Source organism: Enhydra lutris, unplaced genomic scaffold (genome assembly GCF_002288905.1).
Source record: "Enhydra lutris kenyoni isolate GAN:26980312 unplaced genomic scaffold, ASM228890v2 scaffoldscaffold25, whole genome shotgun sequence".
NCBI lineage: Eukaryota > Metazoa > Chordata > Mammalia > Carnivora > Mustelidae > Enhydra > Enhydra lutris.
Genome location: NW_019154109.1, coordinates 8,106,487 through 8,176,907, shown reverse-complemented (window position 1 = coordinate 8,176,907; position 70,421 = coordinate 8,106,487). Strand labels below are relative to the sequence as shown.

The following is a 70,421-nucleotide window of genomic DNA, read 5'->3' as shown; positions in this document are numbered from 1 at the left end:
TTGTTAATGTAATTTTCCTCCCTTTCTCTTAGGGATTTCCACTTCCACTCAATGTTCCTCTTTAAAAAAATTGGGTTTCGTTGGATTAGGAGAAGTAAACTATGCAAATAATCGTCAGGGAGATTGGCCAGATTGTTGATGACATCACCATCCCACCACCTAAATACAGGCTTTTTATTGGCTGTTCTCAGAGGCAGACAAGACCGGGAAGGCTCTGTCTGCATCACTTGTGAGTTGGAGAAAGCTCTGGGTCCATACTAAATTTTATTGTTTTTTGTTTTTTTGGTTTTTTTTTTTTTACTTAAAATGTACTCAGAATCATTATCATATATTATTACATCTTCCATGTAATTCCACATGGAAATATGTCTAAGTAAATATTTTAAGCAATTCCTTACCCATTCTATCAAGTGACTGTATCATGGATTGTTTACTAACCCTTCTTAGATACTTAGGTGTTTCCATTTTTTGCCTTCAGAAACAAAACTGTAATTACTATTTTATTCAAAATTGTACATGTTATTTCCTCCACAGCATGGAAACTCTGATACCTAACTGGTCATTTTTTAAAAAGATTTTTTATTTATTTATTTGACAGAGAGAGAGAGAGAGATCACAAATAGGCAGAGAGGCAGGCAGAGAGAGAGGGGGAAGCAGGCTCCCTGCTGAGCAGAGATTCCTGATGTGGGGCTCGATCCCAGAACCCTGGGATCATGACCTGAGCCAAAGGCAGAGGCTTTAACCCACTGAGCCACCCAGGCACCCCAACTGGTCAGGTTTTAAAAGAGTAACACTGAACAGATTGCCATTCCTGTATCCCTTCCTCTCACAACATCCCTGAGACCTGCGTGGGAGATCCCAGGGTCCGGCTCATTCCTGGGACGGGTACATCTCCTGTCTGTAGTAGAAAAAGCTGGAAGTTCCTGCATTTCATTTCAGGTAGATGCATAGTCTTCACTCTCAGTGCTTGTTGCTCCTTAGTATGGGAGAAAGGTCACAGCAATCCTGGCTATGGACAGAGGAGGTTTGTGAAGTGTAAACACAAGCCCTGATTGTACGGCTCTGTGTGGAAGCCTGGGACTTGGGGTTCCTTGGTGGTTCCATCGTTAAGTGTCTGCCTTCAGCTAAGGTCATGATCCCAGAGTCCTGGGATCGAGCCCCGCATCGGGCTCGCTGCTTGATGGGAAGCCTGCTTCTCCCTCTCCCACTCCTCCTGCTTGTATTCCCTTCTCTTGTTGTCTCTCTCTGTCAAATAAAGAAATAAAATCTTAAAAAAAGTCTGAAATTTGTAAAATGACTGCTTTGTGTCCTTTCCCATCTCTATAGGGAATCCATAGAAAACCTCTGGACAATCTGTTACTTAAAGCTGAAAAGGCTAGACCTTAAAAAAATAAAATCAAGGGGAAACCTGGGTGGCTCAGTGGGTTAAAGCCTCTGCCTTTGGCTCAGGTCATGATCCCAGGGTCCTGGGATCGAGCCCCACATCAGGAATCTCTGCTCAGCAGGGAGCCTGCTTCCTCCTCTCGCTCTCTGCCTCTGCCTATTTGTGATCTCTGTCTGTCAAATAAATAATAAAATCTTTAAAAAAAATAAAAAAATAAAAATAAAATCTAATGAAAAAAGAGGGGAAAAGGGGAAAGAAAATAGCAGCTTTGCTCAGAGAGAATCAGTGGTTTATTATTTTACATCTGAAGAGAGATATCTATGGCAATTACATCTGTTCATCTAGGTGGTACTTTCAGATATCATAATAAGAATAAACAGTCATACCATTGAAAGAGAACTCAGGTGCTGTGCATTTTGCTAGGAACCTTGTGAACACTCTCTTCCTTAATCCCCACAACAGTTTTGCAAGATAAATGCTATTCCCACTGTACAAATGAGAAAACAGGCTCAGAGGGATTCTAGCACTTTCTTTCATGGGCCTGAGATCAGCAACCTGAGCTCTGTCTAGCTCTAAAGTTGAAAAAAACTAAAAGCTCACCCTTCACAGCTATAATTCTAAGCTACTCCTGTGGTAAAGAATTTATCAATGAGGACTAGTCTACAGTTAAATATATGTGCATTCATGCAGACATATTTATGAAACACATAGCATGTACAAAGGCTTTACAAGATGCCTATGGAAGATAGAGAACCAGAAAAGACAAGGGCCCCTGCCTTTGGATTCAAGTCCAGGTGGGGAAATAAAAGGCACAAACAAAATGTAAAACAACAAAAGACTGAAATAGTGATGTGTGTCAACATTCCAAGATGGGGAGTCATTAAGTCCCCCAGTGCAGAGGGGAGAGAGGTCTCCTAAGGGACTGACATGACCCTGAGAAAGAAGTGTTTACACACGTTCATCCATATCATGAGTGTTAAAAGGATAATATGTTGTTTTAGAATGATTCAGAAATCTTTAAGTAGGTAAGAACTATATAAGTCATCTTTTTTTTTTAAGATTTATTTATTTATTTATTTGACAGACAGAGATCACAAGTAGGCAGAGAGGCAGGCAGAGAGAGAGAGGAGGAAGCAGGCTCCCTGCTGAGCAGAGATCCCGATGCGGGGCTCGATCCCAGGACCCTGGGATCATGACCTGAGCCGAAGGCAGAGGCTTTAACCCACTGAGTCACTCAGGCACCCCAGTCATCTTTTTAAAAATATATTTTATGAAAAAAAATATATTTTATGGATGTATTTGAGAGAGAGAGAGCACACAAGCGGGGGGGCCATTGTGGGAGACAGAGAAAGAGGGAGAAGCAGACTCTCCTCTGAGCAGGGAGCCTGCCTGGGGGGCTTGATCCCAGGATCCTGAGATCAGGACCTGAGCTGAAGGCAGAAGCTTAACCTACTGAGTCACCCAGGTGCTACAAGTCGTCTTGAAAATAAAATCATTCAATATTAAAATCTTCCTATTCTTTTATCTTCATATTATAGAGTTTTTATGGCATATGGGAAAAACATTTTTTCCTTTTTATTCTCTGAGACCATAGGACAGTGTTTCTCCGAAAGTCTGGTTTGTGGATTACAGGCAACATAAATCAATTTTATGAAATTTAGTTATGTATTCAGATCCCCAGATCCTATACCAAAGGGATAGAAACAGAATTTCCAGGGAGGGGGGACCTGAAAACTTACACTTGAAACAAGGACCCAAGGTGATTCTTTTTTTTTTAAAGATAGGTTTTGTGAGGTTTTTTAAAGATTTTATTTATTTATTTGATAGAAATCACAAGTAGGCAGAGAGGCAGGCAGAAAGAGAGAGGAAGGGAAGCAGCCTCCCTGCCAAGCAGAGAGCCTGATGTGGGGCTCCATCCCAGGACCCCGGGATCATGACCTGAGCCAAAGGCAGAGGCTTTAACCCACTGAGCCGTCCACGTGCCCCAAGGATCCAAGGTGATTCTTTTTTTTTTTTTTTTTTCCAAGGTGATTCTTATGCACACTGAAGTTTATGAACCCCTGATGTAGGGGAAGACTTTGTTAATCACATTTATTAGTTTTTTAATTCAACAAACATGTACATTTATTTTAAATCAGAAAAATATGATACACTTCATGAGTTTGCGTGTCATCTTTGTGCAGGGGCTGTGCTGATCTTCTCTTTATTGTTCCAATTTTGGTATATGTGCTGCTGAAGAAAGCACGGTTGGTCACATATATCACATTTATCACATTTACCGATAGATTTGTGAAATAATATCTCCAGGGGCGCCTGGGTGTCTCTAGTCTTGATCTCAGAGTCGTGAGTTCGAGCCCTGCATTGGGCTCCAGGCTGGGTGTGGAACGTACTTTAAAAAAAAAGGAACAGTTGGGGTGCTTGGGTGGCTCAGTGGGTTAAAGCCTCTGCCTTTAGCTCAGGTCATGATCCCAGGGTTCTGGGATCGAGCCCCCTACATAGGGCTCTCTGCTCAGCAGGGATCCTGCTTCCTCCTCTCTCTGCCTGCCTCTCTGCCTACTTGTGATCTCTGTCTGTCAAATAAATAAACAAAATCTTTAAAAAAAAAAGAAAGAACAGTGTTTAAAAGTAATAATATCTCCCATTTATTGATCACCTACTATTTGCCTGTCACAAGCTCCCATCTGGGCTATAAAACAAACTTTGTAGGTAAGTTCGTAACCTCCTTTTCACAGATGGGAAACTGAGGCTCCAAGACGATTCAAACTTGACACCTGACTTGGGAGAGCTAGCCCAACCAGTTCTGTGTGCTTTCAGTGGCTTCTCCCACAATGCTCACTGCTCTGTTGCTTAGACTATGCTAATGGCTACACGCTTATTAATATTAAAAACAGCTATCATTTAAGTGCCTTTTAGGAGCCATATAATTATGGCCTAAACCTTTCAATAAGTTCAAATGGTACTTTGCCATGTAAGGGAATTAAGAAGCAGAAATATTAGTATATCTCTCAAAATTACCTTCCCCTCATTGAAACAGCGTTTTCTTATTCCGGTGGGACTTTTCCTCGTTTTTACTTCCCCTCCACTGTTTCTGAAACCTTTTTCAGCTCTGTCGGGTCTCCCTTTCCTTGGTGTACTATACCCCAGCCCTTTTGCACCTCGTTTGGAATGGCAAACCAAGAGTGGAAGTGAAGGCTTTCTCACAGCCATTGCCCCTTTTCCCAACACGGGAACGGAGAGCTATAGTCTGAATCAAGAGGGAAGTGTCAGTTGCTAGAAAAAACCTGCTGATCTTGTGACTGCAAAAAGAAAAAGACAATTTAATTAAGAAAGCCTTTCCTGGGAAGGAGGGGATCACACTATCCCATGTGAGATCTTATTCTCAATTATGTCATAAATCATTTTCAGGGAGTCTCATATGACCCTGGGGCATCCCCAAGCAGCTAGAGGGACAAAGGGCTGTTTTCATTGGTGAGTCCACCCAGGCTTGCCTTATGCCTCTCACAGGGTACTGGGGAAAGAAGATAATATTCTCTTTCAAGATGCAATGACTTAGTATAATTCAGTAACATAAATAGTTTAAAATATATAAATGTCTATACCCTTTTACCCAGTAATACCCTCCTGGAAAATAATTCAAAAGAAGAAAACAAAACAACAACACAACAACAATAACAACAAAATATAAAGCAGCATTGTTTAGAGCAGTGGAAAACCTGAACGGACCTACACACCCAAGAATAGGAAGTGGGTGAGTAACAATGGTCTGAGAATGCAATGGAATGTTAGCTGCTGTTGAAGAGATCCGTATGATAAGTATATAGGAACACAAAAAGACTTCTTTACAGAACATAAAATGAAAGCATTAGAATGGGAAATTTTCCTGAGCTAGATAGATAAGGAGTTGGACAAACACATGTTATTAGCTATATAGACAAATCACTTGACCTGAGTCTTGATTTCCACATTTATAAAACAAAGATAAAATATCTATCTTTCCAGGATCGTTTGTGAGAACTAAAGTTGATATAAAGCATGGATAAAGATGGGAAGGGAGTGGGGCGCCTGGGTGTCAGTCATTAAGCATCTGCCTTCTGCTCAGGTCATGATCCCAGGGTCCTGAGATCTAGCCCTGCATTGGCCCTTCTGCTCAGCAGGAAGCTTGCTTCTCCCTCTGCCTCTCCCCTTGCTTGTGTTCCCTCTCTCGCTGTGTCTCTCTGTCAAATAAATAAAGTCTTAAAAAAAAAAATAAGAAGGGAGTACTAAGCAATAATTGTAAGTTTTATGCTGGGATATGGGACCACTGAAAATTTTATTTGGAAAGTACTTGTTTTTTATTTTATTTTATTTTTATTATTTTAAGATTTGATTGATTGATTTACTTACTTTTTAAAGATTTTATTTATTTATTTGATGCAGAGAGCATGAGGAGGGAGAACAGCAAAGGGAGAGAGAGAAGCAGGCTCTCCGCTGAGCAGGGAGCCCATGAGGAATTTGATCCTAGGACCCTGGGATCATGACCTGAGGCGAATACAGACGCTTAACCAACTGAGCCACCCAGGTGCCCCAGAAAGTACTTATTATTTATGATGTTTTAAATGTTATACTCTTTTCCTCCTTGCCCTTAAAAAAATTGCGTACTCCCTATGTAGGAAGTGTGTGCACGTGTCATCAGGAAACTTACCTAAATGGATGACTAAGCCCTCCTGGGAGAGGGGTCCTTCTTCCGCACGACTGGAGTCAGCTCCAGGAAAAGGATAGGAACCCCAAACACTGGCATCTAGAAAGGCGGCTCAGCTAGGTTCCAGGGCTTGTTTTCCAAAGCATTTAGAAGATAGATAGAAGCACTTGTTAGATAGGGGTCTCTCCCCTGACGCTTTGGAAGTGGGGAAGGTTCTCATGACCAGGATGCCGGCCTTCCATCCACAGTTGCTTCAGAATGCTCCTCCCGCCTCCCTTAAACCACTTCCCTGCAGAGCTAGATTCATGAGCAAGGAAGTAGCAGGAGGACGGTATGAAAGCAATAGATTTTTTGGCTAATATATACTGAGCACCCTCTCTGTATCAGGCATCATGTTTGGCACATATAGACACAGACTAAGCCAGGTAGAATATGTTTAGAACACAGGCTTCAAAACAAAAAACAAAAAACAAAAAACAACAACAAAAAACACAGGCTTCAGAATCTTCTAGAAAACCTCTACCTAGATAGTGTTGACCTAGGAGAGGGTATTATTGGTAGATTTTCATCAATCTGTCTTCATCCAAAATCAGCAGGGAGGTACAAGAATATAACTTGTCGCAGGGTTTTATTCTGGGCAAGTAAGGAAATTAGTCTAAAATGGGTTCCACTGAAGTGTCAGGCAATATAGTGCAGAAAGGATGAAAGCCATTTAAACTTGAAAAAGCAGTAGCAATCTTCTCTTACTAATGAGAAATGAATGGTGGTAACAGTATGTCCGGGGCTTCTGCTGGAAAGCTTTGGGTCAGTTACTTCTGTTCCTCTAAAAAATGTCTGGAGACTTTGTTCTACTTGGCCGTAAAACAAAGATGATCTCTATTTAGGGTTCTACCAAATTCTTTTTAATTGATTGTTTTTCCTCCCCAGGCCCTGCCTTCCAACAGCCAGGGACACCACTGATGAAATATTCAGCATTGGGATGATATTTGATGTATAATTAAATAGAATACATTTAGAAGTTCAGTTTTATAGACCTTTAATCTTCAACCTGATAAATCTTCATGGAGAGAATCTCACAAACAAAACTGAAATATTTTTAGAAATACTATCCTCCTTGGAAAAATGAATAACCTTGAATGTAATTACTATACATAGGAAAGAAAACATTTACCAAGCACTTTTATATACCAGGCAAGGTACTAAATGCTTTACATGTTATTACATGTAATCTTCATGACCCTGTGAGGTCGGTAGTACTAACCCCACTATACGGATGAAGTCATGTCCTTAAGATCACAAAGTAACATATTAGCACATCTCGGGCTGGAACTCAGGTCAGATTCTGACTCTCATGCCTTTCCTTAAATTTTTACAGGAGTTCATTTCCAAAACCCTTTCATTTACTATAGCTCTTTCCATCTTCCCACCAACACAGTGATGTTGAACACAACCTTAGGATTCTTTTACCAGAAGTCACAGAGCCAGGGGCAAAACCAAGGCTTAGAGCAATCATAACTTCAGTGACCTTCTGTCGAGTGCCTTTCATCCGGTAGGCTCTGTGCTAAGTATTTTTTATACTTTTTTTCCCATTTTAATCTTCACAATAGCCTTTTGAGATGGGCACTATCATTATCCCATTTGATGGATGAGAAAACCAAGACTCAGAAGGTCCAACCTTGGGGTACCTGGGTGGCTCAGTGGGTTAAGCCTCTGCTTTCGGCTCAGGTCATGATCCCAGAGTCCTGGGATAGAGCCCCACATGGGGTCTCTGCTTGGCGGGGAGCCTGCTTTCCCTCCTTCTCTCTCTGCCTGCCTCTCTGCCTGCTTGTGATCTCTGTCTGTCAAATAAATAAATAAAAATCTTTAAGGAAAAAAAAAAAAAAAGGAAGGGCCAACCTCCTGCCCAAGTTTATATACTAGCATGTCAGGACTAGAATTCAGGTTTGTAATAATGGTAACATAATAGATAAAAAAACAGTTGCCATATTTTGAGCTCCTATTATGTGTTAGATAATGCTTTAAATTTTTTTTCGCAACATAGTTTGAGATTTACAATTGGCATTGCTTTTTTTTAGTATATGTGCTGCCGAAGCGAGCACTGGCATCGCTTTTTTTTACCCAAGGTATTATTTTTAAGTGATTTCTACACCCAGCGTGGGGCATGAATTTACCACCCTAGAAAGCAAAAGTTGCAGGTTCTGCCGACTGAATCAGCCAGGCACCCCAGCTCTTTCGATGCTCACAATTTTTCAGATAAGGAACTAAGAGTTATAGAAAATAAGTTAAAATCTTGGGGCGCCTGGGTGGCTCAGTGGGTTGAGCCGCTGCCTTCGGCTCGGGTCATGGTCTCAGGGTCCTGGGATCGAGCCCCGCATCGGGCTCTCTGCTCGGCGGGGAGCCTGCTTCCTCCTCTCTGTCTGCCTGCCTCTCTGCCTGCTTGTGAACTCTCTCTGTCAAATAAGTAAATAAAATCTTAAAAAATAAATAAATAAATAAATAAATAAATCTTTAAAAAAAAAAAAAAAGAAAATAAGTTAAAATCTCCAAGACATACAAATGGGAAAGGGTAGAGTCAGGATTTGAATGCACGTCTCTGGGGCCCCTGGCTGGCTCCGTCAGTAGAGCATGCAACTCTTGATCTCAGAAATGTGAGGTTCAAACCCTATGTTGCATGTGGAGATTACTTAAAAATAAAATCTTAAAAAAATGAATGCAGGTCTCTTTGACTCCAAGACCTATGTCCTTAACCCTGAGGCTTTGCTCACTCCTGCTCTCTATACACCCTTACTACCTACCCTAAGTGTGGTCCCCAGATCAGCAGCATTGCCCTTACCCAGACCTACTGAATCAGGTGTATTTTGACAGTATGCCCGCATGATTCCTGCGTCCATTGAACTTTGAGAAGCACTGCTCTAGCACCAGCAAAACACAAAATAAAGAAGAGAAGCCAGATTGTCAAGAACAGAGCATATTCCCTTGGAAATCAGTTTTGAGCTAAAGGAAGATATGTCCTGCAGCTAAACTTGATAATGGTGACCTTTTTCTAATTCAGGGATCAAATTAAGTCAATGAATTATATTTTCTTATCTTTCCTTCCATCATTTTCTCTCTCTTCTTTAGAGTTGACTATCATTTGCCTGACTATCACTTCAGAAGATGACAATAATTGAGCAGTAATAAAGAAATACTTATGGAAAACTCAAAATGTCGATTGTTGTATTTTTTTTCTTTTAATTTGTAGGTTCTTAAATTCTTGGATTTCTACTTAAAAAGATTTTATTTTGGGGGCGCTTGGGTGGCTCAGTGGGTTAAGCCTCTGCCTTCAGCTCAGCTCATGGTCTCAGGGTCCTGGGATCGAGCCCCCCATGTAAGGCTCTCTGCTCAGCAGGGAGCCTGCTTCCTCCCCTCTCTCTGCCTGCTGCTCTGCCTACTTGTGATCTCTCTCTCTGTGTCAAAGAAATAAATAAAATCTTTTAAAGAAAAGATTTTATTTTTAAGTAATCTCTACACCCAATGTGAGACTCAAACTCACAACCCCAAGATCAAGAGTCACATGCTCTACGGAGGAAGCCAGCCAGGCACCCCCTAAATCCTCAGATTTGTGATTGTGATTTTATGTTGCTGAATAGAGAACAGTTATTCTCTTGGTGAACTTGTTCCTAATTCACACTGCAGAAATGAATGTTACTGCCTTTTGGTGTTCCACAAAAAGCACAGGATTTCCACCTACGTGAACATGAGGATCAAGACTCCAGAGTCTTGGGACACCTGGCTGGCTCAGTTGGTAGAGCTGATCTCTTGATCTCAGGGTCATGATTTCACGCATGGCATTGAGCATAGAGCTTACGTAAGAAAAATGAAAAATAGGGGCACCTGTCGTTCAGATCGGTTAAGCGTCTGATTACGGTCATTATTCCAGGGTCCTGGGATCGAGCCCCACGTGGCGCTACCTGTTCAGCAAGGAGTTTGCTTCTCCCTCTCCTTCTGCCTCTCCCCCTGCTTATTTATTCGCTGTCTCTCTAGCAAATAAATAAAATCTTCAAAAAATATATTAAAAATATAAAAATAAACAAACAAACAAAAGACTTTGAAATCTCTCTAGAAATCAGATCATCTAACCAAGAGGAACTTGTCATAGTTCCAAGAGGAACTTGTTCTTACTGGATAATAAAAATATGAGTAGTGTTTATGTTCTCCTTTGTGCTGTCCTGAGTATTTAAAAATATCTACAGTGAACATTCATTGACAAATGTCCAAGGAACACCTACTAAGTCACAGACATTGTTCTGGGTGCTAGAGAGAGAGCAGTGAACAAGCCAAAAAAAAAAAAAAAAAAAATCTGTGCTCTGGATTGGTGGTTGCAAGAGGTAGAGTAGGGGGATGGGACAAAATAGGTAAAAGGAGTCAAAAGAAGCAAACGTCCAGATGTGAAACAAATAAGTCACAGGGATGTCACCTACAGCATGGTGACTGGTGCTAATAATACTGTATCACATATTTGAAAGTTGCTAAGAGAGTAAGTCTCAAAAGTTCTCATCAGAAGAAAAAATTCTTTAGGTATGGTAATGGATGTTAACTAGACTTATGTTGAATATGTACAAATATTGAATCATTATGTTGTATACCTGAAACTAACATAAACTTTAATGTCAATTACATCTGAATTTAAAAAATCTGTTCTTGGGCACCTGGGGGGCTCAGTGGGTTAAAGTCTCTGCCTTCAGCTCAGGTCGTGGTCTCAGGGTCCTGAGATCGAGTCCCGCATCAGGCTGTCTGCTCAGCGGGGAGCCTGCTTCCCTCTCTCTCTGCCTGCCTCTCTGCCTACTTGTGATCTCTCTCTGCCAAAATAAATAAATAAAATTAAAAAAAAACCTGTTCTTTATTTTTAAAACATTTTATTTTATTTATTTTTTAACTTCTTTTTTTTTTTTTAAGATTTTATTTATTTATTTGACAGAGACCGAGATCACAAGCAGGCAGAGAGGCAGGCAGAGAGAGAGAGCGGGAAGCAGACTCTCCGTTGAGCAGAGAGCCCAATGTGGGACTCGAAATTTTTTACTTTTATTTTTTAAAAAGATTTTATTATTTATTTGAAAAACAGAGGCAAAGGTAGCAAGGGAGAGCAGGAGCTGGGAGGAGCGGGATAAGCGGGCTCCCCACCGAGCAAGGGAGCCAGATGCGGAGCCAGATTCGGGGCTGGATCCCAGTGTAAGGGCCTACTTAGCCAGAGGGAGCCATTTTGTTGTTTATGCAGTAAACTTAGATTGAACCTGCCCCTTCCCCCAAGAGGAAAGCGCTTAGAAATAGAACTGGTGAAATACGGCCAAATAGCCCCCAATAACGGAGCACAGATACCAGGACATGTCAGGCTGGGCACGGATAACGGAGTCCAGATACAAGGACGTGTCCAGCCAGGTGGAAACTTCCAATCAAGGGAAAGCGCACGTATTACCTCCCTACCCGCCAAGGATGTGTTCGGCCAGGTGGAGACATCCAATCAGGAAAGCACCTCGCTAACCACCCAAAAATGTGGGCCCTGCCTTTTGGGCGCCAATTCTGACCAGAGTGATAGGCTAGTTCAAATAACTACTATAGGGTGAATTGTAATTCAGTTGGCCACCTGTGTGTGGCCAGGCTCAACCACATGGCCTTCACTCTATAAAAGTTAGTCTGTGAGGCTGGGAGGGGTCGCCTCTTTGCAAGAGACGGCCCTGGCCGGTCAGCTTGATTCTCGATGCTTGGCTCGAAATAAAGCCCTGCTTAACTTTCATTTTGTGTCAGTCTCGTCCTTTTGTCTACGGACCCTTTCACCAGGACCCCAGGATCACGACCAGAGCTGAAAGCAGATGCTCAACCGACTGAGCCACCCAGGTGCCCCAAAGTCTCTGTTCTGATGTATCTTTGGGCTTTTCCTCTTGGGTTGGTCAGAGTCCTCGAAGAAGACACGTCGCATTTCCTCTCTGGAAGGTAAATGTCTGGTAGCCAGAGACGTAGGAACTGAATGGAGGGAAAGGCCTGGGGATCTGAGCATCCAATATCCATAAATCCAGTTATCTCCCACTTATTACACAGAGACACCTCTTCGACCCTCTCTGGAGAATAAATACTTCAGTCTTCTTTTAGAGGAAGGAGCACAGCCATTGAAAAAGGGAGAGGTAACCTGGCCATCTTGAACAGCTCTTGGAATTCTTATTTTAATCCCTGCCCAGGGTATCACCTGTAGGTAACAGCCCTTGCTGTCCTATACCTCTCTGGTGAGCAGAAGGGGTGCGGGGAGAGAGGGTGCAGGGAGCCACCACCACCAAGTCTGGAGACTTGAGGGACTGGGCAGGTACAAATCAGGTTGGGCCTCGGCTTTTTCCACTTTGGATTTAAGGTTCAGGTTTCTGCAGGTTAACTTAGTTAATACATGTCTATTTGCTTTCTACCTTCTCCCTTTTTTTGTTTTTGTTTTTCCTACTGGCTCCTCTCATTATTGTGGGTTCACATTTAAAAAAACCCACTACTGTCATTTTTGTGGTGTTGTAGGAGGGAACAAAAGCAGATCTGTGTGTTCGTTCTCATTAACTGCCCTAACTCCCCTCACTTTTGAGCAACGTTTTCCTATTCTAACTTAAGTTCTCTCTTGATACCGCTCAAATCTTTATTCTCCTCCGTTTGTCCTTAGATATTTGAATAAAATATGTGTTTTTACGTGTAGCTGATTGGGATTTAGGAAGAGTTCACTGACTTTTGCGTTTTTAAGATTTTAAGGAGCAGGAAACAAAGGATGGCTTTCCTCAGCAAAGCAAAAATAGAGATGAGACATACACATATTCAAATTTCTAAATTATGTATGTATAAGTTTCCTTATGGTAGCATTGTTTGTAGTAGCAAAAGACTGCAAAAAACCCACAGGCCCATCAGTAGGGGACCTTTTTTTTTTTTTTTACGTTTTATTTATTTATTTGACAGAGAATGAGAGCACAAGCAGGGGGAGGAGCACAGGAACAGGGGGAAGCAGCCTCCCTGCTGGGAGCCCAATGTGGGGATAGATCCCAGAGTCCTGGAGAAAGATGGATGCTTTTTTTTTTTTTTTTTAAAGTTATTTATTTATTTGACAGAGAGAGAGGATACACAAACAGGGGGAGTGGGAGAGGGAGAAGCAGGCTTCCTGTGGAGCAGGGAGCCTGATGTGGGGCTCGATCCCAGGACTCTGGGATCATGACCTGAGCTGAAAGCAGTTGTTTAACCAACTGAGCCACCCAGTCAGCAGAGGACTTGTTAAATAAACCATACCAATCCACATGGTAGCATATTATACAGCTAAAAAGAATGAGGCAGATCTTTATATTCTGGTGTGCAAGAGTCTGTAAGGGCAGAATAGTATGCTCTCAATTGAGTTTAAAGGTACATTCCTATATCTGCAACAGGGTTACCTCCTGGGAGGAGAACTAGGTGACTGGGAGACAGGAAGTAGAAGAAAGACTTAGTTTTCCCTGTATAACCTTTGTAGCTTGTGCACTTTATACTACAGTCTTATATTACTTATTTTAAAAATAAAGTACTAGTGAATAGTTTTTTAAAGAACGAGCAGGGGCATGTGGGTGGCTCAGTCAGTTGACTGACTCTTGGTCTCAGCTCAGGTCTCCATCTCAGGGTTCTGAGTTCAGGCCCTACGTAAAAAAGTATACCTATAAATAAATAAAAGAATGAGCTCCATGGTCTTTACTTGACATAATGCTCTCCCTGATGATTTCCACGCAGGAGGGTCAGAGGAACAAGGAGAGAGAGAATCTCAAGCAGACTTTGTGGGGTGCGGAGCCCGATGTGGGGCTCGATCCCAGGATCCTGAGATCATGACCTGAGCCAGAGTTGGGTGCTCAACCAAGTACACCAGCCAGGCACCCCTGCAGCTGCTTCTTTTAAACAGTCTTGTATTTCCATTTTGCATTTTCATTCGTGTTTTACTGAGTCTTTTAGTCTCAAGACCTGCATGGAGGTCTTGAGAAATGAGGAGTGGCCAGTGGAGAATGTGTGAGCAAGTTTAAAAGGGAGGGAGGACATGAGAAAGAATTTGAGGCTCCCTCCTGACCTATGGTCTTTTACACCCACTTACCAAGCGGAGACTCGTGTGAAATGGTGACCCCTTTTTATAAGCTCCTAAAAGCCCCTGGAAATGTAATGCCTTCACATTTTACATTGAATTAGCCCAATTATCATGACATCACTTCGCTAAATGCACTTGCACTCAAGGGATGAAAGGCTGGGAGACAGAAGCAAACATTTTGAAACAAGACTTAAAAATTTTAGAGCCAAAAGGGCTTGAAGATCAACTAGTCCAAGCCCTCGCTTCGTAGGTCCAAGACAAGACAGAGGAATTCAGGGTCAAACTTAAGTCTCTTCTTAAATTCAATTGAACTACACCATCCACCCTGTTGGAGCACAGGTGTGGCCTGGATGAAAGATCGGGTTTTTCTACAGCAAGAAAGAAAGGAGGGCACTGTGCCTGAAGAAGAGAGGAGAAAGCAGCAGGCGAAAAAGAGGTGGTTGCTCGGTTTTGTGTTTTTCCTGTATCCAGGGCTCCATGGCAGTCTGTGTCAATAAAAGCCTATATTCGCAGAAGCCAAGTTAAGATGATCAGAACTGGTTTGAAAAGCTGCAAACCTCAACTTCCCCTTACCCAGCCCAGTCCCTTGACTTCCAGAAACCAAAGAACTTCAGCTTAAAGCTCTTTAAGAACCCTTTCACATCCCCCTTTACCTGGAGAAGGAAAGTCAGAAGAAGGGGACGCAATACAAACAGGAACGTTTCCCTATTTCTAGGGTATTTTCAGCAGATTCCCCAGTATCTACTGTATCAGGAAAGTGAGAACCATTTAGGGCAGTCATGGAGGTATTACTGGCCTCCGTCTTGTTTCCTTCCTTCTCTTTGCTATTGAAATCTTTTATTCTGATTTCAGTAAGACACCCCACTTCTACTGACGCCGGATTCTGCAGCCTCCTCTCTCTCGTCTCCATGCAGGGCGCGGGAACACGTTTTGAAATGAGGAGAGCGTGTGATAACAAGAACCGGTGAGGGTCCACGGGGAATCAGCCCCATCCACCATCTCCAGGTTTCGAAGCTCGGCCGGCCCAGACTACAAGTCCCAGGAGACCCCGCAAAGGGACTGCGCGTCCCAGTGATCCTTCCCTCACTCTCCCGGAGAGTGGAGACAAAGGTTCCGCTGGCGGCGCACTGCGGGTTGGTTTGTTTTCAGCGGCGGTGACGGAGGTTGGAAGCCCGGCCGACTGCAGGCGGGGGCGTCGGGAGGCGGATTCCTCCTCCCCCGAAGCGCTGGGGTGGGGAGGGGGGCGGGGAGCAGGGAAGCGGGGGCCAGCGGGCCGGGGACCGAGCCGGCCGGACAGAGGAGGCTGGAGAGATGGAGGGCGACGGGTTGCCGTGGGGGAGCGAGCCCGTCTCGGGTCCCGGCCCGGGCGGCGGCGGAATGATCCGCGAGCTGTGCCGGGGCTTTGGCCGCTACCGCCGCTACCTGGGACGTCTGCGGCAGAACCTGCGCGAAACCCAGAAGTTCTTCCGCGACATCAAGTGCTCCCACAGCCACAGTTGTCCCTCCTCCCCCACGGGCGGCGGCGGCGGGGCCGAGCGCGGCCCTGCCGGCGACGTCGCCGAGCCCGGGCTGCAGGCGGGTAAGGAGGGCAGCGGCGGCGGAGACAGGGCTGGGGGGGGGCCAGCTGGAGGGCGGACCGCACCCCTGTCCCTGCAGAACAGGCCGGGAAGGGGCGGAAAGTGGGAGCGGGGCGGCGTGGCGGGGCCACCGGGCCTGGGCCGTCTGGTTCGGCGAGGCCGTGGGCGGGCATCCCTCGGGGCGGGGGTGGGCGAGGGGCGCGCGGGGGCCGCCCGGAGCTCCGGGAGCGGGCTGCGGGGTGCCGGGCCAGCGGGCGGTGCGCAATGGCCGGGGTCCCCCGGGGAACGGGGAGGGTCGCTCCGAGTGGGGGGTGGGCCGCCGTGGTCGGAGACCCGCGTAGGGATGGAGAAGTGGGCAGGCAGAGGAAGAGCAGCAGGCGGGGAGCCCCGGGAGCCGGAGGAGGCCAGGGAACTGGCGTGGATTGTGTGTGTTGTGCGCGCGTGTGTGATTATGTGCAGGGCTTTTGCACCAATCGCGTGGCAAGTCTGTGAAGAAGTAGGACTGTACTCTAAACGGGGTTGGATCGCTGAAGCAAGTACTGTCTGAGGGGTGCCAGCGGTTGCTCGTGCTTCTGGTGAAGAAGTTAGAGAGGGAAGGGATCGGGTTTGTTGGTGGTTGTGGTGCTGAGCGTTCTTGCTTTGATTCTCCCCGGGGTGTGCTGGAGTTCCAGAAGCACTGAAAATCCTGCAGGAGCTTTGATCTTTTCTGATTTTTCGCTTCCTCTTCAACTGCTGTTGGTGGGGGAACCGGAGGGTTTGTTAAGTATTGCGTCTAATTAGGAAATAGATTGGAAGGGAGAAGGGGACTGGCATCCCATGTGGGCAAGTACCCTGGGGCCAACATAGCAAATAAGTCAGGGGGTTTAATTTAGTGACTCTCAAACTTAAATGTGCACTGAAACCAAATTAGCATTAAAAATGTCTCATGCTCTGCCCCACAGATAGCGTGGGTTTTCTGGGTGGATCCTGAGGATCTAAACATGGAATGCCACTGGGGGTTCTGTTGCAAATGGTCTACAGAGACACTTTGGGAAGCACACATTTATTTTATTTTTTAAAGATTTTATTTATTTGACAGAGAGACAGCAAGAGCAGGAACACAAGCAGGGACAGTGGGAGAAGGAGGAAGAAGCAGGCTTCCCGCCAGGCAGGGAGCCGGATGCGGGGCTCGATCCCAGGAGCCCGGGATCATGACCTGAGCGGAAGGCAGACACCGAACGATTGAGCTACCCAGGTGCCCTAAAGCACACATTTAGATGCCAATAGCACACTTGAACAAGAGGCTCAGGACAGATTGTTGAAGTCTTCAGAGTTTGTGTGTTGGGTCCTGCATTTCCAAAGTTGCCTGTTTGATATCTTAAAGTTGTCTGAGACTCCAGAAATGGTGATCAAAGTAAGGTAGCAAGATTCTGATATGATCTTAAACAATACTGTTCCATTTAGTTGGCCTGGATGTAATAAGCATGGGAGGAATGGCATGATAGCGTTTCTGGAGGGGTGGTTTTGGCATTGTATGCCCAGAGATTTGCTGTTCTGAAAACGGACCTATAAAGGCTGTCAGAGAACTGGCAAGACGGGCTGATGTTGTCAGAGTTGATCCTCAGAATTTCTACTTTCACCTCTTCCTCCAGCAGTGCTTTCCAGCAGCTTCCCTGCTCACTAGTTTTTCTTATAGCTTACCTAAAAGAGTCCTCTATTGCTGTTACTTTAAAACAACTATTTATTTTAGAATCACTACTGAAAAAAAAAATCAGAGAGATGGAGGTTTTCAAGGAACTTTGACGTGCTCTTATTTTTATTTTTTAAAAGGCAAGTTAAGAAAGACAAATGTACCCTTTGTATTTTGCCTCATTGGCTTTTCTAGTTGACTGCATCATGAACTAATCTTTGCGTATTGTATTGAACTAATTCTCTTCACCCTCTGGAGTCTGTCCATCTGAAATAAAAACCAGGGTAGCGTGCTGATGACTGGACTGGGAACAATTTGATTTTGTTCCATAAAATGCTTCCATTCCTTTCAGTATGGACAGTTTTGTCTTTGGAGGTAAAAATGAGCTGGTATCAGGGAAAATTAGTGAGGTGGCACTTACTATGTATATTTGGAGAATGCCATTTTTCCAGCTGTTTAGGTCACTGTGTTGGAAAGTAGAAACTGCTCCTTAGAAGACAACTAGCTCTTGTTTTCTCCTTTTACAGGCTATCTCTGCAAGGTCAAGTTCACTCACAGGCTGTCTCAACTTTCTTTTGCGAATGTTGGTTTCTGAATGGGAACTTGGAATATTAAGAACAGGAACACTCAAAAAGAACTTTCTTTAATTCCCTTTATCTATTTTACCCAACCCCTCCTCTCTGGCAATCACCACTTCTGTTTTGTCTCTTTTTTTTTTACTTTGCCCATTTCTTTTCTTTCTTTCTTTTTTTTTTTTTTTTTTAAGATATTTATTTATTTGACGGAGAAAGAGACAGTGAGAGAGGGAACACAAGCAAGAGGAGTGGGAGAGGGAGAAACAGGCTTCCTGCTGAACAGAGAGCCTGATGCAGGGCTCGATCCCAGGACCCCTGGGATCATGACCTGAGCTAAAGGCAGACGCTTTTAGGATTGAGCCACCCAGAAGCCCCGCTTTGCCCTTTTTGTTTGTTTTTTCAGTTCCACATATGAGTGAAAGGAACAGTCAATTCCTAACCTAGTAAATCTCTGGAAGGGTTTTTTGCTTTTTTTTAATTAAAAAAAATTTTTTTTAAAGATTTTATTTATTTATTTAGAGAGAGAGTGGGAGGGAACGTGCACATGTGGGGGTAGTGGTTGAGGGACAAGCAGACTTCCCGCTGAGCAGGGAGCCCACCCTGGGACTCTATCCCAGGACCCCGAGCCGAAGGCAGACCCATAACTGACTGAGCCACCCAGGTGCCCCTTCTACAAGGCTTTAATCATCATTGCAGAGTGGAAGTGTGCTTCTAGGTTGGATGTAGTATAGTATTTGAGCAACTGAGGATCCATCAGTTAACTCCGGATTTTTATTATATCACTTTTAACCACGGAGGAGATGGGAAGGACCCCAAAATAACGCTTTCTCCTTAATTTTGACAGTTTTGTATTCTTTGGAGGCAGTTTAGAGAGTATATAATGTACATGATGTTTTAGGAGCTAAAAAGTACCTTTGCCTGCCCCGTGCAAAGCAGACTGAATTACAAGTAAAAATTCCATTCCTCCTCTGCTGCCCAGATCGTTGGCTTCTTTTCACCAAACTCCAGGGGATGAGAGCCCTTTTATCTGTTATTTTCCTCTGTCAGAGGCTTCAGAAGTAATGAGATAAAGGTTTTGAGAAGTTCTTTGAAAAAAGTCAGAACGGAGTGTTACAAAGTAGCAGAGGGAAAAGTATTTTTCTTGTTTTGTGATCCAACAGATTTCTTAGCTGTTGTAGCGGATCATAAACATACGAAGATGTTGGAATGACTCAAATGTGTCTAGTTGGAATGCTGTCCTCTGTGCTGCATTCCTTCGGTCCTGTTTCCACTCCTTCATGACTGGATGACCTTGGGCACAGCACAGCTGTGCTGTGCCAGTTTCCTCGTCTGGCCCCGGGGATTCTAACAGTAGTGCTTGCCCTTACGTTGTTGGGAGTTAATACATGGTACTGTGCATGTTTAGCATAGTGCCTGTTACTGTGCTGTGTAGGTATTATAGGTAGATCATACTATTCCATAGTTACTCAGTAAACATTTAAGTATCTGGTATAGGGGACAAAAAGAGTCAAATAAAGACATTGACTGTGGCCTTAGGCTGGTGGGAATCAGTCTTTCCCATCTATACTTTTCTCTTAAGAAAGAAAAAAGAGGGCACCTGGGTGGCTCAGTTGGTTAAGTGACTGTCTTCAGCCCAGGTCATGTTCCCAGAGTCTCAGGATTGAGTCCCGCATCAGCCTCCCTGCTCAGCGGGGACTCTGCTTCTCCCTCTGACCCTCCTCCCTCTCGTGCTCTCTCATGCTCTCTCTCAAATAAATAAATAAAATCTTAAAAAAAAAAAAAAGAGGGGCGCCTGGGTGGCTCAGTGAGTTAAAGCCTCTGCCTTCAGCTCAGGTCATGATCCCAGGATCCTGGGATCGAGCCCCACATCGGGCTCCCTGCTCGGCGGGGAGCCTGCTTCCTCCTCTCTCTCTGCCTGCCTCTCTGCCTACTTGTGATCTCTGTCTGTCAAATAAATAAATAAAATCTTAAAAAAAAAAAAAGAAAGAAAAAAGAATTATAATTATCATCATTACAGTGCACCTGTTATTTGTTTCTGTTGGAGGGATGAAAAGGACGAGGAGGACCTGAAGTTGGTCCTCTAGAAAGGGACCATCTGATGTCAGTCATATACTCAGGCAATACCTAAGGCAGAAAAATGGCAGAGAGCTAAGGTATGGCTAGATTATAGGCATTTCATGGGATTTACAATTCTTAGGTTTTTATAGCTTTTTGCCTTTGGTTAGCAAACCGCTTAGTTTGTCCAACATTCTTTGCCTTCTTTTTCACTCCTAGTATAAACTGGTTGCCAGAATTTAAAAGAAGAGGGAGAGCAGTAGTACACTTAATTGAAATAGACATTTTTCTTGGACTCTTTAGACGGAAATCAGTATGGTAATTAAGTGGCAGAGACACTGGGGGCGAGACAGAAAATTGGGGAGAGAGGTGATTGTTTAAAGCCTGGTTTCATGGAGCTGCCTTCTTCCTGGGGCTGCATGGTGGGACGTCAGGTTGTGGGGTGAAACAGCCAGAGACTGGGATAGGTGTGCTTTCTAGAAAGTAGTTCGCCCTGATCAGATTTGACTCTTCGGTGTAACCTCTGTGGGGATGTGGTTCTTAGGTCTGACTTTCATGACCCCAAGCAGGTTGGAAACTTTCGCTTTCTCTCTCAATTTTCTTCCTCTATGGAAGTGACTTGATAGTGGTTGAAAAGCACTGGAATCAGACTGGGTTTCCTCTTGTAGTTCAGCCTCTTATTCACTGAGTGCCTTGGGCAAGTTGCTCAACCTCATTGAGTCTTGGCTCCCTCCTCTGTGAAATGGTAGTGGTATGAAATGCTGTATATCGGATGATTCCATCTGTGTGAAATGCCCAGAATAGGCAAATCATAAAGATAGAAGGTCTGTTAGTGATTGCCAGCGAATGAGGAGAGAGGAAAATGCGGAGTGACTGCTAATGGTGTGGGATTTCATTTTGGAGAATGAAAATGTTCCAGAACTAGGTTGTGGTGATGGGTGCACAGCTTTGTGAATATGCTAAAAAAGACTGAATTAGACACTTTAAGAGGGTGAATTGTATCTAAATACATACATACATAAAAAGGGAGTGCTAATGTCTATATCCCAAAGTTGTTGTGACATTTAGAGATGATCTACTTTAAAGCACTTAGCGCAGGCATATACTTAGTGCTAAATGGAAGCGGCTGTTTGAGTGTGTGTGTGTGTATGTAGTTGGTGAGCACTGGAATAGGAGGTCGGAGCATGGTGGGTTGGGGGAAGAAAAAGAGGAGCAGAAGGACAGAAGGATGGAATGTGGGACGGAGCAGTTTTGAGCTGGAGGCAGATTCAGCCCCGCGTCTCTAAACTCCCCAGTCCAGTTCTGCTTCTGTGATTCCCTCCTTGTTCTTTTCTGACCTGGCCATGAGAATATAAAATGCACCCTGGCAATGGAGAGATTTTGTTACAAATGAGTCATAGCCCAGCTATGGAGCCATAATTGACTTCAGTGGGAGACTCTCTGATTGGATTGAGTATAACATGACCCTGCCTACTCCAGCTTCTTATTCCCCTTTCTAGTCCCTGACATTTAGGGCACTCGGCCCCTCTTTGCTGATTTTGCTACCTCCTGTTCCCTGGGAGGAAGCCCCTCCTTGTCCCCCCAGAGCGATGGCTCTTTGCACCTTTCCCTTCACAGCCTTTCCCTTCCTAATCTTGTCCTCCTGGGATGTTCTGTTTCCCATGGCACAGGGCAGCCCACTGTGAAAAGGCGTAGGTAATCCTGCCTACCTTTAAAAGAAAAGACATAATTACCTCTAAGATTTGCTGTGTGTGTAGTTTAGTCTGAAATGTCGTCACTGATTTTAGTATGTTTAGTTCTTCAGCGTTGGAAGCGGTTTTTAAGGAAAACATGGATTTAAACAAAAATCCATTCTGGTTTTTAAATTTGGTTTTGCTCTGTCCGCCTTGCCAGCACCTCCTTTTATTTCTCTGTTCTTCTGTTCTCCGTCTCACTTCCCGCAGCACACGTACTTCTCAAAAACAGTCTTTTGAAAATAAAACCTCAAGAAATACGTTGTCGAAGGGAAATGTGCAAATTTCACCTTGTACCTTTTGCTCAATTCCTATAGGTTCTGGATATACAGAACATGCTTTTGTATGTATGTTGTTTTGTTGTTTGCATGGTTGCTGTGGATATATTTGTTTATCCTGCTTACTAGCTTGTGGACCCCTAAGGGTAAAGACTGTGTTTTATTCCTCTTCGTGTCCCCTGTAATGCCTGCCGTAGTGTTTTATACATAGTGGGCAAATAAATGCCTGTCACATCATTTCCATGACTAGTAGATATTGGAATGATGCTTTTTCCCACCTCAGAAGGACATTTCCTCCCCATTAAAGATAGGGGTGTGTGTGTTTCTGCCCACATTTTACTAGCTGGACCCCTAAACAGAACAATGGCACATTTGAGAGATGACTGAATAGACCAGGCGGCATTCTATGCTGATACCCAAATGATTTTCATGCCCCAGGGAATGAGTTGCATGTGATCCCAGTCTGCCAGAGCATCACCGTGACAAGCGAGGTAAATCCTTCATGTTTCTTCACTCAACAGGTCCTTATTAATGCCCGATTCAGTGTGGGCACAGGACGCGCAATGGGGAACCGCTGTCCCACCAGCTGACGTTACTCCAAGATGATGTTACGGAAAGAGGAATTCTTGTTTTGTTATGTTCCCTCTAGAGGATTTTCTACAAATTGGTTACCTACTTAACCAAGGGCTGTCTTTGAGGGATGGGATAAGGCATATGGGGATTGGTAAGGTCAAATTACACTGTCAGAAAGAGGGGTTGAGATGCTGTACTAACTTTCTAACAGGAGTTCAGGAAAATCAACCCCAATTTGTCTTTGATGGAGTAATTGTGATTGTCTTGTTTGTGTGGCTCAAAACCAGAATGCATTCACAAAGATTACTGTTAGAGAGGCTTTCATCTTGCTATCTTTTCTCCGAGCTTGCTCAGAGGGAGGCCAGCGAGAAGAGTATGAGGTGTGCGGGTACGCGTGGTTTTCTCCCTAACGGTGTTCAGACCTCAGGTGAGTTTGCTCCTTGCTTCTTGGAGGAAAGTAGTTCACCTCTAGGGAATGAAGGGCTCTGCTTCCTGCGCGGTGCCGGGAGTCTGGTGGCGGTACTCATAGCAAGGGATAAGGGGCGAGTCCATGTGGGAGATGTGGTTTTCCTTCTTGACTCTCAAAGGTCTGCCTGGAGTGCCCCGTAGGGTTGCCAGGCTAAGTCAAGGCCACCCTGTGCTTGAAGATGGATTCAGTTCGGGGCGCCGGGGTGGCTCAGTGGGTTAAGCCTCTGCCTTCGGCTCAGGTCATGATCTCAGGGTCCTGGGATCGAGCCCCACATCAGGCTCTCTGCCTCTCTGCCTACTTGTGATCTCTCTCTCTCTGTCAAATAAATAAATAAAATCTTGAAAGGAAAAAAAAAAAGAAAAGAAAATGGATTCAGTTCTTTGCTAAACGAGGATCCTGGAATCTGACACCTTAATAGAGAACAGAGGTAGCCCTGGTGGGGCTATGGGCCCCTTGCTTGGAGCTGTCAGCGAGCCTCTCTGAGAAAGCCCCCTTAGACAGGATACTCCTCCAAAGTCCAAACCAAATGCTCTGAAGGGAAGTTGGTCAGACATGGGGACTCCTCGTGTCACCTGTAGGCCCCCGGTTGAAGTGCCCATCAGGTGCAGTGCCTTTTTCTGCCTTCTTCAGTGTGGCAGGCAGTGTGAATGTTTCGGACACACTGCCCAGCCTTGCGCCATGCGGCGGTGGGAACCTTTTGACCACAACTCTCTTTGGAGTTGGGCTTTGTAAGGTGCTTCCGTTCCCTGGGGTGGTGTTCTCTGGGCAGGAAGATGGGAAGCGGGACTGGAGGATTGTTTTGCTTTTCACTTGTCTAACAAATAATGCCTCAAAACTATCGTGAAGAATGTTGCTAGGTTATGTACTCATGAAAGCCTTTGATTTAAAAAAAAAAACACAAATCTCACACTTTTTTAAAAAAATGCTTTTATCCTTTGTCTTTATTCAGATGTTAAAAAAAAAAAGTCCAAAGTCCGAGTTTAGCTTCATCAGATTAAGAATTTTAGTGCCTATTTATGCTGGACATGTTTTATAGCTTAGTGTTTCTTACCCTTTCCACTCGATGTAATGGGGGCGGAAATTACATTTCCCAGGACTTTTTTTTTTTTAATCGAGCCAAACTTTCCAGAGCAAAGACGAAGGCCCTGTCATAAATGCAGCTAGATTCAAGACTAATTTTAAATTAGAGGGACAGTGTCTGAGCCCATATGGAGTGTATTTTTAAAGAATATTGTGTACAACATACTATAGCTTTAACTTTTTGAAGATTTATTTATTTGAGAGAGAGAGAGAATCCTAAGCAGACTCCCTGTTGAATACAGAGTCTGAATGGGGCTCCATCCCAGGACCCTGAGATCATGACCTGAGCAGAAACCGAGTTGAAGGTTCAACTGATTGAGCCACCCAGATGCACCGCCCCCCAACCTTTTTTAAGGTTTATTTATTTTAGAGAGAATGTGCCAGGCGGAGGGGGAGAGGGAGAGAGAGAATCTCAAGCTTACTCCTCGCCGAGCGTGAAGCCCTGTGGAGGGCTCGATCCCACACCACTGAGATCTTGACCTGAGTCAAAACCAAGACCCAGACACTTAACCGGCTGAGTCACTCAGGTGCCCCAGCCCTAACCTTTAATATTCTGGAGATAGGCAGGTACAAGGGGAAATATAGGGGGACAGAGCCAGTAGGAGAGAAGCCGTTCTTACTCCTCAGGCTCCCACTGGGGGAGTCTGTCTCAGTTTCTTCTGAGTGACTGGCCTGCTCCGCAGCCTCTTCCTCCACGGAGAGAAGTGGAGTTCTGCTGCCCAGCTTGGAAACGTGCTTTGTAACTGAGGCATATGAGTAGTTATGGGATAAGAAGAGGTGGAGATGTGTTCCCTCCTGCTGCATAACCAGAAGGAACTTCTGCAAACAGCGCTGGGTCATGCAGCTTCTGGTGGCTTCTGGTGGCTTCTTGTTCAGTGCGCTGGATGGTTGCTTGTAACTTTCAGCAGCTCTGGTCCCGGGGCACGTTTGTCTGTACTGCTTAGCCTTGAGGATTTGGGTTCTAAATCTGAACCTGAACTGCTTACCTAGATTAGTACCTCGAACTCCCCAGACTCTGAACGGCCCACAGGTCACCATCACAGGAAGATGAGGGAGAGAGGAGGTGATGTGCAGGGCGAAGGTAGGGACAGTGAAGAAACGGTTCCTATTTCAGTTCTGTTATGATCGTATTTGATGGGCTTTTCCCTGGGGGGGTTTGTCAAGTACAGTTCTCTCTCCATCTCCTTTCCTGTGAGATCCAGAACTGGATACACTTTGCTAGGTATCCTTCTGGCTCATTTAAAATAAAATTACTTTGAAACCATTTCAGATTTACATAAATGTTGCCAAACTGTACAGAGAACTTCTGTAGGCACCTCACGCAGATTCCCCAGTTGTTAGCATTTTATTGCTTTTGTGTTTGCTGATGTTCACTGGTGTCCTCCCAATCTGTCTGTCTTCCTCTATTGTATCTGCTGTTTCTCTGTAGCCTTCGAAAGCGCACTGTTGGTAGGTGGTCTTCTCTCCTCTGTGACACCCCAGTGTGACATTCTCTGCAGCGAGGACCTGCGTCTCCAAACCAGCATGCACCTCCCCAAGCCAGGGCCCGAGCAGTGATGCTGTGCCACCGTCCGGTGCACGGACCCTGCTCACATTTTGCCAACTGTCCCCAAGAATGGCTCTTTTTCTTTCTGATCCAGGATCCTGTCCAGCGACATGTGTTGCGTTGGCTGTCATGTCTCTTCAGACTCCCTGAATGTGGAACAGGTCCTCGGCCTTTCCTTGGCATTTAGATCTTGGACAGGTTTAAAGGGTAGGCTTTATATTCTGTAGGATGACCCGCAACCTGGATCTGTTTGGTGTTTCCTCACTAGACTCGGTCCTGAGCTTTTAGCGAGTGATGGAATGTGCCTCACATCCGGGGTACCCGATGCCAACCACGCCCGTCCCTGGAGATGTTAAGTTTGATCACTGGTCCCGTGGCTGTCTTCTAGGTCTCTCCACCTTAAAGTCACCATTTTTTCCCTTCTCAATCAATTAGTCTTTAGTGGGAGGTGTTCTAAGATTTCCCTGATAATACCATGCCTGAAAACACCGCCTTCCGCTAGACCTCAGCACCCATCGACACCTCCCACCTGGCTCAGTGAGGTTTCCCTATCCTTCATCCTTTCGGATTTCTTAGTTGGTATTCCCGTGGTAAGGAAGGGTTTTCCTTTTCCTTTTTCGCTTAGCCCTTTATTCAGTTTTTTCGATGGATTTCTTCAATGGATTATAATCTCATACTATTATGTAAGAACATTTTTATGCCTGATTGTCCCTGATTTGATCACTGAGCCCCCTTGTGAGCTGGTTGCTGTGTCCTTTTGACCCCTCCCCATCGTGGAGTCATTCTTAAGGGTTACGAGGTATAAGAGGCTACCTCCCAAGTGACAGACGCTAAGCCCTCTGTGAACCTTGGGGTTGGCTTCCTCAGAGGAACTTTTCTACCTCTGCCTCCCATAACCTACGCTGCCCGCTGCCTTTCTGTTCCCCCTGCAGCGTGACCAGCCTCAGCAGCAGTTTTGCCCAAAACAGAACTTGTCAGTAGGCGGCTGAGTGTGGGCTCTTCATTCTAGGGCTCCCACGTTGTGTAAGCTTCCGGGGAGCAGGGCGGGGGTAGCCGTCTCTCTCTTCCAGGTACCTGGACCGTCTGCTTCTGAAAAACGCGTAGACCTTACCGTGGCCTCCCCGTGGGATAACCTACTGACATTCCTGCCAGCTTGACTTCTCAGCGTCCAACAAACGCTTTGGCTCCTTGAGAACATTTCAACGTCTAATTTCCAAAAACCATTCTGTTCCACCACAGTGTACTTGTACGACTTGGTCCTGATGATTCCAAAAGCCAGACTACCTGGGCGTATGTTTTCCTTAAATTCTCCTGGGCTCCTAATGTCTCCCCTGTAATTCAGAATCCTTTAAGTTGAGCTGACGCTCAGAGCTGGTGTGGGAATGATAAATAAGCGTTTCGTGGCAGAATTCTTTCTCTCAGCTCCTGCGCTTGTCCTTTTCTCTACTCTTGGCACATACAGTTCATAAGAAATAATGGATGTCTCACAGCTTATTTGTAGAAATGCATGTTTGTGTCACTGATTACTTGAGCAAATTATTAAATCCTCCATAAAATCCTGCACATGTCACTTGCTTTCAGAGAGGACTACAAGTTCACTGTTAAAAACGAGGTGAACAAATTGGACCCAGTGGAGGGAAGTCCTCGGGTGCCAGGAACAAGGCTTGCAGCGGTAACTTTTGGGACCTGAGTTGACTCTGAAGTCCTGCCAACCAAGTGAGTTGTAATAGTATAAGAAGCCACGGCAGAGTCCCATTCACCTCCGTTCACCTACTCCATATCATGCCCTCCCTACCTTGGCCATGGACTGCAGCTTACCCTGCCTTCACTCACCTCTCCAGTGATGGGAATGGAAAACAGACAAAGAACGTGCATTGACATAGATCCATTGCCCTTACTCCAAAAAAAAGTATCCTAATGGGTCACTAGAGACATAAAAAGCTCATTAGCATTTCTTCCCTCCAATTCTTCCTTTTTATAACAGTCTTAACCTCAAAAGCAAAAGATAATACAAGCTGATAAGAGGAGCATGAAAAGTTTCTCTGAAAATTTATTTTTATTTTTTTATTTTTTATTTATTTATTTTTAAAGATTTTATTTATTTATTTGACAGAGAGATCACAAGCAGGCAGAGAGGCAGGCAGAGAGAGGAGGAAGTAGGCTCCCTGCTGAGCAGAGAGCCCGATGCGGGGCTCGATCCCACGACTCTGAGATCATGACCTGAGCCGAAGGCAGCGGCTTAACCCACTGAGCCACCCAGGTGCCCCTATTTTTATTTTTTTAAAGATTTATTTATTGGATGCCTGGCTCAGTCAGTTAAGCATCTGCCTTCCCCTCAGGTCATGATGCTGGAGTCCCAGGATTGAGCACATCGGGCTCCATGTTTAGCGGGGAGTCTGCTTCTCCCTCTGATACTCCTTCTGCTCATTCTTTCTCTCTCTCTCTCAAAATGAATAAATAAAATCTTAAAAAAAATAAAGATTTATCTATTTATTAGAGAGAGCATGCATGCGGAGGGGGAGAGAATCTGGAGCAGACCTTGTGCTGAGCGCAGTGCCCGACATGGGGCTCAACCCCACAACCCTGAGCTCATGGCCTGAGCCAAAATCAAGAGTTGGATGTTCAGGGGCGCCTGGGTGGCTCAGTGGGTTAAGCCACTGCCTTCGGCTCAGGTCATGATCCCAGGGTCCTGGGATCGAGTCCCGCATCAGGCTCTCTGCTCAGCAGGGAGCCTGCTTCCCTCTCTCTCTCTCTCTGCCTGCCTCTGTCTACTGTGATCTCTCTCTGTCAAATAAAAAAATAAAATATTAAAAAAAAAAAAAAAAAAGAGTTGGATGTTCAACCAATTGAGCCACCCAGGTGCCCCCCCCCTTTTCTTTTAGAAAAGTATTCTGGAGATCTTAGAATAACAACTTTCTTTAAAAATGTGCACCAGCTGGGGCTCCTGGGTGGCTCAGTGGGTTAAAGCCTCTGCCTTCGGCTCAGGTCATGATCCCAGGGTTCTGGGATCAAGCCCCGCATTGGGCTCTCTGCTCGGCAGGGAGCCTGCTTCCTCCTCTCTCTCTGCCTGCCTCTCTGCCTACTCGTGTCTGTCAAATAAATAAATAAAATCTTAAAAAAAAAAATGTGCACCAGCTAATGGTGCTACTGTGTTTTTTCTCCCAGGCTTTATTTATTCCTCATGATTTTGAGAGTTTGTTTGTTTGTTTTTTAAGATTTTGTTTATTTATTTGACAGAGATCACAAGTAGGAAGAGAGGCAGGCGGGGGGTGGGGCGGTTGAGGGGGAAGCAGGCTTCTTGCTGAGCAAAGAGCTGGGTGTGGGGCTCTATCCCAAGACCCTGGGATCATGACCTGAACCGAAGGCAGAGGCACAACCAATTGTGCCACCCAGGTGCCCCAATTTTGAGAGTTTTTGACAGAGTTTTCATAGAGACTCTGTCAGCCTACTTTACATTGGATTCCTGGGCACGGAGCCCACCAGAGGATTCTTTCTCTCCCTCTCCTTGAGCTCTCTCTCTCTCAAATAAATATATACATCTTTAAAAAAAATAAATAAATTGGGGTCCTGCAATCAACAAATCGTGTTTGGCTCCAAGCTGGGGAAAATGTGGTAGTGGGTACTGGGGAGGAAAAATTTCTCTTCTGTCCTTCTGGAGTCCCCAGCCAGGCCTAAGAATTAAACTGATGCGAACAGATACAGAGGAGAGAAGCATACACATTTTATTACATTTTACACGTACATGGAAATGTACATGGAAACATCCCTATAGGAGATGAAGACCCAAAGAAGCAGAGCTGAACATTTAATGTACTGAATTGGATGGGCAAAGAGAAGTAAGTTATGAAAATGTGACAAGACAGAGGAGCTTGGGGTAAGGCAGTTAGTGGTGGAAAAGTGGCTAGGAAGATAAGGGTTAGTTTAACAAGCCTTATTTGTACTGATTTTTCTTGGCCTCTACCCCAGGTCTCTGATGATAAGAGTGTTGCTTTACTTCTGGTATAGGGAGTTCACCATCCAGATGGGGGTTTTTATCTCCTGCTTTCGGGAAGAAAAGGGGGAGGAGGTGAGAATGCCCGTCTTATAGTGTTGTGTGTCCAGTCCCTTGAGCTCAAAATACCCTTTGGGACGGCATATTCTTCGGCTCTTCACGGGCCCTGTTTACCCGTAGGCGTTGAGCTGGGCCCCCGAGACCTCGGCCCAGCTCCTGCACTGTGCTGTGCTCCGTCTCTCATCTGCTTAGATAAATGGAGAAACATGGCTCTGTTATGTTTTGTTTTTCAAGCTGCTGGTTCCTCATCTGTAAATGGGGACAATAATAGTCCTCGTTGGGTAGAATTGCGAGCATTAAATGAGATGAAGCAAATTAAGGGATGTACTTAGAAAGAGCTAAGTAAATAGAACTGTGGGGAGGAAAATAGTTTTTCATTTGTCCTTCCAGTTCCTTAGCCACAACACCCCTGTGATAAAAAGACACATTAACAGTAGAAAAACAAACAAGTTTAATAAGGTGTATCCCTCTTATATGCATGTTTTTCCTCCAGGAAAAACCCTCCAGAAAGGCCCATGCCACCACCTTAAATATCATCTCCAGCTGATGACAGAGATGTTGGGGGTGGGGAGTCAGTTACGGGAGGGTACCGGGAGGACTGCTGTGAACAGGGGTAAATGGTCTGCATTAAGATAAGGGTTTCTAGTGCGTGAGGGCGGCTCAGTGGGTTAAGCCTCTGCCTTTAGCTCAGGTCATGATCTCATGGTCTTGGGATGGAGCCCCGCATCCTGCTCTCTGCTCAGCAGGGAGCCTTCCCCCCCCATGCCCCCCCATATGCCGCCTACCTCTCTGCCTACTTGTGATCTCTGTCTGTCAAATAAATAAAATCTTAGCAAGGGTTTCTAGAGATTTAGACTTCTCTTTCTCTTCCTGGTACATTTCCCTTGTACTGCTCTAAGTGTAAATGTTTCCTATGAAAGGGTAACTTGTGCTCAGTTTTCAGAGTTTCACCTGCATCTGCTGTTTATTTAAAAATAACCAGCTTAAAATAGCAAGCCAAAGAGGCATATTTGGGGATGTATTTTGCTCCCGCTTGTGTTGGAAAGCAAACAGAATGGGTTGCTACTATAGATGCTTTCCTCCTCCCTCTTCTAGTTGGAAACCTTTGTTTAGAAGTAACCCTAATCAAGATGATCTGTATTTAAGAAGCATCAAAAAATACATAAATAAAAATAAGAGCCTTGGCTTGCACTTAAGACAATGTGAGTTGAATTTGCCTTTGGCTGGTGTTGGCGGGGTTAATGGGCTCCCACTGAGACGCCCTGCGGGTCCCTTCTGGCGGCCCCAGATGCAGATGCTGTTAGATTAATTACGAAAGAAAACTCGATTAACTCGGAAGTCCTTAAACTGTCAGTGGGGCAGCTGCTCCAGCTCTGAAGCAGGTTTTCTTCCTCCCTCCTACTGTCAGGCCACCGTTTGGAATCTCTTCCTTTAGAGAGCTGCTGAAACAGCACTCTGTAGGTCCTCCGAGCCCCTGGCTAGTTCAGTCAGCTTTTGGATCTGCTATTAAAATAGTCCAGGGAAAGCTTGCAGATTAAATTCACAGATAATTTAAGATTGAAAACAACCAGCCCAACCACTCATCCCCCTCAGTGGTGTGTCTTGCACCAGTTAAAATCTGATGGCGTCTTGGGATTTTAGAACTGGAAAGATGTTAACAATGATGTCATGCCCTTCCCTGAGTTCACAGATGAGAAATCCAAGGCTGAGAAAACGCAAGTGAATTGCCAAAGTCACAGAGCTAGTGAGGAGTGGAGCCTGGGAGTCACAATCTCTGCCCCCCTCCCTGCTTTTCCTCTTGCTTGCTGTACCCCTCCCGGGAGAGGCAAGGACGGAAGCCATCTAGCCCTGACTTTGTTTCTGTCCCATCCGTGCCCTTGTTCAAATCTGGTAGGCCTATGTCGGAAATCAGTGGAAAGCTAAAGACCGGCGGCAGAAGTGAAAGGCTTGAATAGTGACATATTGAAAAACAGATGGCGATACCCATACTGAGGATTTTCTTCCGTCCACTCGTTGCCCGGAGAACCTGAGTGGAGTGCACGCCTGTCCCATTGCACTGGTCTATGGTGGTTTGAACCTAGCTGGTGTATTTGCAGTGGCTGTTTTTGTCACTACAGAGATGGAGGGGAGGGTGATCATTTGGGTCAGATGATTAATGGGGTGTGTCTGCTGTGGCTTTGGCTGAGGCAGCATGTTTTACTGGCTTTCCTAGAGTTGAGGCTTAGCCTCAGAGGTTTTGTGATCTCGCCCTCTAGTCCTGAAAAGTGATGAGTTGGTTTTAGTTCTCAGCTATCCACTCTCCATGCTCACTTAGGTTTCGTTTTTTCTTATGTGTCAACTTTTGCTGTAGGAGTTATGAAGGCCATCAGCGTGGGCTTACACCTGGATGTCCCTCTCAGCTTCCGAGCAGCACTGGGAAAAGATGAAAGGATAGAAAGTATGGCTGAGAGCGATTCTAGCTGGCGAATCTGTCCCCACAGCTCAGGCTGGCATCGTTGTAGTTAAATTCTGTGAGGTGCTGGGGGAGGTCCTGTTCTGTTGTCTGTGTCCACTCTCTGCATTGAGATGAAGGTTTTTAGGGACGATGGTTTTGCCCCTAGACATCTCTGAGAACTCAGTGGAACTACTTACAGCTTTCCATAGATAATTTTCTACAGTAAATGGTTCTTACACAGAGCAAACCAGTGTGCAACCTGAGTACTTGCTCAGTGTGAGTCACTGTGTTAGGTGTCCAGGGTACAGAGAAATCTGATGGTCCTTCCTGCTTTTGACATTATAAACAGATGACCAGATTAGACTGCGATAAGTGTTGTTGAGTTGTGAACCAGATATGAAGGGACTAAGGACTAGCCCGTGGCTACTTGCTCAGTCGACATACAAGCAGTCAACGTTGTCCCCTCGCTTTTGTTTATTTTAAAGATTTTATTTTGAAGTGACCTCAGCTCACAACCCCAAGATCAAGAATTGCGTGGTCTACCGACTGAGCCAGCCGGGCGCCCTCTCTGCTTGGTTTTAGATTGTGGATCAAAGATTGGACCAGTGGTCTGGTGTGTTATGCTTGGGTTTGGTACATGCCTTGCACACAGTTAGGCACTCTGTTACGACCCCTTGCCTTTTCAGAGGAGCCCATCTCTTTCCCGGGAGACTCGATTTCCTTGTCTCAGTGTCCCGATGTGCACATGCAGGCCGGGTGTTGGACTCACAGACACACATGAAAGGAAGGGCTTTAATGAAAAGCATGGAGAGGAATTTGGGCAAAAGCAAAACCTTCTTGAAAACTTTTGATGGCGCTATTTGTGGAAGGGAAGGGGATTTGAGGACTTGTTACAGAATAGATCCAGGCTGAAGCAGAAGAGCCCCTTAAATCAGACTCCCTCCCGTGAATGAAGTAAACAGCTTACGAGTGGCTTAATAGCTCACAGTGATGTGACTGAAGGGGAGTACTTTTCAGTTGGTGCCACACAGCCTTTCAGTAAAGATGTATTTGGCCCAGAGATCAGCCTTCTTCTAGCCTAAGAACCGCTGTGGCTGTGCCTTTCTGAGCAAACTTAGGGGTTGCCTGAGTCACACATGGGAGCGGGTCGGGAATGATTGCCTTCTGAATCCGAGAGGTGCAGGTCAGTTAATTACCCAGACAGAAGTTTCTCCTCCTTTAGGAAGCTTTTTGTTCTCTCTCGAACGCCGCCTGCTGTGTTTGTGCAAGCTCGCCATTTACGTGAGTGTGGTTGTCCTGAGTGGATGTTTCTGAGACAGATCACATTCCTCCTAGATGTACCCGCATTGTCTCCTGAGAGGGAGCTCTTCCCTTTGTCTTACCCAAGGCCTTGTCCTCCGTAAACGGAAGCAATGGCCCTTGGTTAGGAGTTACTGATCTTCACCGAGCACCCGAAGTTACAGGAGTACAGACGTGGCAGCTGGGATGCGGTCAGCAGCCAGCAGAGAGACAAACTGGAAAAGATTCTAGAACTAAGCAGACTTGAATAACAATTTATTTTGATGTACGCATGTATAAAGATCAGCTCTTTCTCACACACAAAGATTAGCTCACACATTTAGTTATAAAAGATGTCATAAATGAGTAAAGTAACAGCTAACACGGCACGTGGTAAAGACATTTACAAGGGCCTTCTGTGTGCAAGTATTAGGTTTTCTGTCACGAAGGTCTTCACTTTGACATGTTCAGGTACAGTGTCCCCTTGGACTCACATCCTAGTTCGTTAGTCTTCTCTGGCTTTGTCAGTTTAAGGATCTCAAGACTGAGGCCGAGTCCTGGTGTACTCCTTGGGCTGGCCCTGCACCGCATGAAAAAGGAGCAAGGAGGGATCAGGTCCCTGCTGCCTTTCTAGGTATAGACACCTGCTCTGGGGACAAGCCAGGGACGGGACTCCTGATATTTGAGGAACCTTTTCCAACAGAGATATTTTCCTGGTCTCTTTTCTAGCCAGGAGCTTCCTAGAAATTGCTTCTGTAGGACCCTGCATCCTGACTGGGTCTCTGTCTGCCTGTCCTCACTGTCTCTCTGTACTGCTTTCTCCTTCCCCGCCCTCCCCTTCTCCGACCAGGCCAGCTGAGCTGCATCGCCTTCCCACCTAAGGAAGAGAAGTACCTCCAGCAGGTTGTGGACTGCCTTCCCTGCATCTTGATCCTCGGCCAGGACTGCAATGTCAAGTGCCAGCTGCTGAACCTGCTGTTGGGGGTGCACGTGCTTCCCACCGCCAGGCCGGCCAGGGAGGAGAGCTGTAAGCTCCGGCGTCTCCGCTTCACCTATGGGACTCAGACGCGGGTTGGCCTGGCGCTCCCCGGCCAGTACGAGCTGGTGCACACGCTGGTTGCTCACCAGGGCAACTGGGACACCATCCCTGAGGAGGACCTGGAGGTCCAAGAGGACGGGGAGGACGCCGCCCCTGTTTTAGCCGAACTGGAGGTCACGATGCACCACGCGCTCTTACAGGTACCGGTCTCAACAGCTGCACACGGACATACGCTTTTCCTGTGCTTGAGCTTTCTCACAGAGCGGTTTGGCAATGCTCTGGGCCCTGAGCATTAGCTGATACAGCATATCACCCAGGAAGGTGACAGACAGGGCCCTGGCAGCAAGTCTACACCACAGGCAGGACCCTGAGCAGTTCGCTTATCTCCCTGCCCCTTGAGCTCCGTGCATCTCCACTGGGCTTTTGCAGAGTAATTATGATCAGGGCCTGAAATCTTGCTAGAATTGCCTCCAGCCGTCCCTTTCTAAAAGGAATGATAAGATGATGGATTGATTATTAATGCTCTTATTCGAGTTGAGCCAGAGTAAAGACTGTGTGAGTTTTTCCTTAGACCTAGCCATTATTATTATGGGGGACAGATCTTGTCTCCTACTTTCTAAGGAACTAGAGAACCTGAGGACAGGTCAGGTTCATTGTGAGGAGATACAGAGATCCTGTCATCTTAAAGGATATCTTCTTGGCTTCCCTCTTGAAATCTACTCCCACATCCAAGAGATCATATCAACTATCTGGTATTCAGATCTCCACTGAGGAAGTATTCAGCTCTTGTGCTAGGCCTCCTGTCCTGCTCTATAGCTGGGACCAGGCAATGTGATGAGACCGAGTGGGGATCAGCAAAGAATGTGACTGTGTCAGCGGTCGGGAGTGGGTAAAGAGGAAAAGAATGCACACCTGCTCAGAACAGAGAGTCCCGTCACCTTGATCAGCTGTGCCAGGAAGTAAGGGCTGGCTTAGCAGCACTAGGAAGTTTTGTTTCTTCTTATAACCTCTGTACCTACCCTGTTCTAAAAGGCCTGATCTCCCAGTCAGTGAATGAGTCCTTTGGTTGTGGCTATGGCCTTTGACACTTCAGAACTAGAAGCTGTCATCTCATTTCCTTCCAGAGACCAGATTTCTTTTATCTTGATAAATGCTGGAGGGGCTATGTACACAAGCCAGCATTTTCTCTGAGTGGCATTTCGGCAGTGGCTTCCCTTTGTTTTCAGACTGAGGGCTCACACTCCTTAGGTGCAAGATGCCGAGCCCGTTCTTATGCAACGCTAGCTGCAGCTCTGACAGTAATCCTTGTTCATTAACTGAGGCTGCTCGGTTGACCTGTGAACTTCACAGTTCGTCAGTACTTGAGTCACACATAATCTCTCTGTGATATTCTGGCCTGATCTGGTTCGTTCAGGTTCTAGTGCTTCAGTGGGCTTTCAGACTTTTCTAGAATTTCATTCACTGGGGTCACCTTGCTGGCTCAGTTGGTAGAGCATGCTACTCTTGATCTTGGGGTTGTGACTTTGAGCCCCGCATTGGGTATAGAGATTACTTAAGAAATAACATTTTGGGGGCGCCTGGGTGGCTCAGTGGGTTAAAGCCTCTGCCTTCGGCTCAGGTCATGATCCCAGGGTGCTGGGATCGAGCCCCGCATGGGGCTCTCTGCTCAGCAGGGAGCCTGCTTCCTCCTCTCTCTCTGCCTGCCTCTCTGCCTACTTGTGATCTCTGTCTGTCAAATAAATAAATAAATAAAATCTTAAAAAAAATACTTTGTATCAGGACCTAATACATATATATACACATATACATTTAAAAAAATATTTGTTTATTTGAGAGAGAGAGAGAACATGAGCAGGGGGAGGGACAGAGGGAGAAACAGGCTCCCCGCTGAGCAGAGAGCCAGATGTGGGACTCCATCTCAGGACCCTGGGATCATGACCTCAGCCGAAGGCAGATGCACAACCGACCGAGCCACCCAGGTGCCCCTGTACACATAGAAATAAAATTTCATGAAACAATACTTTTACTTTTTGTAAAACACACTATTACCTTCTCTTTTTTATTTGATTTCACTTTTTAAAACCGATGGTAGCAACCCGCAAAGTTGACGCTGTGAGCTTCTGCATTCTGACCTGCAGCTTAAAAAACACGGTTAAGGGCGCCTGGGTGGCTCAGTGGGTTGGGCCGCTGCCTTCGGCTCGGGTCATGATCTCGGGGTCCTGGGATCGAGTCCCGCATCGGGCTCTCTGCTCGGCGGGGAGCCTGCTTCCCTCTCTCTCTCTGCCTGCCTCTCTGTCTACTCGTGATCTCTCTCTGTCAAATAAATAAATAAAAAATCTTAAAAAAAAAAAAAAAACACGGTTAAATGGGGCGCCTGGGTGGCTCAGCTATTCAGCATCTGCCTTCGGCTCGGGTCGTGATCCCGGGGTCCTGGGATCAAGCCCCACGTCGGACTCTGCTCAACAGAAGGCTGCTTCTCCATCTCCCACTCCCCCCGCTTGTGTTCCCTGTCTCACGGTGTCTCTCTCTTTCAAAACAAATGAAATCCTTAAAAACAAAACAAACAAAAAACCATTATTGAGTAGGTCTGATGGCTATGGGTCAGGTGGCAGTTCTTCCTGTTCTTGCCTTTTCAAAGCAATCTTGGACTGTGAACAGAACCATGGCCAGGAGAGGCACGTGACTGGATTGATTTCTCTGGGTCCCTTCATTTTATTGACTTTAATTTTTAATGCTCATTTACTTTAGTTCCATGAATTGAGGCAGTTCAAACAAGTGCCAGGCAGGAGAGTGAGAGCCGTCCCCTGAGCACACATCTGAGTGGGGAGAGCCCACCCTCCCGGCCCCGGCTGCTCCTGACGTGCGCTAAGCAAGCCACTGAGGGAACAGTTGAGGCGGCTTCTTGGTTGGGAAGTCAAGGTACCAAATCAGCTTTCTCTCTGCACAGCTGAAGTATGTGTTTTCTTTCTTTTTTTTTTTTTTTTTTTTTTTAAGATTTTTTATTTGTTTATTTGACAGATCACAAGTAGGCAGAGAGGCAGGCAAAGAGAGGAAGGGAAGCGGCTCCCTGCTGGGCAGAGAGCCTGATGTGGGGCTCTATCCCAGGACCCCGGGATCATGACCTGAGCTGAAGGCAGAGGCTTAACCCAATGAGCTACCCAGGTGCCCCTGTATTTTCTTTCTTGAGGAATATTCTCTTGTCTTGAGTAATTCTCTGGCCTCTTGAATTCTGTTTCATGTGGTTGGTGAGGCGTCCTTAAGCCAGTGTTCCTCCGGATCTGCTTTATTCTCCAGTAGTTTCGATGCAGAAATAGCGGCCGACCCCAGTGGTTCTAAGTTGGGAACCCCTTGATGCCATGCCTTGGAGAGGCCTTCGGAGCCTTTGTGGCGCTCGGGACCCCTCGGCCTGCACAGTCAGGCTCCTGTCTTCTTGCATCCTTGGGTCTCTGCGGGCGGAGCTCAGGGAGGTGGGGGGGATGGGCCCGCTTCCCAGCTACTGTGAAGATTTGTGTGCTGGTGAGAAAGATCTTTTTGTTTACTCCCGTTGTATTTAAGATCAAGGAGTTAGCTCTGAACAGCCCTTCCATTTGGTTTGCAAAGGGGTTGGTGAGGAAGGGAAAACTTGGCTCAAGGTAACCAAGACTGAATTAGGGGAAATGAGATGTTCATTTTCAGCTGTCAGATTATCAAAGCAGAGTTTCCCCCTGCCCTCTTATACAATGGTCATTCTTCTAATATGGCGCTTTAAAGGCCTCATAAATTAGCCAGTTTCAGTGTGTTCCAGAATAGACTGACCCACGGGGACCCACAGGGCTTGGTACTCCCAGCTTTTGAGCTCCGGGTCCCCTGAGAGTCTCAGTTCATAATTCATTAGCAGAGGAACACAGTCAAGCCGTTCATTTCCGTAGCCTCCTTTAGTGTTAAAAACAGAGTCATTTTCCCACTGGCAACACGTTGCAGCGTTCACGGTACTCCCCAGGTCAGTCTCCACACACGCAGGTGCTTCCTTTTTCCACTGTCACCCCGGCTGGCCGGCATACTGCCACCTCTTCTTACGAGTCCGCTGCAACACAGTGCCCGCTTCGAGGTTGCCGCAGTCTGATATGGGGTGTGTGTGTGTGTGTGTGTGTGTGTGTGTGTGTGTGTGTGTGAAGTTTCCTGGGACCACCTATAAGAAAAGGGGTAGCAAGGAGCCGAGATGATTAAACTCTCGCAGTCGGAGGTGGGGACTCTGCCGCCTGGCCAGTGTCTCACTCGTGCTGGGGCCGACAGAGCTCTCAGTTCTTCTGCCGGCCTGTTTATCTCCATCCTCTGGACAGACGTACGGGTCGCCTGGGGTCCAGACTGCCACACGCAGACACCATCGTTGGCTCAGGATGGTGTGTGATGGGGTAACTTTCGGGGAACTGAGGTAGACTGTAGTGTTTCCAGGAACACGGTCTGATGACTTGCAAATAAACTTTATTTTTAACTCTAACCAGTTGGAGTAGTAAAGCTTTCTCTTTATAACCCTCAGTCTCCGTCAGTAGCTAGCAATGGAAATAATCTATTTTCACTGTCGTATAGACCTTGCTATTTGTCATTTCTCAGCAGTTAACACTGTTACAACCCAAGATCATGAGAGGATTTTACTTGACATGACAATAGTTTATGCAAAAATTTAACCCCCAAATTTACTAACCATTCTTTGTTGCTGGAAAACTAGCTTCTCTCAATTTTTGTCTAGTTTTTGGCATTTAGGACGGTGCTGTACAAAACTAAATCTGCTATGAGTCATTCACCTTTAGTCAGATACCGGATCTTATCTTGAATGTCTCTAGATTGAAAGATAACAGTTGATTGATAACAAAAGGAAAAGAAGGCCAGGTGAAGGTCCTCAGGGCAAGGAGATAACCTTTTGGGGAAGATAATATATGGAATTGGGTCAAAAATGGCTGTTCCAAGGAAAAAGACCCAAAGTTGGGTAACATGTATAAGATGGAGAATGGCATTCTGGAGATATAAAGAAGCCCTGATTTTATGGGGCAAAGAGAAAGGGGAACTAAAGTGTTACATTAAAAAAGGGGTATTGGGGGGCACCTGGGTGGCTCAGTGGGTTAAAGCCTCTGCCTTCGGCTCAGGTCATGATCTCAAGGTCTTGGGATTGAGCCCCGCATCGGGCTCTCTGCTCAGCAGGGAGCCTGCTTCCCCCTCTCTCTGTCTACCTCTGCCTACTTGTGATCTCTCTCTCTCTCTGTCAAATAAATAAAATCTTAAAAAAAAAAGGGGGGGTATTGGAAGTTCAGACAGATGCAAAAAATATAAATTCCTTCTAGGTAGTGAGCCTGTCCCCTTCATACTGAACATCCCTCCTGCCTCTTCCTTACCACACACGAACAGGTGTGAGCAACGTAGGCGTCCTGCATACCTGCTCGCGTTGCTCTTGGCCAAGAAACCCGTAGTACCTGGTGCAGGTTAATTTACCTATTGAGGGTGTGCGTGGTTGAGAGGCAAGTTGTTTTTTGTTTTTTAAATCTCTGTGCTCACTAAAATAAATGTAAAAAGAACAGCTTGAATCTGAGGCTGTTTTCTCATTTCACCACCAGTGATTCATTTGTGGCCTTCCAAGGTTAGCTCTTGGGGAGAAAATCCAGCAGAGATAATAGCCTTAATCTTCCTCTTTTGTCTTTTTTTCTTTTTTCCAGGATCCCATCTACCTCTTTTTTTTTTTTTTTTTTTAAGATTTTATTTATTTATTTGAGATAGAGCAAGAGGGAAAGAGCAGGAGCCGGTGGGGGAGAGGCAGAAGGAGAGGGACCGGGAGGCTCTCCACCCGAGCAGGGAGCCCAACACAGGGCTCGATCTCCAGGACCCCGGGATCATGACCTGAGCTGAAGGCAGATGCTCAACCGACTGAGCCACCCAGGCGTCCACTGTCTACCTCTTTTTTACATCCAGAGGCTTCCCTGTTGTCACGGTGTCAAAGATCTCGGTGTGTTTCACGTTGAGTTGAGGATGGTGGGGGGGGGGCAGGGAATTCAGACTCGGGTTGGAAGTACTGTCCCCGGGCAGAAACTCGGTTGGTGGGGCTATTGAAAATGTTCTCTTTTTGACTCCTTTCATGGTGTCTAAGCCAGTCCCTGCGACTGGTTTCACAGCAGAGCCTTTCCTTCCTAGGATATACTTTTTAACCTGGAACACTATTATTGTCAGGATCCCTGAAGTCATCTTGTCCATCCTCCATTCGTCTTTTAGAACTTGCCCGACATCAGCCCAGATGGCTCCTGACGCCCCATGGACCTTCAGTGACTGAGTGTGCTCTTTGTAGTCGGGCCGACCTGGATTGACATCCTGGCTTTGTCAGTTCACTGACCGGGTGACGGGGCAGGTTCCCTCTTGTGCAAGATAGGGTAGCAATCTGTGTCTTCTAGGCCTGCCGTGAAGCCTCAGTGAGACGGTGTGTGAGGACTTAGCACAGTGTCTGGCACAGAGTAAGCCAGTTCCCTCCTCCCTTTGAATGTACTAATCAGCATCCTTGAGAAGAGAATTTCCCCCTCTCTCAGTCACCAGTCCCTTGCCTGACAACCATGTTGGAACGCCTTCCTTTTGTCAGGCGGAAGTCCTTCTGGTTCCAAGTTACTTATCACCATGATTCTGCTCCAGTTAGAGACAAAGTTCTTCCCCATTCATTATAGAGAGCCTTTGTAATGGCAGAAGAGAAAGATGCTATTAAAAGCGAAATAACACAAAAGTTAAAGTTATAAAAAGTTTCCCTTCTGCCTTCTCTCTTCTGCCTTCTACCACTTTGTCTCTCTGCTTTGAGGAATCTAGTAAATGACAAGAGAACGAAGCTCCAGATTCCTGCATTTGTCTGTATCCCTGGGTACTGGGTGTTGGAGTAGCTACAAGGAAGGTTGCACGGACGCCACTAAGTGTGTACGCAGTCAGGTGTTTAGTACAATGTAACAAGAGCAGAGAGGTATTTTCCTTAAGATGTAACTAGCGTTTAAGAGTGATCCTTCTGGGAACCAGGTAAAAATGAAGAATGCTTCACCTGTATAAGAACAGATAGGGAAAACCTCTGGACGGCCCCGTGAGAATGGCATGGGAGGAGAATGGCCAGTAAAGGTAGGTAGACTGTGGGGACAGGGACTGAGGTTGAGACCGGGTCAGTGGCTGAGCACGGGCAGAACTATCTTACGTAGTTATGTGCTGCTTTTCTGCGTGATGGGAACCTGAGGCTTCAGAACTGTGGAGAAAGCAAAGACCTTTGTGACCTTTGTGTGACTTTTGTGAGAGCGTGACTGTCTTCTGCTTGAACCATCAGTGAATGCGCTCATTCTCGGCCAGAATGGAGTTTCAGGATGTGCCACGAGCCGTGAGAGCCAGTGTCATTAGGAAGTGGTCAGGCTTCTTCAGGGACTGGGCCATTTCTTCCCGGCATTTCAGACAATGTCCTTGTACATCAGAGACTAAACCTAAGAAGTCAGTGTTTGCAGAGTAACAGTCTCCTTTCTGTTCATTCTCTTAATCTTGCCAAGAAAAATCGATGGTTAGCACATCAGTTTCTGTGGATTCTGTAGACGTGTGCAGAATGTGTTCTACAGGAGAACTCCCTTTAGGAATTCCCTGTGACTTCCAGTGGGAATTTGGGGGGCACTCTCATTCTTCCCTGAGATTCTAATTCCCTGATTGAGTTAGGAGCAAAATGCTTACTCACTGCTTTCTTCCGGGAGTAGAAGCAAACAGCAATCACAGCTAAATGTGTGCGATTAGGGTTGAAAGATGGGAAATGTTATATATGATTACTGAAATGGTTTGGAGCAGGTAGTGAAGGCATCACTTATTCATCCATTTATTCCACATGGATCTGTTGGACGCTCACGAATGCCAAGCCCCGTTCGAGGTACTAGGAAGGCAGGCAGCCTTCCACGAAACCACCCGAGGGCAAACTTCCTCTCCGGGGGCCAGAATAGGGCCCACAACGGCTCTGGCTCCTCCTCTCTGTATTACTGATGACTTTTTTTCACTCCCTGTCTCAAGGAGACAGTGGTGGCTTCCCTTTTTGTTTATAACTGTCAGGGATGAGTCATGCCTTCGCGGTAAGTGTCACAGAATCACACAGCGCCTTGCAGCCTGTTCGGGCCACCGCCAGGAGGTCAGGCAGCAGCTCCTCCTGCCCGTGTCCGGCACTCGTGGTCGCCGGCGAGGTGAGACCAACTGCACGCGCTGACTCACTGGGGAAGGAGAAGAGCGTCGCGCTTGTCTCTTGCCCGCTTTTGTTTAGTACAAGATATATTTAGGAGTGGACAACTTCTTTCTGTTTGTCGGTGTATCAGGTAGTACCTCCCGTTAGAGAGCCCTGAATCCTTTAAAAAATGAAATTGCGCCCGTGAGCAAATAAAATCCGCAGTCCCCTAGGAAGGTTATTGGTTCTGCAAGTAGACCCCACAGCTTTTCGTTTTCTTTTCTTTTTTTTTTTTTTTTAAAGATTTTATTTCTTTATTTGACAGAGAGAGATCACAAGTAGGCAGAGAGGCAGGCGGAGAGAGAGGGGGAAGCAGGCTCCCTGCTGAGCAGAGAACCCGATGTGGGACTCGATCCCAGGACCCTGGGATCATGACCTGAGCCGAAGGCAGAGGCTTAACCCACTGAGCCACCCAGGTGCCCAGCTTTTGGTTTTCTTGCACACACAGAATGGCTCTTGCAGGAAAACCTATGAATTTATCTTAGAATTTTAAGAAAATCCATCATAAAGAAGCAAGCAAACAAAATTATTCCTGACAATTTTCTAAGGAACTCTTACTTTGGTTTTGCTCATTTAGGCTTGCTTCTCATGATATTATAATAAATTTGATTAGGCTTTACCTTTCAAAATGTATACATACATATATTGAAGAGAGGTTTGCAGCTTCAAAATAAAAATTTTTAAAAAGATTTTATTTATTTATTTGATAGAGAGGAAGCTAGAGAGGGAACACAAGCAGGGGGAGTGAGAGAGGGAGAAGCAGGCTTCCCACCGAGCAGGGAGCCTGATGCGGGGCTCGATCCCAGGACCCTGGCATCATGACCTGAGCTGAAGGCAGATGCTTCAGGACTGAGCCACCCAGGTGCCCTAAAATAAAAATTATAAAAAACATTTTCACCTGTCATTCTCTATCTTATTGTAGCTTTTCATTTCTTGGGATTCTCTCCTAGCCTTTATCAAATTATTATGTGTGTAATAATGTTGGCATTTAGGCAATTGTGTGTTCTACTCTAAGCTGTAAAAGTTCTTACCCACTTTTTGAATATGCCTCATGAAGTGATTCATGTTCCAGCAGTGTGACTCAGGGTAGTGAAAGGGGGTTTGTTTTGAACAGTGGGATGAGTGTCAGACTAGTCTACCAACCAGAAAACATTTCATGCAGTTCGAGGCATAGATGAAACAGCAGTTTCTTCTTGGCCTAGGCTTGGATGGAAAGTAGCTGGATTTGTAGTGTTTGCTCAAGTTGGAAATGGTGAGATGCTAAAAGCACTTTTAGCTTTGGAGAGTTCACAGTGGCCAGCCAAATAACAGTTATGTGATCTACCTGAGAATTAGACTTACTAAGTCTTTATTGGGGAGGATGAGATCTTTGTAAAGCTTTTCTGGGGATGGGAGATCTCTCTCTCTCTCTCTCTCTCTCTCTCTCACACACACACACACACACACACACACACACACAACACAGGACAAGAAACAATGGGCTGGCATTTCCCAGGCCTTTCTTACTTATCTAGGCAAGGAAATCAAAAAGGAAAAGGACCCAGGTTTTTATTTAAAATTTTTTTTCATCAAAAATACCTGCCACTCAGTAAGGTAAGGAATGAAAACAGAATTGGAGTCCGGAAGATCACAAACAAGTGCGTGTTGTTTACATTTTAAATCAAGTATCTTTGCAACATCTGATAAATGCTAGGGACACACACTTGAACAGGTTTGTGTTGAATTCTTTTGTAACTCTGTAGAATGTGCTAGAATTCTGTGGAGGAATGATTTTGAGTTTGTGAGTCCCTGAAGCCATCGCAGTTGGTGTGCCTACAGTGGTGGTACAAGCGTGAGTCTCCAGTTCAACCTTTGGTCTGGAATGCCAGACAGAGTAGATGGTGTCTTCTTCTTTTTCTTTTTTCTTTTTATTTGACAGAGACATAGCGAGCGAGAGAGGGAACACAAGCAGGGGGTGTGGGAGAGGGAGAAGCAGGCTTCCCGCTGAGCAGGGAGCCCGATGCGGAACTTGATCCCAGGACCCTGGGATCGTGACCTGAGCTGAAGGCAGATGCTTCAGGACTGAGCCACCCAGGCGCCCCAATTTCAAAGATATAGAAGAGCAGCGTGTGCAGTGGTAGGAAACATATGCTCTTTAAGTGCCTCAAGATCCTCAGGAAAGAAGTAGAACACAAAGCAAAAACTAGTGGCTGTAACAGAACCTGTAGTGGTTTGTTTCTAAACCAAAGATCATGGGGTGCCTGGGTGGCTGTGTCACTGGGCGTCTGCCTTGGGCTCAGGTCATGATCCGAGTCATGGGATCGAGCCCTGCATTGGGCTCCTGCTCTGTGGGAAGCCGGCTTCTCCCTCTCCCACTCCCCCTGCTTGTGTACCCTCTCTGTGTCTCTCTCTGTCAAATAATAAGTAAAATCTTTAAAATAAAATAAACCAGAGATCATTCTTGAAACTCACTTTAGGATCTTTGGTGTATCAGTTGTGATTGGTAGGTTCAATCATATGTAACTGACAGTCAGAAAAATGGGCTTGCTTAGACTAGATAGAAGCTAATTTTTTTTTTCCCTCACATGAAAGAGGCCTGAAGCGAGGCTGGCGTAGCAGCTCTGCCATCATCAGGGACCCAGGCCCCCTACTTCTTTTTGCTTCATCATTTTCAGTGCTGACTTCTACCCTTAGGTTTGCCTTAGGACTGTAGGATGACCTTCTTATTCCAGGCAAAAAGGATGAGGCCAAAAAGCATACTTCCTGGCAGAATCAAACCCCTTCTAAAGAACTTTCCTGAAATGCCCACACACTTACCGGGCAGCCTTGTTTGTAAAGGCCATTGCCTTCCCAATAATGCAGAGACCAAGTACTGGATACGCAAACCTTGGTCTCTGTCATACCAAGTGACCATGAGAATAAAGGTATTACCAAGGCTTACGGGGCTAAGACTTTGGGATACCTGCAAGCTTCAGAATAGGACAGTAACATAATAATGTTTGGCAAACCTGGCTTTTAGTTTGCTGCTTGATTGATTCAAAAATATTGAGGGCTATGTGTTAGGCACTGGAATTACCCGTAGTTAACAAGGTAGACATGTTCCCTGCCCTCAGAGGGTTGACAGGCTACTGGGAAAACATAGGTTTTATTTATTTTTTATTTGTTTTTAAAGATTTATTTGTTTGTCAGAGAGAGCATGTGCACACAAGCAAAGGGGAGAGGCAGAGGGAGGGGCAGACTCCCCCCTGAGCATGGAGCCCAATGTGAGAATCGATGTAGGACCCTGGGATCATGACCTGAGCCAAAAGCGGAAGGTCAACGGACTGACCCATCCAGGTACCCCAAAAAATGGGTTTTAAGTAAATAAATTATAAATGTGTTGAACATTAAGCAAAGGAGAAGTAGAGCGTGCTTGGGACTGTGTACTAGGGAAGACTCACTAAGAACATGACAAGAGTACAGGGAGATTGGAAGGCTGCTTCGTAGTTAGCCTGGGAGTTAGCTGCCTTAGAAAGGTGGGGCTGGGAATATGAACAAAGAGGAGAGTGGGAGGAATGTTTCAGGCAGCCTCAATCCCGATCTGATCATGTCCACGTCAGTTCTTTCTCCTATTATTTGTCTTACTCCTTCATCGAGGGCACCAGTGGATTTCCAAACAACAAAGGAAGCTAGAACTAACATCTGAAATGACTAAAGAGACTGCCATCCTTTCTACAGGCTGTTGTCTCTCTCTAGATGAGTGCCTGCCTCTTAGGCTACACCAGGGAGTGTTGGGAACTCAGGAAGGAGGTGGGCAAGTGACTGGGGCGTACTGAAGCCCCATTGTCCCATCATAGATATGGATTTTGGTCTGAGTGTGGGACTTTGGGGAGGCAAGGATTGGTTCTGACCCCAAGGTGCTGATATGACTCCCCCTTCCCCTTCCAGGACGTGGACATCGTGGTTGCACCGTGCCAGGGCCTCCGGCCCGCAGTAGATGTTCTGGGTGACTTGGTGAACGATTTCTTGCCTGTGATAACCTATGCACTCCACAAGGACGAACTGTCTGAGAGGGACGAGCAAGAGCTTCAGGAAATCAGGAAGTATTTCTCCTTTCCCGTATTCTTTTTCAAAGTGCCGAAGCTGGGCTCGGAAATCATTGCCTCGCCTACCAGAAGACTAGAGAATGAAAGGTCAGCCCTCCACCACCAGCTGGTAGACCTGGGCTATCTGAGCAGCAGTCACTGGAACTGTGGGACCCCCGGCCAAGACACTAAAGCTCAGAGCATGTTGGTGGAGCAAAGTGAGAAACTGAGGCACTTGAGCACGTTTTCTCACCAGGTGCTACAGACCCGCCTGGTGGACACAGCCAAGGCCCTGAACCGGGTGCACTGCCACTGCCTCGACATCTTTATCAACCAGGCCTTTGACATGCAGCGGGACCTGCAGATCACTCCCAAACGTCTAGAATACACTCGGAAAAAGGAAAATGAGTTGTACGAGTCGTTGATGAATATTGCCAACCGGAAGCAGGAGGAAATGAAGGACATGATTGTTGAGACGCTTAACACCATGAAGGAGGAACTTCTGGAGGATGCTGCCAACATGGAATTTAAAGGTAGGTCCTAGCTGGAGAGCTTGGCTCAGGCTGCTGGGACCACAGGATTCCTTAACCCTTTTCTAGCTGGAAATTGAGTCCCATGAATTCTGAGGGCCAAAGGAAACTCAGGAGAACCTCATCTACCCAACTGTCATTAGTAGGAGCCCGCCTTAAATCACTTAGCCAGAGCGACCGCTCTCCCGGGACTCGTAGTCAGACTTCTGGTAAGTTCTTCCTAATAGCGCTCTTTAATCTCTGGTTTCTATCTGTATCCTCTTGACCTGTTGGAGCTGGAAAAGAGCTCCCTGAAGAACAGTCTCTAAGTCATGCTCTCACCTTGGCTTTGACCTTGGGCATGGCCTGTGCTTCCTTACTGGTTCTTTCTGGTGTGTGTTGTGGTCTCATTTTCTTTCCAGGCTGCTCCTGAAACCCAACTCAGGAGTATTTCCCAATGTCGTGTTTTCAGCTTTTCTAGAAGTCCCTTCTTCATGAATGGCTAATAACAAAATTGGCCCAACGTGATTCATCAGGCCTTTTGGGGCTGAGGTTTTTGGTGCTGCTGACTTTGTGTACTGACTGCTCAGTAACCCACCCTGTGCGCACATTAGCCCTCCCACCCATGAATTACAGTGCTGTGGTGTGCAGGTTACCCTGGAGGTTCTCAATCACAGCGGTACAGCCAAATCTCCTGGGGGCTTTTTGAAAATAGAGATGTTTGAGATCACCCCAGAGCACTCCAGACTGGTTAATCAGAATTTCTGACGTGGGACCTCACATCAGGTTTTTGTTGTTGTTGTTTTTTTTTTTTTTTCCAGTCCCTCCGTGGAGTCTGTGTATTGGCATCTTTTTGAGGAGAGAACTGAGGCTTGGGCAGGTTAAGTCATTTTTGCACAAGGTCACAGCTACAGAAGAGTAAAGGCAGAGTTTGGATCTAACTGAGTCCTGAGCCTGTACCCTGCATTTCCACGCTTCACTGCCTCCGAATCCATTCCCAGTTCCTGCTACCGCCAGCTTCCTGGTAGCCGGCTTCGGGGCGGCAGCACGGTCTCCACATCTTTGCTCTCCCTTGTCCCCGCATCCGGGCAGTGGCCAGGCCCTGATGCATCTTCTTCGGTGTTCCGTATCTGCCTTAGCTTTTCTGTTCCCTCTTCTGCAGTCCACCAGAACTACCGTTTCCTGTTGCTCTCCGGGACATTTCTCTCCTTTCTCCAGTTCAGCTGTGTTGGCTCCCTGTTCTGCGGATTAAGTTCTGACTCGTCAGCCTAGTGTTAAGGATCTTGCAGAGCCCAGCCCTGGCCGACTCTCCCAGGCCCATTTCCCGCCAGGCACATTTCACCTGCTCTCAGCTGCTTGCTGTCCTCCAGCCCTTCCTTTACTTTTTCATGGCCCCCACCCTGCCCTAAACCCAAAGAGTCTTTCATTTGTGAATTTCCAAATCCTACCTATCCTTCAGAGCCTCATCTAAATAGCATTTTTCATGAAGTCTTTAATTTTCTTTTTCTTTTTTTAAAGACTTTATTTATTTATTTATTTGACAGACAGAGATCACAAGTAGGCAGAGAGGCAGGCAGAGAGAGAGGGGGAAGCAGGCTCCCTGCGGAGCAGAGAGCCCGATGCGGGGCTCGATCCCAGGACCCCGGGATCATGACCTGAGCTAAAGGCAGAGGCTTTAACCCACTGAGCCACCCAGGCGCCCCAGTCTTTAATTTTCTTAGCTAATAGTGATCACATCCGTCTGAACTCCCACCGCATTTCATGCATACCTGAAATTTCTGGTGTATTTCATTTTCTTTTATTACAGTTATTTATGTTCTACTGACTGTTTTCTCCAGTCCTAGAGATGCAGGAGAACGGCGTCTTGTTTATCATCCTATCTCTTACAGCAGTTCACACGGAGTTGTGTGCGTGCACTACCTCCTGGGAGTTTGAGTGAGTGTGTGAACGATGGAGTATGGCTGTGTCACACTCACACAGAGGAGACAGGCCACTTTAGCAAGCCCAGGAAGCCTTCTCATAGGTCTTTCTGAAGATGAGCAAAGGTGGTTCAGGACTTGCAGTGGAGATCTCGGAAGGCTTCTGACTGAGGACGCCCAGGCATCAGCGCTAGTACCGTAGCGCGCGGGGCAGAACAGTTGGGCAGACTGGGAAATGTTTGCCTGTTGGGCATGTGCCGGGGATACCGTGTGTGGTGTCTGGGATGCAGTGGTCAGTTCAACAGACACAGGGGAGCTGGGGACAAGTAGACCAGCGTCTGGTTCTGTTAACCACCTGGCCGATTTGGGAAGCCACTTTCTGAGTTAGCTGTGTGTTAGAGAGGACTTACATGTCTGCTTCTTAACCTCGTTCGAAGCTCTTCCTGTGGATCCTTGAGGCAATGATGGGCAGATTTAGAAGAGAGCCACCACATAGCCTCAGGAGCCCAATTTCTGGTCCTGGTTTATGTTTTAAAATAAAGGTAATGTGGGACATCTGGGTGGTTCAGTCGGTTAGGTGTCTGACTTTGGCTCAGGTTGTGACCTCGGGGTCCTGGGATTGGGCCCCTTGGCAAGCTCCCCGCTTGCTGGGGTGTCTACTTGTCCCTCTCCCTCTGCCCCTCCCCCTGCTTGTATGCATGCACGCATGCTCGGTCTCTTTATCAAATAAATAAAACCTTAAAAAATAGCAAATTTTTTTGTATGTATGCATGCAGGCTATATTACATACATACTTCAGAAAATACTTTTTTTTTAAAGATAATACCTACATGCATAGTACTTCACTCAGAGATACAAAGATACTGTCCTCCGGCCGCCCAGTTCTCCTCCATACGTTCTTCTGCCCCTTGCTTTTGCACTGAATTCATATCTTAGAGACCTTTCCATAAAGGTACATATGGATTTGTCTTCTTCTAATAGATGTGCCTGATTTTATTTAACTATAATCCTACTGATGAACATTTAGACTCATTCTTTTTTGTTTTTTGCTATTATAGATTCCTCTGCATTATCATTTACATGCATATCTTTGAGGCTTGTCAAGGTACATTTCTAGAAAAACAATTCCTAGAAGCAGAATAGGTAAGGCAAAGGGTATGTAGATATTTTTGTTGGTTGGTTAGTTTAAAATTTCGATAGGTTAGAAAACAATTTTTTTGATATATATAAGATTTCCTCCAAAGAGGCGGCACCAATTTTAATTCCCACAGTAGACATGAGAGTGCCTTTTTAGGAGTGGAGTTTTTGTGGGTAATTTGTCTTCTCTTCAATTCTGTCCTCTGACTTGCAGAACAGATTTCTAATTCTGGGAGGTAGTAGCAGGCTGGTGACAACGTTCCAATTTTGCTTTTTATTCAGTAATTGATTAGCATCGAATCCCCAGCTGCTGGATTTTTCTGGGAGTTCCACAGTGTGAAATGGTACAAAGATCCAAGGCAATCTGCGAGCTTGGGTTTCGGACACGAGCTGTTGTCCTTCCTGTACTGTCTCCTTCCCTTCTGTCCTCTCTTTGAGGCTGTTTCCTGACCTATAAAATGACCAGTAATACCCACCTGACAAAGTTATCATGAGGATTAAATTCGATTGTGTATGTAAAATACTTATTCTGGTGCCTTTCAAATAGTCTGCACTCAATAAATACTCCTCCTGTCCTATAAATGTGACAGAGAAAGCTGACAGAATCAGGAGGCTCATTCTAGATGCGGTTGCTCCTTCTCAGTAATGCCCTCAGTAGTCATGGATCCCATGGCCCCGTGTCACACTGAGGGTCAGAGCTCATCTGCTAGCCATGTGTTTGAGAGCCTTGGTGGCTATCGTGGTGGCTCCTTGGCTTTGATGAGGAGAGGCCTTTCTTCTGGGTGCCCACCCCTTTCCCTCACGGCCAGCTGGCTTTTGTGTCTGCCTTCGTAGATGTCATCATCCCAGAGAACGGAGAGGCGGTGGGCACCCGAGAAATCAAATGCTGCATCCGGCAGATCCAGGAGCTCATCATCTCCCGGCTCAATCAGGCGGTGGCCAACAAGCTGATCAGCTCAGTGGACTACCTGCGCGAGAGCTTCGTCGGGACCCTGGAACGCTGTCTGCAGAGCCTGGAGAAGTCCCAGGATGTCTCAGTTCACATCACCAGTAATTATCTCAAACAGGTACTCGAAGACCAGGTAGCCACCACATCACAGAGGGCACAGGAGACAGAGCCCGCCCTCAAGCCCAGCCTCGAGCTAGCGAAGAACGTCCCGGGCACCCTTTGGCCCATCCAGTTTGAATCTTATCCTGTTTTCCCATCGCATGACCCCTGCCCGTCAGAGGTGCTTGCGCACTGCAAAATCGAGGTTAAGGCATGAGCTGGTTGGTGAAGATGGAAGTAAGGGGCCCAGAGAGTCGCAAAATAGGTGATTGACCCGTGTGGCCTGCACGTTTATGGAAGGACATATTTGGGAACCTTGCAACGGGACTCTGTGCTTTAAGTAAATAGTATTTATCACGTTATTTTAATCAGCCACTGTGCTCAGGCGTACGGATTTCCTTCGTGGCTCTCTTTCAGATCTTAAATGCTGCCTATCACGTTGAAGTTACATTTCACTCCGGGTCGTCGGTCACAAGGATGCTGTGGGAGCAAATCAAACAGGTGGAGTCTGCTGGAGGAGCGTTTCCCGCCCCCGTTGGCTCAGATGAACCTTAGTCCCTCCAATGTCTAGAAAGTTCTCCTGGGGTAGGGCAGCCATTTTTCCGGGTTTGTCTGCCCGGGAGAGTTCTGGTTTATGCCTATTCTGAAATAACTAGGAACAGTGCCCCTTGAACGCTTAAAGTGGTGCATGTAAATGAAATTTTATGCAGCCGTAAAGCTCTCCTTCACTCACTTCCTCATACTCCTATTCCCAGCCTAAGTGTTTTCTCAGAACCAGGCTTGGTTGCCAGGGGCCATTTGTGTGGTTTCTTTTCCGGAATTCGATGGTGCTCTTTCTCCATCCCGAGTTCAGAAGGGGAGTTCTCAGCACCCCGGGCGCTGCCTGGACACCATGAGGGCCTGTGAGCATGTGGACTCGGCCTGGTGTTCTTTGATGCTTTCCCTTGCTCTGAGCCCTGACTCTCGGGTCGGTGGGACTGGCGAGGAGTCTTGGCCTTCACGGGGCTCCTTTCTTCATCACCTGCTCCTAGGCTGGCCAACCCCTAGGGGAGGGGCGTGGGTTCTTTCTGGCGTCTGCGGTCTCCCTTGAGTCTTCTCACTGACCTCGTCCTGCAGATCATCCAGCGCCTCACGTGGGTGAGCCCGCCTGCCATCACGCTGGAGTGGAAGAGGAAGGTGGCTCAGGAAGCCATCGAGAGCCTCAGCGCCTCCAAGCTGGCCAAGAGCATCTGCAGCCAGTTCCGGACCCGGCTCAACAGTTCTCACGAGGCTTTTGCAGCCTCCTTGCGGCAGGTGGGCTGCGGGAAGAGGGAGAAGAACCTACCGTCGGCGGGTATTTTGCCTCCTTGCGGCAGGTGGGCTGCGGGAAGAGGGAGAAGAACCTACCGGCGGGTATTTTGCCCACTGCTCTCCATGGAATTTTTGTGGAATCATCAGTGTGTTTTCTTCCTGGCCGCGAAACGGTAATACTGTGTCGTGGAAAGTGACATCAGTACATTTTTCATGTGGAGGTTTTTCTGACTCTAGGGAACGTGGAGGGAACTTGGTTCATTTCTCCTCGTTTCACTGAGGGAGGAATGAAAATCAAGGGGTAGGAATTTTTTTTTTTAAAGATTTTTTTTATTTATTTGACAGACAGAAATACAAGTAGGCAGAGAGGCAGGCCGAGAGAGAGGGGGAGGCAGGCTCCCTGCTGAGGAGAGAGCCCGATGTGGGCATGACCTGAGCTGAAGGCAGAGGCTTTAACACACTGAGCCACCCAGGCGCCCCAAGGGGTAGGAATTTTATGTAAGTTGCCTAGTATTTTAGGAATGAGTCAGAGAAAGGAGGACTTTGTAACTTTTATGCTGGTTCACAGTTATGTGACATCTGCTTGTCCCCTTGGAGTGGATGTGTGTGCTCTTGTGTACATGTGTATGTGTGTGCACGTGTGTATGTGTATGTGCACGTCTGTATGTGGGGGGCGTTGTGGAGATGGGGGTACGCATCCAGGAGGAACAGGTATTACCTACTGAGAGCCCACTGTGTACCAGTCACATTACAGACGTCTTGTGTAACTTACAGTTGCCCTTTAGGAGAAGCTGTTATTACCCCATATAGCAGGTGAGGAAACCAAGCTGGGGACTTGACAAGTCACATGACTTTTTTCTGCTTCCCTCCCAGCTAGAAGCTGGCCACTCAGGCCGGTTGGAAAAAACAGAAGATCTGTGGTTGAAGGTTCGGAAGGATCACGCCCCACGCCTGGCCCGCCTTTCTCTGGAAAGCCGTTCTTTACAGGACGTCTTGCTGCATCGTGAGTCCTTGTTTTTTTCCCTTGTAGGAAAGTAAATGGGAAGAAGGTTCTGGTTGTGTGACATTCTCATGTTCTATCTCGGAGAGTCCCCGTGTCTAAGGCTGCTTCCTTGCAAGGCTGCCTCAGCCTCCTGTGACATGTTTCTGAATTCCTGAAGTCTGTTTGGTCCTGCTGGTCATACAGTTTAGACAACATGACTGAAGTTTATTTAAATCTGACCAGTTAGGAGCGCCTGGGTGGCTCAGTGGTTTGGGCTTCTACCTTTGGCTCAGGTCATGATCCCAGGGTCCTGGGATCGAGCCCCACATTGGGCTCTCAGCTCAGCAGGGAGCCTGCTTCCCCCTCTCTCTCTGCCTGCCTCTCTGCCTACTTGTGATCTCTGTCTGTCAAATAAACAAAATCTTTAAAAATCAGACCAGTTAGGTTACTTTTTACTAGTTTCCAGTAGCATCAGAATTTCTCCCCCAGCATAATTACAACTTCTTACTCCTAGGTCCATGTCTAAGAATTTTTTTAAATTTTAAAGGTTTTATTTAGGGGCGCCTGGGTGGCTCATTGGATTAAGCCTCTGCCTTCGGCTCAAGTCATGATCTCAGGGTCCTGGGATCGAGCCTCACATGGGGCTTGCTGCTCAGCAGGGAGCCTGCTTCCTCCTCTCTCTCTGTCTACCTCTGCCTACTTGTGATCTCTCTCTCTCTCTGTCAAATAAATAAAATCTTTAAAAAAAAAATAAAGGTTTTATTTATTTGAGAGAGAGAGTGAGTGAGCACGAGCAGGGCACGGGGGCCAAGGGAGAAGCAGACTCCTAGCTAAGCAGGGAGCCTGATGTAGGGCTCGATCCCAGGACCCCAAGATCGTGATCTGATCCAAAAGCAGATGCTTAACTGACTGAGCCACCCAGGATCCCTAAGAATCTTTTTTTTTAAATCAGGATATTTTATATATTTTTTTCGTAAGCAGTCTTGCAGATTTTACTTTTAAGTAATCTGTACCCAGTGTGGGGCTTGAACCCACAACCCTGAGCTCAAGAGTCACATGTTCCACTGACCCAGCCAGCCAGGTGCCCCACACGTCTAATGATCTTACGGAGGTTGCCCAGCAAGCTCTCCTTCCTCCTGCCTTATCTCTGTCTCCTTACTTAATAGGTAAACCTAAACTGGGACAGGAGCTGGGCCGGGGCCAGTATGGTGTGGTGTACCTGTGTGACAACTGGGGAGGGCACTTCCCTTGTGCCCTCAAGTCAGTCGTCCCTCCGGACGAGAAGCACTGGAATGACCTGGCTTTGGAGTTTCACTACATGAGGTAGGTTCTCCTGTCACTTGTCTCTGTGAGAGAAGACCTAGGGAGTAAGCCAGAAGCCCGGGACGAAGTTTGTGCCGAGACTTACAGCACGCTGTGTCTCTCTATTCCCGGGTCCCCAGACGTCGTAGCCAGTGTCTTAGTGTTGGGCCCGGAAATGTGCTCTCTTGCAGGCCTTCATGGCCTCTGCCCTCTCCCCACCGTATCAGTTTCTCAGACTCGGCCTTCCCTTTAGCTTCTCAGTCCTTAGAAGTTAGTCTTTAGATTCCATAATTCTAATCCCTTGTTAGGGGGCCATTCTCTTGACCCTCCCTCTGCACCGAGGGCCATGAGCTCTGGCCCTGGACTACGTGTAGTCTCAAGGGGACTCCTGGCCACGTGACGGCACACTGTACACGGTCAGAGCTGGAGCGTGGCAGCCCTAGACTCTGTCCTTCCCGCCAGGTCTCTGCCGAAGCATGAGCGCTTGGTGGATCTGCATGGCTCGGTCATCGACTACAGCTACGGCGGGGGCTCCAGCATCGCCGTGCTGCTCATCATGGAGCGGCTGCACCGGGACCTCTACACGGGGCTGAAGGTGAGGCAGGGCTGGGGTGGGGGTTGAGGCGGGGCGTGGGGCTGAACTGCAGCCAGCAGCCAGATCCACGGGGTCCTCCCTGGCTGGTCTTCCTTTCTTGTTTATCCAGACCTTCTAGCTTTCACAAGATGTTTTTTGGAAATAATCAAGTTTTATTGCCCTTGTTTCCAAAAAACCTTAAAAGTTTCTCAGAATCGATTTTTTGGCCTAGTTTATATCCAGAATACTGCCAGTGCACCGCTATTTGCCTCTTGTGGTAGGGGTAAAAATCTAGACGACTCAGAAGCGCAGAAAAGCATCTCATAACTTTGCCATTCTTCCTCTTTTTTTGCTCTCGATGGATACAACTAGTGTTTGTTGTTGAGTCAACAAATACTTATTCGTGACTACTTTGTGCGAGATCTCGGGCTAAGCACCATAAGGGCATATCAAGAAGTGTATGGGCGCCTGGGTAGCTCAGTGGGTTAAGCCGCTGCCTTCGGCTCAGGTTATGATCTCAGGGTCCTGGGATCGAGTCCCGCATCGGGCTCTCTGCTCAGCCAGGAGCCTGCTTCTGTCTCTCTCTCTCTCTCTCTCTGCCTGCCTCTCCATCTACTTGTGATCTCTCTCTGTCAAATAAATAAATAAAATCTTTAAAAAAAAAAAAAAAAAAAAAGAAGTGTAATTGCCAGGGCACCTGGTTGGCTCAGTCAGGAGAGCATGTGACTCTTGGTCTCAGGGTCATGAGTTCAAGCCCCATGTTGGGCATAGAAGGTGTAATTGCCAGAAGCTTTTAAGACACTTACAGTCGGTGAATATTTCATGAAGATTTGGTGTTTGAGTATGATAAATCCACCTTGATGGGTACAGTTTGGGCAGGTAGAAGGAAGAGGCTGAGCTTCTGGATGGGTGATGTAAAGTTCTCTGGAATTCAAGAGGCCCTAAGTTGGAGGCATGGTAAAAGTGACTTTGATATTTGAATTTGTGAAGCCAAACCTGGGCGAAGCAGGCCTACAGTGCAGTAGAAGGCATTCTGCCCGAGAGGCCTAGAAATCCTTTTTTTTCTTTTAAATATTTTTATTTTTAAAAATTTTTAATTTTTTAAAAATAATCTGTACACCCAACATGGGGCTTGAACTCACAACCTTCAGATCAAGAGTCACATGTTCTGCTGCCTGAGCCAGTCAGGCGTCCGGGAACTCCTTTGAGCCTCAAGGGCAGTCCCAGAGTCTGTTTGGGCCTCGGAAATGAGCTCAGGCCTCCAGTTGTGGCCAGCACCTCTTGTAGGCCCCTGCAGGGTCATGCGGCCACCTGCGCGCCGCCTCCGGGGGATGTCATCCGGCCTCACACCTTTTCCTTTCTTGCTCTCCCTTGGCTTCCTTGCCCTAACTGCTTTCCTCTTCTCCTGTCCCCGGTGTGCCCCGGTGCAGGCTGCCTTGCAGGGGCCCGCAGAAGGAGCTCTTAGTGGGTTTAAGCACGCGGGACGGAGCTGGATGGAGGAGTTGTCTTTTTAGTGACGAGTGAGCTCTTTTGTCTCCCCAAGGCTGGGCTGACGCTGGAGACGCGTCTGCAGATAGCGCTCGATGTGGTGGAAGGGGTCCGCTTCCTGCACAGCCAGGGACTCGTGCACCGTGATATCAAGCTCAAAAATGTCCTGGTAAGTAGAGCTGTTTCCCCGAGATAGTGCCCTGTCTCTGTGGCTTGAGCGGCCTTTGTGGGGTCTGCCTCCATGTGAGCGGGATCGCAGGACACACCTGCCAGGATCACCGTGGAGTTGACAGTGGATGGGTTGATGGCAGCCTGGACGCAAGGCTTGGGGAATGCCAGGCTGCCTCCTAGACTGAGCGTCTCTTCCTTAAAGTTTTTCCTCCCAATCCTGTTGGGCACGTGTGAGCGTACAGAACAGAGCGGTCCGAAGGAGACCTGCAGATCATTCATCCGGACTCATGCTGTCTTTCTCCGGGTTCGTGTCTCTCTGTTCTTCACTCTCTCTCACACACATACACGTACTTTTTTACTCAACTGTAGGAAGTAAGTTGCCAATAGCACAGGACTCCTCAATACTTGAGCTTGTATCTCCTAGAAAGGACATTTTTCTGTGTATTTAAAATGCCATTATCACACCAAAGAAATTGACATCAATACAGCACTGTTAGTTAATGAGCAGTTTATAATAATACTTCCCAGTTGCTCAGACACAGTGCATTTGCTTGTTTGATCCCGGGCTCACTCCAGGGATCAGACGGGGCACTTTGTTGTCCTGTTTTCCTGTCCTCCTTTAATCTGGAATAGTCCTTTTGTGATGTTGCTGTGTTTGAGGATTCCAGGTCTGGTGGTTGTTTAGAGTTTGGTCGGAGGTGCTGGCTGAGGGCTGAGCTGGGTAAATGCACCATCAAGGGGAAGGTGGTCACGAGCCCACCAGGTCTGGTATCTCAGTTCGGAAGAGTCTTCTGACCTGTTCCTCTTGAAACCGTATTGGATATTGTCAGGATATCCGGCAACACTTAATGATACAGAACGATGACAGCAGTGCGGGGAATGGGAGAGATTGCCCTAAAATCATGGGCTGAAACCGGAGAGGCCTACCAGTAGTCAATTGGGGCACAGCTTTATCCCCTTGGATCTTCAGGAAAGGAAACTGTGGGGAATTCTTGCAACTCTCCTCAGCTGACCAGAGGACCTCGGCCTTCTTCCTTAGTGACTTTCTGCCCTGGGGTCTGGAGGTCAGAGGAGAATCATCAGGAACTGAAATACTTTCTTCGGTGTCTTTCACTTACTCATTCTTCCAAGACTTACTGAGCTTCTGAGATGGGCGAGGCACACACAGATGAGAAAGACAGCCCCGCCGTCAGGTTGCTGACAGTCTGGGGTGAAGACAGGAGTGGAAATGAATCTGGAGACAGGGTGCTTGGCTAAGTGCTGCTTGGAGGTGGACACCTGCTTCTGAGCATGTGTGTGCAGCTGGTGCCATGGGCAGGGTCCAGCGCAGGCTGACTCTCGCCCTGCTTCGTTGGCAGCTGGACAGACAGAACCGTGCCAAGATCACCGACTTAGGATTCTGCAAGCCAGAGGCCATGATGTCGGGCAGCATTGTGGGGACACCGATCCATATGGCCCCTGAACTTTTCACAGGTAAGCTGCGGGCCAGGGAGTGGGCTTCAGCCAGGCTCTGAGCTGTAACCCTGACGGCTACCGCTGGGCTCAGTAGTACCCACAAGCACTCCTGGCAGGTCTGCTGCCGGCAAAGGAGAAGGAGGGGAGGGAGACCGGAGGAGGGAGGGGGAGAAGGGACGAGGTAGAGCGGGAAGAAGGAAAAACGCACACAGGAGGTACCAGGTCTCCTGGTGGCTGTTTCTCTGGCTCTTTGTGCCATAATTGCCGTAATCAGCCCATCGGTTGACCCTAAGGTACTGACTGAGTGACCGGTACGTCAGGAGTTGGCCCTGATCATTGAGGAACTTGCAGATGACAGAGATGTATGTGGAGAGGTAAGATTGTTAGGAAGCAGCAGAGGACAGCATGTGGCGAGCCCTAGAACGGGTGCCCCCTGACGGGACGTTGGCTCTCAGACAAGCGACGAAGGAAGGTGGAAATGTTTGACAGTTTTGAGGTAGAAGTGAGATGTCGCCTAGAGCTTGAGTCAGGTCTGGAAGAATCAGTCTGTGGGAAGGGAACGTGTGGGAAGTATGTTCTTTGGGCTGGGCAGCACGGGTATCCTTTTTCATATATTTTGTTCCATTTAACCCTCGCGGCACTTCTTTGGTGACGGTGATGCATTTTGTGCTCATGTCACAGGTGACGTTGAGTCCAGATGGGTGACCTCAGAAAGCCACCCCAGAACACTGAGCTAGAGATGATGGAGCTGGGATTGGAATCTAGCTTTTTCTGGCTCTAGACTCTCACCCTACGTTACGAAGGAGAGAACATTCTGGAGGCTGGGGAAAGGGAAATAGGAAAATTGCAGAACAGAAAGAAGCATAACAGGAAGAGATCTGCCTGGGGAGTGACAGCAGACGAGGCTGGAGATGAAATGCTGGGAGCTCAAATGTGCAGAGGAGGGAAGGCTCGGTGTGGGGCAGTGAGGAACTTGAGCTTGTGCACAGGTGTGAGTGAAAATGCGATTGCAGAAGGCTAGCTTAGCAGCAGGAGGTGCAGGGGGTTTGAGGGGCCAGAGCGAAGGCAGGCAGAGCTGTGGGGCTGGCGTCCAGGAGGAGGCTGCTCCGGGCGCGGAAACCAAACAGGCGCGCCCAGTGCCAGGGCTGCTCAGGGGAGCAGCGGGCAAGACTGGGGGATCAGCAGCAGAGAAGGACTGGACGAGGCTGAGGGCTCGGGCCTGGCGGACGGGAGATGGTTGTGGCGTTGCCGAGGCAAATGTGAAGGTCACGGCAGGCCCCTCATCTGCGTGGGTTCGAACCGCGGTCTGCACGGCCTCTCTCATTAGCCCCACGCACGGGTCTGCCCCCGGGCTTCACAGAGTTGGGCTCGTCAGGGTCAGGGTCAGCTGGACCCACAGCAGAGCCAAGCACATGCCCATCATTTTTCTTTCTCTAGATTTACTTCCCAAAGAAGTTCTGTTCACACTGCTTTCGTTTATTTTGGCTCCTTCATATTTCATTTCTCTGGATTGTTTCTCCGAGTCCTGTTGCTGACAGAAGACTCTAAAATACGTTCTTCCTGTCACCTGCTGCCCTAAAACATAAAGGACTTCCTGCTGTCCATTGAATCCAGACTTTTCTGTCTGACTTTTAAAGACCGTTACACTGTGGTGTCCGTCTACCCACCCACATGGTTCCCAGCCTTCCTTCCCTAATCCGACCTGTTAGGCTGAATCTTCTTGGCTGTTCCATCAAAATCAAAGGCCTGTCCTCCTCCTTTGTCAGGCTCTAGTCTCAGCCCTCCTGGTATCTGCCTTCCCAGGACTGTGGTTTTGGGTATAAAAAGATCGGCATCACGCCTACCAGGGTTGTTAGGGGAGGCAGTGGATGTTAAAAGGTTTAGAAAAAAAGGCATGGAGACCTGTGCAGACCCCATGAGCGGGGATGCAGCCGCTCTCTGTCCCGGGCTCACAGCTGTTGCCCCTTCTCGCTGTAGGGAAGTACGATAACTCTGTCGATGTCTACGCCTTTGGCATTCTCTTCTGGTATATCTGCTCGGGCTCTGTCAAGCTCCCTGAAGCATTTGAGAGGTGTGCCAGCAAAGACCATCTCTGGAACAATGTGCGGAGAGGTAAGCACCACAAGCCCTACTTTGTTCTGACCACTACCAAGCCCCCTGGCCCACCGCTGACCACCACTGAGAGCAGTGGGACCACATACCATCACGGAATCCAGGAGAGACACTGAAGTCAGGCCTTGGCTTTCAGGCAGTGTGGTACTGAACTGTTTCCAGAAGGCTTTTTTCTGGAACGTTCCCAGTTCTTGAGCTTCCTATGCCAGTGCATTCCAGTTTGTTGTCAGTGTTACTACTGGGTTGTGAAGCCAGAGCTCCTGATCCCCGCCTGGGCGATCGGTCTGTGAGCTGGTTGGGCCTCATCGTGGCACGGGCCTTTTCACTGACCGTGGCCTTGTTTCCATGTGCCTTTCCCCAGGGGCCCGACCAGAGCGCCTGCCCGTGTTTGACGAGGAGTGCTGGCAGCTGATGGAGGCCTGCTGGGATGGGGACCCCTCTCAGAGGCCTCTCTTGGGCATCGTCCAGCCCATGCTGCAGGGTATCATGGACCGGCTGTGCAAGTCGAGCTCTGAGCGGCCAAGCAGGGGACTCGACGATTCTACTTGAAAGCAAAGACCTTTCTCCTCTACTCTCTATTTCTTTCCTTCCCCTCACCTTTTGGCCATGGGAAGAATGTGACATTTATCCAGAGAGCTCCCGAGAGAACTGATGCTTGCTGGGCAGCTTGAGACCTTCCCAGGCAGAGAGGCCTCCCGGACCGTGAACAGTTGGCTGTGTGCTGGGGCGCGTGCAGCAGCTCTCTGATGCCCCAAGCCATGCTGTCGGCAGAAGACGGTCTAGGACACGTAAACGCCGAAGAATACAACGTTCCAGCCTCGGAACTGAAAAGGAGACAAATGTACCAATTGTCTGTTCACTGTATGTTGCTAAGACAGGCAAGGCACTGCAATGGCAATAGTATGCAAAGCTATAATTTTCATAATTTTGGCTCCGGCTAGGAATAGTTTGGTTCTGTCCAGTCGTCAGGACCCTTGGAAAATTTGAACTTCCTTCTGGGATTGTGAGAACATAGGAGCCAAACAGTAACTTCTGGCTCCCTGCAACCAGATCTCGGGTTGCCACAGCCAGAGGCCTCCACGAGGGAGCTAGAAACAGAGCTGTCTGTTCCTTACAGTGCCGGCCTGTTTACATTGATAGGACTGAATAGCCCTGACTTTGGGGGTGGGTGTCATGGTCACATCACCAAGAGGCCACAGAAAAAAAAAATGTTGGGCACACATATGTGTGTGTATATGTATATATATACACACACACACGTGATTGGATTTTGAGTTACTGCTAATCCCAGGACAGAATCTTTTCTTCTTCCCTTTGATCTTTTTCCCTCCCTCTTTTTGGTCTCAAGATGGGGAAAACTCCAGTGAACTTGGTATCTGGGAATGAGTGTCTGAGCAAAACTGACAGGTGGGGAGTAACTGGGGAGACCCGAGACGTGGGTAGTGATCTGGAGGCTGTGGGTTTCCCTGCAAGCCCATTGGAAGGATACCAGGAGAATCAAAAATTCCCATTTTTGTGTTTGAATCTAACACACTGATGTTTTTAAACTCCTCCACGAGCATTTTAACCGAGATTTCTTTTGCAAACTTGTCCCTTCTTTTTACTTTGACTATAACGTAAGAGGGAAAGCACCAGATGAAAGAGAACGCTTTTTGTAGCTGCGTGTGCCCCTTGCCCCCGTGTGCTCGCGGCTGGGACGCGAGTGCTGGTGGGCTTTCAGAGCGTGTGTCGGGAAGTGTGCCTAAGAAGAGAAATTCTGAATTGGAGCAATTTACACGTTGATGCATCTCAGACCTTGACTTAAAGCCTCGCTCCACCGAGATGGTCCATTCGATTTAGAACACCAGGTGGGTGAAAGAAGACAGCGGAGGGAGGTGAGGAACCTCTGTCCATCTGCCTGATCTCTGGGCATGGCACTCTCTCCCCTGTGCCTGGCGCCCAAGGCTGTGAACCGGGTCCCTGAGTAGGTGTGTAAGGAAATGGGCAGATTTGCTGCTAGAAGCCTGTTGGGTCGTTTCTGAGAGAATGGCCATCTCTTAAACATTAACGGAGTATAAATGGTGTCTACCAGAAAGTTTTCCTGTAACTCTTCAAGTTCAGTTTTCACTCTTTGGCTCTGCTGGGCTCTGAGTATGATGCCCTTGAGCATAGGAAGCTCCAAGCACTTGGGGTCCGTCAGAAACTCCGTATAGTGCTAAGAACCTTTTTACTTGCAACGGCGAAGTGCCGACCCTCTGTCTTTGGGGTCTGTAGCTCAAGCCTTGTTCTGGTGGAATGTCCAGTAGCCCTGTTAGAATTAACACCCATTTATAGCTTTACTTCTTCAAGTCACTCTGTTCTTGTCTGCATTAACTCGTTTATCCTCCTGGGGATGATGATGGGGCTTCCAGGAAGCCAGATTTTCAAGTTTAAAAAGGAGAGGTGCGTAGCGTCTCCCTGCTGAAAGAGCAGTCTAAGTGTTTTGTATGACATTTCAGGAAAGGTCTTTTCTAGTTCCCTTTCCCAGAGTCCTCCTTTACTGCAGCTCACATCAGGAGTCTGTGCTTCCATTGGGGAAGCCACATTCCTAACATTCTTCCAAAGTCTTAGTTCCTACTCCCCATTCATGCAGGGGCAGGTGCCCGGGCAGGTGGGGGGTGGGGGGCCTTCTTCTACCCAGTGTCCCTTTTCAGTTTGTCCCCTCCCTGCAGCTTAGTCTGCTCTCAGACACTGGTCTCCTAGCAGATTCCCACATTTTTTTGCCTGAGTGAGGAGGGAGGACGGGAGGGACCAATGCTAAGTAAGACAGTAACTGTGTTAACAATTCAATACAAAAAAATATTTTGAGAAAAGATGCAAGATATTCCTGAAGATCTCCAGGCCAAAGTCCACATAGAGATATTAGGAGGTTGTTATTTGAACACTCAGCGGGCTGAGTGCGGGAATACAGACATATAACACATGCACACTTTGCTTTTGTTTTATAACGTCAGCTGATTGGGGATTCTTTGTCCCTCAGCGCCCATTATTGTTAAAGCGGCGGAACGCCATGAAATGTACCGCACTGTGTGTTACTTGGGAAGACACTAGGTGTTCAAAGGAGTCTGGGGGCACTTGGGCTGTAGTGGGCTCAAGAAGACCAAAGTCCTCAAGATTTTACCCCCCAGCCTTGGTTGCATGTGCTCCCAAGGGGTGAGGTGAGATGGTGGCTGGGGGCAGGGGAAGGGTGGGACGGATCACCCTCACTGTGTTCTGTTCTAATCGACTTCACTAGGGCGATTTACCCCGGCCCGAAAATGATCACCTGGCCTTTTTCAGCATGCTTGAAGTCCGGTCACTTACGTCGTTTCAGAACTGAGTGAGGGACCTTCTTGCAGAGCAATCAAGACGTGGCGGGGCCTGGGGCCCCCGCGCGGCCGACACTGCCTGGCGAGCGAGGTCAGTCTGGCAGGAGCTGGGGAATGCTCGTTCGGCTGAGGTTTCCACAGGTGTGACCTAGTTCCTTGATCCTCTGTGGAGAGTAGCTCGTTGATTGAGCAAGCCTTCTCCTCCTCTAGGAAGGAGGGCTGTGCTGGTTTTTCCCAGACCAAAGAGAATCCCTTGTGACTCCCATTTCAAGGGGACAGAGCCTAGGGAGCAGCTTCTCCTAATTTTTAACACTAAAACTCAAGGAAACGGTGAGGGAAAGGACATATTACTGGCACGGATGGAAATAGGGGAACGGTAGAACCCGCCCCCAGCACCTGTCAGCTCTCCAGTGCATTCTGACGCATCTTTGCTGAGCTGCCAAAGTGGGGGTTGGAAGTTGTTTCCTAACGAGAGAAGGGGTTTGGGGTGGCAGGCTCCAGAGTGATAACTGCACTGAACGACACTTTTTTTTTTTTTGGCTTATTATTTAGCACTGAAAAGCCAAGAGGGGTCGGTGATGACGGTAGCACTTGGAGGGCAGAGGTCCCCTGTGGCCTTGCTTTGGAGAGAAGGCATGCTTGGTGTTCCATCTGGCTAATCAGGGAATCCCGAAGTCCATACAGCTTCGGGGTGGGATAAAGGGCCCTCGAGTCCCTCGCCAAAAGAGTAGTTGCTTGCTTTGAGTTTTCAAAGTTTGACTTCTGGATTTGCTGGATCAAATAACCCACTTTTTCTTTAAAAGAAAAAAAAAAGTGGATTTACCCTTCTAAATATGGGGGGAGCAGTTAGGGTTAGTGCTGTGTAAAAGTGGGTGAGGAGGGGGTAACCTTCAGAAACTTGTACTGCAAACTCCTTTGGGGGTTGCGAGGAGCACTACTGTTCTTAAAAGGGTTTTATTTTTAACTTCATCTGCTTTGTTAACATCCAGTCCAGTTGAGATGCCCACAGAGACTGTGTGAAGACCTGGCGTGGGGGGAGGCCACCCAACTCAGAGGGTTGGGAAGGAAATCGGTCTGGACAGCTTGTTGTCTTTTATTCTTATGTAATATTTGTGTTTGTTTCAGAGGACTAATGTCTATTACAGTGTTAATAAAAGTGTAACATACTAAGTGTGTAGAATAAAAGTGCAGTAACAAGAGGAAGTTACCTTGGCACAAACCTCAGTCCTTCACTCTCCCTTCCTGTGCTGTCTCTTGGCGTAATATGGCAAACAAGACCATATTGCGTTTTTTAAGAGACATGACTCTGGGTTAAATCTTCATCTAGTGTCGTTTTGGATGGTTGGGTTTGGTTTTATAGAGTGTCCCGTCTCCTCGTGGGGATACACAGATGCCACATGTGCTGTAGAATAAAGGTCACATTAACATTTGACATTTACCTGTCTTTGGCTTTGTTGCCCTTCCCTCCCTGGGTCAGAAGGACGCCCCCTTTCATCCCATTTTCACGGGGGACCTCTGCAGTCAGAGGCCTTTCCGCTGGCCTTGGAGGGTGCTGGGGCCTCTTCCTCCGCGCACACTGTTCTGGGTCTCTGGGCGCCAGGCATTATCACTCTGAGAGCGTGGGGTAGGAGGATGGGAGGGGGGCAGTAGGGCGATAGCAGTGTCTTTTTGAGAGCCTTTCTGGGATTCCCACCCTGTTCTCCAGCTTGTCTTCAGCGGGGACTTGCAGCATTGGGAGTTCCTGCACGAGCCGAGCCGGGCTACCCCCTGTGTCGCAGAGAGAATCTGGGGATGGAATCCATATACTGGCCCAGCTGCATTTTCTGTCTGGGCTCATCCGCTGTTCGGATCCACCCGCTCGGCCTTGCCTGGTGGGTGCCAGCAGGCCCCTCGCGGGAGAGGTCGCTCCTCGGCTCCGTGGAAGGTCAGCAGGCAGCTCCCAGAGCTCTGCCGCAGACGGTGTGCGGTTACCGGATCCTGGGGTTCCCGGGATTTGTTTGGGGTTCCCGGATCCTGCTCCGGGGGCGGCCTCACTATTTGCTACCCTTGCTTGCTCTGACTGCAAGCGCCCGTCCGGCCAGAAGAGGGCAGCACACCTCAGACTGCTGGTGTGTTTGTGCCGGAGTCTGGTTGGGGCGGGGGTGGAACCGCTGCAGTGGAACCCCAGCGGTTCCCAGCCCGCCCCTCCACCATAGATAGACGTTTCATGCAGATAAGCCTCTCCCCCGGGAGAAACTTTCCACCGGCTCTGGCTACCCTTCGCAGCTAAATGCATCCCATCTTGGATATACTTTCTCTCTGATCTCCTCATGTAAAGTTCAGCGGGACAGTTCGCTTCACTTCCTCTCTTACGGGGACGACGTTGGAGAACACGGCTGGTGGCAACTCATTTTCAGCCTGGGCGTGCTTTCCCACGAACACCTCCCCCAGCAGGCAATTGCTCAGGGTAACCGGGCCGGCCTTCCTGGGCCTGTGTTTGGATGGGGCTCAGAGGGGAGAGGCCACCAAGTGTCTGAACATTACTAAATTCAACTTCAAAACCTCTGCCTTTAGCAGGATCCCAAGGAGGCCCCACAGTACTCACCGAGTAGCCTCCCTTCAGGGGCAGCTGTCGTGGGGGCCTGCGCGCTGGTTGAGCCCTGCAGGGCCCTCCTTGGACGGCCTGCTCCTCAGTCCATTCTAATGGTAGCATTTCAAGTCAGAGGAAAACACGATTTTATAAAAATGGCTACCCACCTGAGGAAAAGATCATGCAAAAGAAAAGGGGAAGATCTAAATGTAAAAAAAATAAATCTCTAAAGGAAGGAGTTTTTTGATACTCCAGGCAGCGTTCTGAATGCTTTACGTATATTAACTCACTTAATCCCCACCACCACAACCCCATGTTAAGGATGAGGAAAGGCAGAGGGAGACAACCGGGGTCACGCAACTGATAAAGCCAGAGCTGGGCCCTGAACCTACGAAGGGCAGCTCCAGGATTTCTGCTGCCACAACGAGCTGTTACACCAGGCTGCCTCTGCAGGAAAATGCATGTCAGGATGTTCATGGACCGTTTGGGGACAGGGAGAACTTTCTTGTGTGGTCAGGAACCCAAAAGCCATAAAGACAAAACTTAGAGCAATTACAAAGAATGTGGGGGCACCTGGGTGGCACAGTCGGATGAGTGTCTGACTCTTGACTTCAGCTCGGGTCATGATCTCAGGGGTGTGAGATCGAGCCCCCATGCTGGGCGCTGGGCGCTGGGCTCTGCGTAAGACTTCCTCTGCCTCTGCCCCTCCCTCTGCTCTCCCTCTCTAAAATAAATAAATCTTAAAAAAGAAGAAATTAGAAAGAATGTATAGGCAGCCAAAGACACCAAAACCAAGAAGAGTTAAGACAAATCTCTTATTTGGAGGGAATCATTGCAATATATGACGGATAAAATGTTCATACTTCTAATTCCTGAAGAAATAAAGCAACAAGGAAAAAATCGAAAAGCAAATTGGCTAATACATTTTTGAAAAAGATGTGTGTCTTCATCAATAGGGAGATGCATATGAGAAACAGATATTTCCATCTCTCAAATTACTAAAAAATATTAAACTATTCATTACTTTGGGGGATGAGCACTTCCCCCACATTACTGGGCAAGCGGGTGTAGCTGCAGAAGGGCAATTTGGCAGTGCCTATTACAAAAATTTTAAATGCATATATCCTTTGGTCTGGAAATGATTTCCATGCAGTCCTTACCTACTGGAATATTTTCACAGGTATGCAAAATTATGTAAGTATAAGGATATTTACCGCATCGTTATTTGTAATACTAGAAAGTTGGAGGCAATGTTCACGTAGGGCAACAGATGAGGATTAAACTGTGCTCACCCGATGGAATACTATGCAGCCATTAAAAGGAAGGACACAGCTCTCTGTGTATTGACAAGGATGTTTATACTGGTCACAGAGGGAAGGAATACTTTATAGAATATATTTCATGTGCTATGGTGAGTGAAGTGTGTAAACCTGGCAGTTCACAGACCTGTACCCCCGGGGCTAAAAATACATTATATGTTTATTAAAAAAATTAAAAAATTTAAAAAATATATATTTCCTATGATCCCTTTTTGGGGTAATTTATCCCTTCCATTTCCCATAACCCCAAATTCTCTAGAAATCTAGTCCGTCTCCTTCTGTGTATATGGCTAGAAAGAAGTTTGTAAGGAGACACCTCAAACTGGTAACAGTAGATTTCCTGGGGAGAGAAATCCAACTTCAGTGTATTGCCTTTCTGTTATTCTTTTGTTCATCTGCTGTGAACGTCTATTTTTCTTTCAATTTAAGAAAATGAATGGAATGGCTGATTCAAGAGAAAGGAAACAGGTACTGGAAAGCTCTTACGGGCCCACAGACTCAGTGGGTAGCAGCCACAGTAGAGCCGCAGGCGGCTGCCAAGGGCTTCCCTGTGGCTGTGAAGAGCCACCTTCACTCCCTTGTGAGGCAACAGCGAGGGGGAGTTTTCTCACTTGGCCCAGCACAGGTCCCAGGCCCATGTCACAGCTGTGTCGACTCGCAGCTGGAAGGCTCTGTCCCCTCCAGATTCCATGGTGGGAGGCAGGCGTCCAGATCTGTCTGCCCATCAAAACTGCATTCAGGGGTGCCTGGGTGGCTCAGTGGGTTAAGCCACTGCCTTCGGCTCAGGTCATGATCCCAGGGTCCTGAGATCGAGTCCCGCATCGGGCTCTCTGCTCAGCAGGGAGCCTGCTTCCCTCTCTCTCTCTCTGCCTGCCTCTGTCTACTGTGATCTCTCTCTGTCAAATAAATAAATAAAATCTTAAAAAAAAAAAAAAACTGCATTCAGTGGAGGAGAGGTCATTCCTGAATCAAAGAACCTTTAGATAAGGGACCTACGTTCAGGACAGCCTCGGATGACATACATCCCCTACAGTTCACCTTTTGGAAGGCTCAGCATCTGTCCCCTCCCTTCTGGCTCTCCTGGGAGGCAAAGTGGTGAAAATAGATGTACAGATTGGAGCCCGAGCATGGAGGGGTCACGGCTGGGGCTCTGGGAAAGACATTAAAGAGAAGACCCCCTTGGCTTCTCTTTCCTTTCTTCTGCCTTCCTTGTGGTCTCAGCAGGGGTCCCCAGGAGATCAAACCTAAAGATGTTCAAGCATCTAAGAATAGGCTAAACATCAGCCTTTCTGTGCATAGAATCCAGGAGTTGAAAAGGTAGAAAGAGGAGTCAACTCCAGGCTCAGTGCGAAACCACAGGCTCTGAGATTAAGGAAAACAGCCCCGGGTTCCAAGCTGGGAATGTGCAGAAGCAATGGTCAATCTGAGACCTCTTACTGAGCAGGATTTGCTTACAATTTCTAAAAACTATTAATTTCTATTTAATGCCTGCTAAAAATATATACATAACATCCTTGCAAACTATGAACCGTGATAATTTTAAAACCATGTAAACTTCCCTAAGAACCTGTGGATCAGAACATTACCACAGTGTTGAAGCCCCTGTGTGCTCTTTTCCAGATGCCCTGGGTCTCTCTCCTGCCCCAAGGTGACCGCTGTGCTTGTCATTCTCTTGCTCAAAAAACAAAAAGCTTTTCCAAATATACATGTGTTTTAAGCAATATATAATTTGGGTTTGCTTGTTCTTGAGCTTGAAAATGGCATTACCGGGGCACCTGGGTGGCTCGGTCAGTTAAGGGTCTATCTTCGGCTCAGTTCATGATCCCGGGGTCCTGGGATCGAGTCCTGCATGGGGCTCCGTGCTCAGTGGGGAGCCTGCTTCTCCCTCTGCCTCTGTCCCTCTCCACCCTGCCCCATTCATGATCTTTCTCAAATAAATAAAATCTTTTAAAAAATGGTGTTACCTTTATTTCATCTTCTGTAACTTTTTTCTCTTCTCTCATGATGTCTGACTTTTATCCCAGCTAACTGGCTGTCGCTAACAGACTGTCCGTTTGTTCTCACCGGGAGAGAGATTATTCTAATGCGCGAATGGACTTCGATGTGGCCTCTTTCTCAGAGAAGCAACTTCCAGTTGGCTTGTTTTTCTCACTGCACCTCTGTTTCCCAGCCCACTAATGCCTTCTTGTTTTATTTATCATCTTGGTTCTCCCTTTAAGGGTGAGTACATAGTCCACTGTTTTCCCCCATCTTTTTTAAGTTTTTAATTTTTATTTATTTGAAAGAGAGAGAAAACACAAGCAGAGGGAGGGGCAGAAGCAGATTCCCCGCTGAGTGGGGAGCCCCATGACGAAGAGGGACTCGATCCCAGGACCCCAGGACCATGCCCTGAGCCGAAGGCAGACACTTAACCGACAGCCACCCAGTCCCATCTTCTTAAGC

General features: G+C 47.2%; 1 protein-coding gene and 1 long non-coding RNA gene across 3 annotated transcripts; one reads left to right on the top strand and one right to left on the bottom strand.

Annotated features, from left to right (window-relative positions):
- Positions 1-15,302: 15,302 nt before the first annotated feature.
- Positions 15,303-65,523, top strand: LOC111151035 (dual serine/threonine and tyrosine protein kinase). 2 transcript variants are annotated; one of them, XM_022508752.1, is made up of 13 exons: positions 15,303-15,730; positions 34,320-34,708; positions 46,642-47,311; positions 51,178-51,410; positions 51,809-51,892; positions 52,508-52,684; positions 53,555-53,684; positions 54,830-54,986; positions 55,428-55,560; positions 57,083-57,196; positions 58,557-58,671; positions 60,631-60,765; positions 61,127-65,523. In XM_022508752.1, exons 1-13 carry the CDS (start codon positions 15,463-15,465, stop codon positions 61,312-61,314), a joined length of 2,793 nt encoding a protein of 930 aa, XP_022364460.1. In that variant the 5' UTR covers positions 15,303-15,462; the 3' UTR covers positions 61,315-65,523. The 2 variants fall into 2 exon arrangements, with proteins under 2 accessions (XP_022364460.1, XP_022364461.1); XM_022508753.1 differs by lacking the exon at positions 60,631-60,765 and having other exon boundaries at positions 15,458-15,730.
- Positions 29,534-31,872, bottom strand: LOC111151036. The gene is made up of 3 exons (XR_002640836.1): positions 31,741-31,872; positions 31,611-31,653; positions 29,534-29,744 (listed from the first exon to the last, which is right to left on the bottom strand). It is a non-coding gene; the product is annotated as an uncharacterized LOC111151036 (long non-coding RNA).
- Positions 65,524-70,421: the final 4,898 nt, after the last annotated feature.

Bases quoted from the DNA above. Each gene is read 5' to 3' on its own strand.
- LOC111151035 (XM_022508752.1), top strand. From the start codon at position 15,463: ATGGAGGGCGACGGGTTGCCGTGGGGGAGCGAGCCCGTCTCGGGTCCC. The intron at 51,411-51,808 runs GTACTCGAAGAC...GCTCTCTTTCAG, and splicing joins CCAGTAATTATCTCAAACAG to ATCTTAAATGCTGCCTATCA. The intron at 60,766-61,126 runs GTAAGCACCACA...GCCTTTCCCCAG, and splicing joins CTGGAACAATGTGCGGAGAG to GGGCCCGACCAGAGCGCCTG.